Source organism: Camellia sinensis, chromosome 12, assembly GCF_055761805.1.
Source record: "Camellia sinensis isolate YWXY chromosome 12, ASM5576180v1, whole genome shotgun sequence".
Taxonomy (NCBI): domain Eukaryota; kingdom Viridiplantae; phylum Streptophyta; class Magnoliopsida; order Ericales; family Theaceae; genus Camellia; species Camellia sinensis.
Genome location: NC_138972.1, coordinates 90,547,410 through 90,619,498, shown reverse-complemented (window position 1 = coordinate 90,619,498; position 72,089 = coordinate 90,547,410). Strand labels below are relative to the sequence as shown.

The window sequence follows — 72,089 nt, the reverse complement described above, 5'->3', positions numbered from 1 at the left end:
GCCATCGCTCTAGAATTGGACCTTGCAGAAAAACGCCGAGAAAAGGCAATGATCCATGTCATAGCATGTCAACAAGAACTGTCCAAAAAATATAACAAAGAAGTTCACTCCAGACCGTTCAAGGTTGGGGATTAGGTCTTAAGGAAGGTGATGGGCAACACTCTAGTACTGGGCGAAGGGAAGCGAGGGGCAAATTGGGAAGAGCCTTACAAGATAACTGGTCTGGTGGGCAAAAAGGCATACCATCTAAAAGACTTAGATGGCAAAACTATACCTCGGCCATGGAATGTAGCCAATCTGAAGTTGTATTATTTTTAAGTTTCAATCTTTGAATGTAATTTTTTATAAGGGACAAGCATTCCCCTCCATTTACCGATGTAATTCTCTCAGTCACCATGTGGATTTATGAAAGCTATATGTAATTACAATGCCTTATTGTACATAGAAAATTTGTCGTGGTTAATGGATTGCAATGAACAAGAAACAATTATCCCCCAGCCGATGTGATTTTGCCGAGCTCAAAGAGTTGACAAATTGTTCAACTCTAAATGATTCTGCTCGGCCATTAGAGTTGATGAACTGTTTAACTCTAGGCTTTTAGCCGAGATGATTTTGCTCGGTTACTAGAGTTAATGAAATGTTCAACTTTGAGCTTTAGCTGAAATGATTTTGCTCGGCCAATGGAGTTGATGAATTGTTCAACTCTAAGATTATAGTCGAGACGATTTTGCTCAGCTATTAGTGTTGATGAATTGTTTAACTCTAAGCATTAGCCGAAATGATTTTGCCCGGCTAAAAGAGTTGATGAATTGTTCAACTCTAAGTTTTAAGCCAAGATGTTTTTGCTCGGCCCAAAGAGTTGTGGTATTTTTCAACTTTAAGCTTTTAGCTGAGGTGATTTTGCTCGGTTAGAAGAGTTGATGAATTGTTCAACTCTAAATTTTTAGTCGAGATGATTTTGCTCGGCTAGAAGAATTGATGAATTGTTCAACTCTAAACTTTTAGCCTAGATGATTTTGTCCGGCTCATTGAGTTGATGTTTGGTTGCGCGATTGAAAGAAGAAACATAAAATACATGACAAGCATACAAGAGACAAGTGAATAAATTTTTTTTCCTTGATTGAGCTTGTAAGTACAAAAGTTGGGGCCAGCAGCCCAATTACCAAAGATTTCAAAAAGAAAATAAGAAAGGGCATAAATCTAAGCCAGGGAGGAGAGGTCAGCGAATTCATCTCCGGCTCCCTCTATGGTAGCCTCCAGATCGACCACGACAGTCCTTTCTTTGTCGCCGGTCTCTTTCTGGTCGACCTCTTCCTCGGCCTCTTCCTCGGCCTCATCTTGCAAAGAGTTGAAGACTTCATTGGCATAAGGTACCATATAGACCGGCAAGAAGGCAGGGAAAGAAAAGGTGAATACCTCAGTTTTAGATCCTTGGCCAAGTTTTTCACAAGCAGCCTTCCAACCAGACTTGAAAAAGATGTCCTTGGTGGCTTCAACTTGTTTGGTGTAGTTCTCTTCGGCCTCCTTGAAGCCGAGGTTGTTGGCCTCGTCCACAGCCTCCTGCCTCGCTTTCTTTTCAGTCTATAGCTCACCCTTCAAAGCGTCCCTCTCTTGCTCGACCTTACCAATCTGGCCAAGAAGCCTGGCATTGTCAGCGTTGGCGATCTCGAGGGAGGCCTTAGCTCGGCTGAGACGTTCATGCTGGCGTTATTCAGCTTGGTCACTTTATGACGTGGATTAACAATGCGGTCTATGACGAGATGCTGTTTTTAGATGGCCTGCAAGAAGTAAAAAGAAAGTTAGCCCAAGCAAAGAAGTAAACCGAGCAGAGACTTAATGAAATACTGAATCATAACCTAGTCATGGACTTGACTGTCGATTTCACGAGCCGGGTGTCGGGAACTTGATCGTTCCCAGTCATGTAGGCAAACCATGGGGGGGCCGAGCGAAAAGTGGTGGCGACGCGCGGGGCTCAAGGAGCGATGAAGCACGTGATGATGTGAAGTGGAATAGACGGGGAAGGGAAAAAGGGTGGTGAATTGTGGTTGTACACGTGGCATGATCCATTGGTGAGGGAAGTAATACGTTAACAGGAAGCGAAGGGTTAGGACTAGGATAGGATGTGGAAAAGGCGAGGGTGGAAACTTTTGAAATTTTTAAACTGGCGAAATTTAATCTCGATCCTTGGAATATAGGCAAACCGTGGGTATTTGGAGTTATCCGTTTTACATATCTCATTGCGAGAAACCAACAAATCCCAGACTTGACCTCATTTGTTTTGTGTGACATTCCCCTCTAACAGTTTGCGAACTTTTTCGCATTGGCGTTCGAAGCAATACACAAAAACATAAAAGATATGGCTCGAGACAAAGCGCCAGCCATGAGGCTAGAGGCATTGGGTGAAGACGGTGCGGTGGAGTTGACGGAGCAATATAGGACGGAAATGAGGGAGGAAAGAGGGGCAAAGCAAGCGACGCGACCTCGTCCGTCTACTATGATCGTGGCCGCAAGGCCGATTAGCCAAGTGGGACTTGACCACTGGCACACCAAGGCTGACAAGTCGACGTTTACGGCAGCGGAGTTGGAGGAGGTGTGTAAGAAATACCAGATTCTAGCACACAAAGAGTTGAAGTTGCCCACGTCTAAGAAGAGGGCGTCGGATGCACGTCCGATGGAGTTTACGCTATATGAGAAGGCGTTGCGGGGAGGTCTGACGTTGTCGCTCCCACAAATAGTGGTGGACGTGTTGAACCGATTGGAGGTGGCACCAGGGCAACTTATGCCCAACGCATGGAAAATATTACTAGCCTGAGCGATCGTATGGCCACGGGCGACCGGGGGAGTAGGGATGACAGTGGAGGAGTTCTTTTCTTGCTACAAGGCCTCTGGTTAACAAGAAACATGGGTGACCTTGCAGGTAGTGGTGGGCAGAGGATTAGTGGCGGGTTTACTATCGTCGGTGAAGGGGTGGAGACCAATGTGGTTCTACGTATCAGCAAATGGTAGGAGGGGGGTGCGCACAATGTGGAAAATTCCTATCAAGTCGGTGGAGCCAAGGCTGGAGCCAGAGACAGAGAATAAGGTTAAACGGGTGAAAGAGTAGAGGGAGAAAGAGAGCGTGAAGTGGGATGACCTTATCCAGCCTTCGACCTTGTTCGCCTTGAGTTTGGGGCCACAGCCGACTGAGGAGGACCCTGCGTTGGAAGAGTTTGAGGTGAGGAGAAAGATGTAGGAGACAGAGGAGCAGAGGACATTTGCCAAGGCCGACAAGTATAAAGAATCGCAGTTAGGCCGTGCGCCTAAGCTGGTCATGAAGGAGCGAGTCCGACCATGGCCCAAGCCTCTGGGAGATAAGGATCTGACTGATTTTGTGCCACTGCCGCCCCCAGTGGATCTACTGAAGGAGAGGAGCAAACAGGAGGTGGATGAGGTGTTGAAGAAGAAGAAAAAAAAGAGGGCGGCTGCAGAGGAGAGTGAGAGGGAGCCGGTTTTGAAGAAGGTGAAGGAGGGGATGGCGGAGGCAGCCCCAGAAGTAGAGGTGGGGGAGACAAGGATGGAGGTAAGAGAAGCCATGGGCCCAAATGCCCAAGTGGTGATTAGCGCAGCTGAGCCAAAGCAGGTGGCAAATGGCAGGAGGCGAGAGATTAGGAGAGCAATCGCCCAAGATTGGGCATGTGCTTGAAGTGTCCCCAAGTCCTGGGGAAGAGAAAGGAAAAGTGAGCAGATCAGAGATGAGCGCCATGTTGAAAACCGCCACGTATCACGTTCACGCGGTGGCTGGTCGATCGGCAGAAGAAGGGGGCGAAGCCAAGGTCGCCGACGATCGTCTCTTGGGGATAGTAGAGGTTGCGGCCGTGCGGTCGATGGCGCGATTTACAGAGGCCGACCTCCTGAGAGGGTTTTGCTCAGCGCAGGTGGAGGCGATGACCTTGGCGGTGGCCCTGCTAAGTAAGGCGGTGCGCGTGAAGGTGGAAACAGAGCCGTTAAAGGCCTAGCTGGAAGGGGTGAAAGCACAGTTACAAAACCTAAGGGTCGAGACAGGGGGCTAGAGAAAAGCCATGCGGAGTGCCTGTGCAAAAGGCCTGGATTTTGCGCAAAGGGCTAAGAGGATGGAAATACTGGCGGTGGTACAGAACTACTAGGCAGAACATGTTGCCTCGAGCTCGCTGTGACCAAATCGGAGCTGGAAGTGGTGCGCCACAAGGTAGTATCGTTGGAGTTTGAGTTGGCGAGCGATAAGAGGAGGTAGGCGAAGTCCAAGAAGCTTGCACCACTGACAAGGAAAGGTTGAAAGAGACCCTCTCCAACAACGAAGATCTGTGCGACCAGACGCTTAAAGACAAGGAAGAAGCATATGAGCGCATTGCAGAGTTGGAGAGGGCGTTAGAAGAAGAGAGGGCCAAAATAGCCTCTAAGATGGTGGCGTACCTAGACTTATGTGTGGTGGCGGTGGAGCAATTTAAGGGGTCTGCCGAATTCCAGATGGCCATTGATGTGGTGGTCGCCAGGAGCTTGGCTAAGGAGGGTGAATGGGGTGCTGGGCCATCGAGAGTGGCCGTTGAAGGTAAGAGCGAAGAAGAAGTGATCCAAAGTTTTCAGCGGTCAGACTTCTACAAGCACGAGATGAGCCAGTACTGGGACAACAGCTGGATGAGCTTCAAGTATAAGGCGCAAGAGTTGTTCCCAGATGTGGACTTCAGTCTGGTGAAAGTAAAAGAGAACGACGTCGCCTAGACGCCCTTGGATGAGGGGGTGGAAGAGGAAGATCTTACGTCCAGCGAAGGGAATTGAGGGCTGGGTGTTCTTTCAACTTTTTTGTTTTTTGTTTTTTGTTTTTTTTTTTTGTAATGAAGTAAATGTAATTTCTGTAATGAAGTGTATAATGGTGCAAGTTGTTAATAAAAGTACCAGTTCTGTTATTGTTGTTGTTGTCTCTTTTTTTTTTTTTGAATGGTAAAGTTTATTAATAAAGTATATGAATGGTAAAATTGGACAAGTAACATAACTTGTATAAATGGTAAAAATGGATAAGTAAGCTAACTTGTATGAATGAATTGAGATTTAATTAAGTCTGGCTGAGACTAGTTTTAACTGCATGCTTTGTTTGAGTGAGACTAGTTTTGACTCAGTTTGGCTGAGACTTGGAGGGCTCAGTCGTGCTGAGGGTTGGCTTAACTCAACCTGGCCGAGCTCTTCATGCTCAGTCTGGCTGAGACTTTGAGGGCTTAGTCGGGCTGAGGCTTTGGTCAACACAGTTTGGCTGAGCTCTTCATGCTCAGTCTGGCTAAGACTTAGAAAGCTCAGTCGGGCTAAGGCTTTGGTTAACTTAGTCTGGCTGAGACTTGGAGGGCTTAGTCGGGCTGAGGCTTGGCTTAACTCAGCCTGGCTGAGCTCTTCATGTTCAGTCTGGCTGAGACTTTGAGGGCTCAGTTGGGCTGAGGCTTTGGTTAACTTAGTCTGGCTAAGCTCTTCATGCTCAGTCTGGATGAGACTTGGAGGGTTCAGTTGGGCTGAGGCTTTGGTTAACTCAGTCTGGTTGAGCTCTTCATGCTCAGTCGGGCTTAGTCGGGCTTAGGCTTTGGTTAACTCAGTCTAGCTGAGCTCTTCATGCTCAGTCTGGCCGAGGCTTGGAGGGTCAGTCGGGCTGAGGCTTAGTCTAAAACTTGTCATTGAAACGCAACACAAATAATGGAGATGTGAAATTATTGTCATTAAGGCACAAGACGCCATTTTACTAGAAATAACGCTTCAAGTGCTCGGCATTCCATGGATGGGGGAGGTCTTTGCCTTTCATATCTTGGAGACGGTAAGTACCCGGGTGGGGTCTGCCCTTGACAACATAAGGTCCTTCACATTTGGCTGCTAGCTTGCCCTCGGTCGGATTTTTAGTAGCAAGGGTTGCTTCGCGTAAGACTAGGTCTCCCACTGTGAACTCTCGAGGTCAGACTTTGCGGTTATAATGTGTTCTCATTTTCTACTGATATGATGCTCGTCTGACAGCAGTTGCCTCTCGGAGCTCTTCAATTAGGTCCAGGTCAACCCGACGCAACTCTTCGTTTAGTTCTGGATTCAGGTGTAAAACCTGAGGGGTCGGCAAGCCGATTTCCACTGGGATGACTGCCTGGGCACCGTATGTTAGGGGAAAAGAGGTCTCCCCAGTAGGGGTTCGAGCGCTCGTCCGATAAGCCCAAAGTACGTTCGGTAATTCTTCAGCCCAGAGTCCTTTAGTGGCTTCCAACTTAGTCTTGATGATCTTCAGAAGGGAGCGATTAGTGACTTCGACTTGCCCATTAGCTTGGGGATGGCCTGGGGAAGAGAAACATGGTCTAATGTTGAGCTTTTCACAGAATTTCCTGAACTTGGCATTGTCGAATTGTTTAAAAAAGACAAGCCATCTTAGATAGAAACCCCCCGTAATTGGTTTTAGAGAAAGGGACAATACTTGAAGCTTAATATATTGGAAGAAAGAGACAATCCTTCGCTACGTGTGTTCAATCGTAGGTTGAATCGCAAGTGAATGTCTTTGCCCTAATTGCAGTCATGGAAAGGGGTCGATTTTGCCCTAATCTTCGCGATTGGGGCTTATATTGAAAGGTTGTGGTGAATGATAGTGTTTTGGACTGCCTTTTGGCGGGCAAAACCCTTTTCCGTTAGCTTACACAGACAGAGATGGACGGATGAGCCACATTAAAACACTGATGGAATTTTAGGATTTAATTTGTCAAAATTAAAACTTTGAGATTTAAGTATAAAAACTCTTATCACTTTAACAATACACATATTATAATATTATTTTTTTACAATTTATTCTTTTATTTTTTATTTACTTAAATTGTACATGTATCGCGTGTGTCAATCGTTAATCATAATTAAAATCACATTGACTAAGCCCTCGTTTGGAATGTTAGATATTTTAGTTGACTTTTTAATTTTTTGGCTAGGCAATGAAATAAGTAGTATTTGGGATAATTTGTAGATTTTTTTTGTAGTTTAATAGGATGTGATATTTTATCTTATTAGCTATTTTAGCCCTCGTTTGGGATGAGCTAATTTAGCTTGACTTTTTGGCTATTTTAACCTGACTAAAAAAGTTATATTTGTGATAAATTTTGACTTTTTTTATAGTTGATTTTATGGTTATGAAAAAAAAAAAAGTGAAATGATTATGATTTAAATATGACATTTTGTCTTATTGGTTAGATTAACCTATTTTGTATTTATTGGCTAATCTAACCAAAATAACTCATGCCAAACGAAGCTTTTTTTTTGTCCTTATTTACTATTTTAACCAATAATGAGTGATTTTTGTATCTAGATAGAGCATATCCATATAATACCTTTCACTATTATAATTGATGGAAGCTAGTAAAATATGAGCCATATTATTGGCTATTTAGGGAATACAAAGGAATATATATATTTGTAATTAGTAAAAGAATAATATCACTTAATACTTTGTTGATATACAAAAAAAAAAAATTCAATTTAACTCATCCCAAACACCACCTAACATGGGTAAAACACTTTATGCACCATTATGTGAGCCCTGCTAAATACCCCAAGTGGGGGTCGCACCCCCAGTGAGGTGGCGCACCCCCACTGGCTGACAACCAAAAAAATAAAAAATAAAAAATAAATAATTTTTTTCGCCCAATCACAGTCCTCCACCGACCCCAGTGGAGGTATAAAGCATTTTTGTATTGTAAAATTCTCCTTAAAAAATTCATTACTTCATGAGCGAGGAAACACTTTAAAGTTAAAAGTTGAGAAAAGAATCCTTTTAATTTCAAAAATTTTAAAAGTTGAAATAGGACAAAGTATCATCAACATTACCCGAGCAAGAATCTCCTCCTTGACACTCCTACTTGATGGGATATTGGGTTTATTTTTGGGCTTAATTTTGATGATTCAAATCGTTCATATTTTAAAATTTATAATATACATCATACCTGTAAAAAATTAAATTGATTGAATATCGACAGAACTAAAAGCCGTTTATTAAAAAAAATTTAATAAATAATTTTATTATTTAATAAAACTTTTAGTTCACGTAATTTTTTATATCCGATCGACTTGATTTTTTATAAGTATGATATACATGACAAATTTTAAAATATGAACGATTCAAATTATTAAAATTCGATCCAAAAGTCGGCCCAATAACCTATCAAGTAGAGAATTAAGTAGCAGAGTCAAGGAGAAGATTATTGCTCACATTACACATTCATAAAGTACGGGTAAAACACTTCATACACCATTTCTGTAAAATTCTCCTTAAAAAATTCATTACTTCACTAGCGAGGAAACAATCCATTCGGAATGTGGATTAATTTTTGATTTTTTAATTATTTTAATTTAAGATTAAAAAATCTTATTCATAATAGATTTATTAATTTTTTTAATTTTTATGAGAGAAAAAATAAAATAATTATAATTTCAATATATTATTTTTTAATCTACAACTAAAAAATTTAATTTATATTTTTATTAATATTTTAGTCCCAATCCACCCCAACTTTATTTGTCACACCAGTGTTTTAAAGTTAAAAGTTAAAAAAAGATTCATTTTAATTTCAAAAATTTTAAAAGTTGAAACAGAACAAAATATCATCAACATTACACATTCATAAAGTGCGGAAAAATTCTAATAGACGCGCCTTATATTTTTAGTTATACACTTTTTTAAGTTATGATTAACTTTTGGGGAAAGCACCAATAAATTTTAAATTTGAAAATGTTAATCTACTTAGTCCCGAATGTTTTTTGTTGGATTAATAGGTCCTATTTCTCTAAAAGCTTACTATAGGCCTTTTTATGTCAAACATTATTCATCAAACATCAAACATTAGTAACGTCAGAAGTATTTATCAAACATCAAACATTACCAACGACAGAATTATTCGTATAATTTCGGTGAAAACGTTATCAACGTTAGAATTATTCATCCAACATCAAACACTATAATCAAACATCAAACACAACTATTAAACATTAAGATTATTCATCAAGCATCAAACATTATTCATCAAACATTAAAACATCAAATTTATTTTTAAAAAAATTAAAACTAAACATCACAACATTATCATCAAAACAACATCAAAAATAATGATTAAACAATTTTTTTAGTAACGATTAAACATCAAAATAACGATTAAAATAACCCTAATGTTTAACGGGGTTCATCCGATGTTTGTGGGTGTTCATCCGGTTATCATCAACATCAGACATTATAATCATCAAACAAACATCAGATTATATACCTTTTTTATGATGTTTCAAACACCCACAAACACAGATGCTAAAACATCGAACACCAAAACAAAAAATTTGATTGTTAGATTATCACCGATGATCATCAAAAACAGAACATTTGATGTTCTGCTGTTTATCAAGTGGGTTAGGACCAAACATGCTGAACAAAGAATCTGATGTTCAACTAATGTAAAGACATTAGTAAATGGGTTAACACCCACCACCATCATCAAATAATCATCAAACATTTTTGATGATGTTAGGGCCTATTGGGTGTTCTTGATTTGATGATGTTTTGATAATCTGATCATCGTGAAACACCCACAAACATCATCAAAATATCAGCATTAACATCATCAAACAAACACTAAAAATCATCCGTCAAACTAAACAATTTTTTCTGATCAAACATCATGATCATAACAATTTTTTTTTTGATCTAACATCATCGTAACAATTTTTTTGTTCAAACATCATCATAACATCTGATTCAAAAAAAAAAAAAAAAAACATCATCATAACATCAAAAACATCTCAGATCGAAACCCGGCTCTGATTCGGAACACATCTCAGATCGAAACCCAGATCTGATTCGGAACACATCTCAAAAACCCACATCTTAGATCGGCTCTGTGAGAAATAGAGAGAGGGAGATGGGTTCGGAACCCAGATCTGATTCGCGGAGTAGGGATGAGGCCTCGTACTCCACCGCCTTCATAATCGAGAAGGCTGAGGGCGGCGGAAGAGAGAGGAGTTTGTCGGAGGTGTTGAGAATGCGTTGCCGGAGGATGGATTCGAAGGGATTGGTGAGGTTTCTGTTGGCGAAGAGGAAGGAGTCGGTGGCGCTGAGGGCGGAGATCGCGGCGGCGGCGGAGGAATCGGTGGACGCAATGAGGCTGGTGCTGGATACGGTGGAGGAGTTTGTGGAGATGAAGGTGGAGGGGAAGGTTGGGATGGTGAACAGGAGGTAGGCTTGAAGCAGATTAAACATCATTGAATAATATCTATTTGTAACACCATTAAAATCGAACCTGGGTTTCTCTGGATACGGTTGATTTTTTATGATGTTTTTTAGTGACGTTGGTGATATAGTTGATGTTTGTTGATGGTGATGATGTAGTTGATGTAGTTGATGTTGTTGATGTTCGGAAGGGAGAGAAATCATAAACAGGACTAAATGGTTTAATAAAAAACATTCAGGACTAACCAGCGCAACATTTATCAAAATGGGATTTATGAGTAATTTCTCATTAACTTTTTTATTTAATTATGATATTCTTTTAATTATAACTCATAAATTCTTTAATTATATCTTATGTTATATTTAGTTATGACATTTTTTTTAGTTATGACTCATAAAGTATTAAATTATGTTATTGTATTTTTTAATTATAAAATACATGTAATACACACTTTAGTATTTCTTGTAAGTAAAAAAACATATTAAACATAAAATATTTAAACCAAATTTATTTTAGAAGCCACTAAGCCACTAGTTGTTTTATTTATCTTTTTATCTTTTTTAGGTCACATTATCTCTCTATTTTTTATATATCTTTTCGTAAAAAATTACAAAATATATTTATTTAGATTATCCAAAAACATCCTCTAAATAAATACAATCCTCTAAATAAGTGCACTTCTTTAAATCACATTACTCTTTATTTTTTATAAAAGATTAAAAAATATATTTAATTAGATTATCCTAAATAATCCCATACACATTTCTTAAGATTTTATTTTATTATTATTATTTTTCTTGCAACCCAAATTTAAGGGACACAAGAAAGAAATGGAAGTGGATGTCAAGTTGTTGAATGTGGGTCTGCTCTCTGCTCTCTCTTTACTTTCTCTCTCTCTGCTTATTGAGCTTTGGTTTAGCAAATCATTTGGATTAAAAAATCATAAAAAGACAAAAAGAAATTATAAAATCACAAAAAGATAAAAAAAAATTATAAAATCATCAAAATAATCCATATACAAACAAAAAGTTAAAAAAGTATCAATTTTAAGTGGAGGGTAATTTTGTTATTCCAATACCAAAAGTTAAAAAAGCCAAACAAAAAAACAAGACAAATAAAAAAATCTCAGATTAAAAAAATTAAAAACACAACTAAAAAAGTCATTACCAAACCACTCCTATCTTTTTTGTTTATAATATTGAAGATAATCTTCTACTCCTTCGCTTTTCTTTGTCATAATTAAATCAAATATTTTTGTATTTTCTTTAAAGGGAGACTCGTTATAAAAAGAGAATGAAATAAAAAATAATAAAAGTAAGATATTAGGGGAGATAAAAAAAAAAAAAGTTATTATAAAATAGTTATTTAAAAATATGATTTAGTAAAAAAAATTTGTGGAGTATTTTTTATTTATTTATTATTATGTAAATGTCACATAATAAAAGTTTTAAAAAATTAAAATAGAGACTCAGACCCCGTTTGGGGACTTACCTTTTTAGTCAAAAAGTCAAAAAGTTATATTTTTAGCCAAAAAGTCAATAACTCATACAAAAAGTCAAAGATTCTCTTTTCTCTCTACTTTTTGCACATCTTTTCGTAATTAGCCAAAAAATCATCCCAAACATATAAGTTTTTTTTACCTATTTTTTTACCCAAATAACCAAAAAATTACTAAATTAGTCTGTTCCCAAACGAGGCCTCAATATAATAATATAGACAATTGTGAGTTAAACGTCAACTCACATCCTTCGTTTTTTTGATAAATTATAAACACACTTTCTAAAATTTATTTAAATTATAAATTATTCTGTGTGATTTTAAAAATTACATTATGCCTCTTAAAATTTCTAATTTTATAATAAATAGGTCATTTTATTAGTAAATCATCAAGTCAATTAATCACTTTTAATAATGTTAAAATTTTATTTCAATTAATAATTTAAATAATTTTATTATTATATAGATGAATAGTTAAAATTTTATTTTTTTAATTAATTTCGTTAAATAAAAAATTTTAACCGAGAGGTATTTGTAAAAAGAAAAATAAAAAAGCGCTTTATAAGCCATCCAAAGCAACGTTACTAACCGCTCAGTGCAGTCTTCCCACTCGTACACGTTCACTTTCTAGCATTTCGCTTTTTAGCAGTCTACTCAATTTCTTCCTAGCGCTCAGTCGTCGGTGATGTCAAGCTCACAGCCGCCTCCGACGCTGTCGTCGTCTCTCAGCCATGACGTCGAGCAGAAGCTGATCCTGCAATCTCCTCCTCCAGCGGCGGCTCAGTCTTCGTCGTTCGTGCAGAAACCGGCTCAGCCGCCGTCGTCTATGAAGTCTCTCCGGCCCCCGGCGAGGCCCGGTTACGGAACAGTCGGCCGGAGATGCATTGTTCGTGCGAATCATTTTCTCGTCGATGTTGCTGATAGAGATCTCCACCACTATGACGTGAGAATCTCACCTGAATTTTATCTATATATATATATATATATATTTATGTATGTATCTGTTATCTGCTGTGTATTTGTTGATTTCATACATGTTGATCGAGTGATTAAATATTTATTTTTATTTCTATGCGTTTTTCTCTTCTTGTTTTCCTAGAGATTAATGGTTTGTTCTGTCTTGTTCTATTTGTATGCTCTGATAGTTACAGATTTTGATCTATATATTTATTTTTTAGTGTTCGTTTTTGTAACAGATTAACTATTTATTTATTTATTTTGTGTGTGGATTCGAATATTATTATTTGTCGCTCACTGTGCATTTTTTATTTGATTATTTTGTGCGGCGTTTTCATCTTCTATACATTCACTCCGAATGTAGAAAATGTGTAATGACCATGCGAATGTATGGAGATAGCACTGTTGATATGAATGTATATAACACAATTAGATAGCACTATTGATGTGAATGAATATAACACTATTGATTATGCATTCTACCAAAATTTCTTTCTGATTGTACATGATTATGAACAAGGATTGGGCTCTATTGTATAATATATTTTGGCATGTTTGATTAGTATGATTATAGCATAGGATTGGGATTGTTAGTCATGGACTCGCAATCATGCAGACATTCAATCCGACAAAATTGGTGAATATGATCATAATTTCAAATATGAAAGAAAAAAAAAATGAATACAAAATAAATAGTTATCTCACTAATTTAATTAGATAACTAATCCTATACTAATTTGTAGGAGTATTAATCATTTCAATATTAATTCTGTTAATCAAATAAGGACTTAGTGTATGTGTACCATCATGTATAACATATGCCTGTCTGTAGGCACAAGCCATATTGGAACATTTTAATCCGATTTTGTTTTGTTGCTGACATGGTTAATACTTGAATTTTGTGGCCAGTCAAATGTATCGAGTCTTTGGTTTCCAGTTTGCTTTGGGTTGCATTATAATTGGTTTCTTTCTACTTAGTTTCTTTGGTGGTTATTCTACAATTGTAATTATACAATTCCAATTGATGGTTTAGGTGACAATAGCACCTGAAGTTACCTCAAAGAAAGTCTGCAGGGAAATAGTGAATGAGCTTATTGCATCATATCAGGAGTCTCACTTGGGCAAACGATGTCCAGCTTATGATGGCAGGAAAAGTTTGTACACAGCAGGGCCATTGCCTTTTGTCTCTCAGGACTTTGTCGTAAATCTGGTTGAAAAAGATACTACCTCAAGGTGATTCCCCTACTTTCCTTCAGCATCTACTACTGTTGGTGGATACGTGCACGAGTATAGTGGATTATACAATTATTCTTGAAATGTAGACAAAAGGTTCAGGCTTACTGTGTATTTGCAAATTTATAAACGATTTTGTTTAATTTTCTATGTCAGATTGCAGAGGGGTCCTTGATTGTTTTTTGGTGACTGAAGATAATAAACATAATTCTCTCTCTCTCTCTCCCCCCCCGGCAGCCAAAGTTCTGTGAGTTGTTGGGCTCCTAAAAGTGTCTAGAAGTGTTGAGACAATGAATCTATTGTCCATTTCTCAGGCAAACTGTTTGCAGTCTGACGAAATATTTTACATCTGTTAGTCAATTTTGCAAATTATGTATTTATCTGTTTTTGAAAATTACCCTCGTGGTTCAATTAGTATTTAATGTCCTGTTTGTTCTAATTGCAGGAGAGAACTTGAGTTCAGGGTGGCAATCAAATTTGCTGCCAAAGCTGACCTCCATCACCTGCAACAGTTCCTATGCAGCAGACAACTTGATGTCCCCCAAGAAACTATACAAGTTCTTGATGTAGTTCTTAGATCAACTCCTTCAGATAAGTGAGTCTCATTTGACCTAAAAACAATTTGGCAAATTGTTGGTTTTTTGGTTTTTTAGCTTTCGAATGTTATTATTGTAATTGCAAGCGTGCCAGTAAGGATCAATCAGTCCTTATAGAAATTTAATTGCCAACTGATTATCAGACGATTGTGTTTTAGTTCTCTCAGCCTCAATGAAGAGGACTTTTACCGGTGGCTTGATTTAGGAGAATTAAACGAAATACCAATCAAATAAAGAACAACTGAAACATTTAATTAGAATGAAAAACTTACAATGATTCAAACTCAGCCTCGTAGAGGTTTATAGCGACAATCTACTTGAAAACTACTCCTATGAATGAAATGCAGTGTAGAATTTAAAGTACTGGAATGTAAAGAACATGACATGTAAAACTAAGTAAAGTAGAATAAGACTGGTTTTTTGGATCTAAGTCTGGGCCTTTTTCTAGGGCCTTCTCTGCTATTTATACTGCTTAAGGATGACCATCGAACTATATTTCCAACCGTCGAACTGCTCCTCCATGATCGCTGATCATGTTGCCTCAAGATTAGCTCCATTACGCCATCACTTGTAGTTAGGCTTCCCTCCTGAATTTGAATTCAAATGTGAGTAACCGAAGATGCCACGTCACTTTGTATTTCTCTGCTGATCCACTGCTACTCAGATCTCGTAATAACCAATATTAACTGACACGTGTAAGATCAAGATCAAAGATTTGAATAGTCTTCCCGTACTACCCTTACTTTGCCATGCGTCGAATTGTAATTGGCTTGTACAAAATATGTAGCCAATATTACCCCCCGCACTAATATACCCAATACTTGGTGATATTAGTGGATCAAGGTCTTTTTTCCACGTCTTAGAACGTGCATAGGTTTTGCATTTTCCCAGAAATGCAACTGTCATTTATCTGCATTAAACTCTCCTTCAATCTTTTGAACCCCCCGCCACCTTAGCATTCGAACAGACTGATACATTTTATGGCCGAATCAATTTTCTCTTCCAATGATCGAACACACGAAGAGTCATATGACGATGTTTTTCCCCCTCGAAAGAACCTCCATGCATTAATTAGCCACCTTTACCCACCTTTGTATATTCAGGTCATGGATGCCTTTGCAAATTATCAACCCTTGGACTTCGAACATATTGCCCTTGATCCTTCGATTCAGAAACTCACAAATATGGACATGGAAAGTTCTTCTTCTAACTCACCCTTGGACTACGAACAAACGGCTCTCAGTCCTTTGATTTAGAAAGTTACAAATATATACATGGGAAATTCTTCTTCACAATCCTCTGCATGGGACAAGGTTGCGACTTCTTCCTCTTCTGGTGCTTCCGACTGGACAAGCTGGTCAAAACCTGAGGCTTGTGATTTGAGAGAACGAATCAACCATCACTTTGTCAAATTTACTGACCCTTTAGAGTTCCCTTCTTATGCACGAAGCTCGGTGGTCTATCCCTACGTGCCCCTTGACCATCGACGCAGTTTGGAGGAGAATCTGCTTGTAGCATGGTATACATCCTCCATACCAACAAAGATAGTGCACGCCGCCCGACGCTTAGAAGAGGCACAAGGGTACAATCCATCATTCTTAGCCCAGAAGGCAAAGATTTGTTCTTCTGACTGGCTCGATTATATTAATGCCCTTGTTCCTTCTGCCCTTGTTCCATCTCCTGAAATAGAGGCATCCATACCTTCCCCTCCGTTAAATCCTTGCTGGACAGAGAGATTGAGGCTTGCCCTTTCCGCAGATAAGATCTTTCCACCCTATAAGCCTCCCCTTTCCCCTACTCCAATTGAGCGGAAGCAAGCTCAACTTCTGCTCGCGGCTTTTTCTCACTTGCCATTCAATGTTCTTGAGGACGAAGTCCCTTTTAAGAACCTTCGATGGGCTTGTGATATTCTGACTCGGGGTCATGTTCTCAATCCCCTCGCCCAAGCAGAACTTCACATGTTTTTGGACCAACTTCCATTGCTTCTCCACTAGCATCGGACCTCTATGGTCACCACACAATCTTTAGACCAACTTTCGTCCCTTCGAATTCATGCCCAGTACGAAGCAGAGAACTTCATTGAAGAATTCGATGATTTCAAGAACAAAGATTCTGCGTATTGGGATGACTTAAAGATAGACGAATTGGAACAAGGATTGAGAGAAACAACATTTGAAATAAAGGCTGAAGGAACAAGGATTAAGAGAAACAGCATTTGAAATAAAGGCTGAAGAGCTCTTTTACGAAGTGAGAGCACATCAACTCATGCAGCCAATGTTATAAGAAATAGAGGATAGAATAAAGAAAGAACATAAATTCATTGATCATTGTTGGACCAAATTTCATGATCTTGTCATTTATTCCATTCCCTATTTTTATGAGCTTGAGTTTGTACCCAAATAGGGCTATTCAATGTAATTGCTTTGGTTTTTAATACCACTAGGACCTTTTCTTTGTTTGGTATGGTTTGATCTTATCTCCGTTTGTTTTTTAAAAGCAAATTCAGAGCTTCGAACTGAACAAGCTTATCCTTCGAACTTGGACTCGATTGTTTTAAATGAAATACTAAAAGAACCAACAATGAACCTATCCAATTTATGGAATATAGTTAACAATTTTTGTTGATTTTATTTAAAATTGGTGCTTCGAATTTAACAATCTTACTCCTTAAAGCTTGTTTCGATCATAACCAACATATGGTCATGGTCAGTATGATTAATCAGTTTTAAATTGACCATTTTTCCTTAGAATAACAGTTTCAAAAAAAATATGAAAGCTCCTTTTTAGGGCTGCACTGTTTTAGTCTAGAAAGAAAATCTTTCTTAAATACAAACCAATTATTGGTTCTGATGTTTCGAACAGTAATTCTCACCCTTAAGGGATCTCAAGTCTTGCTTCGAAGGACATTACTTTCCTTGAGAAACCTAAAACAGGTCTTTAATTTCTTCGAAGTAAACTAATACCTAAGCACTCTTTCATCCATAAGTATGAAATGTACTTCGAAGCTGGCTTTTTAGCTTCGAAGTCATTTGTTATTTGACTTTTGGCGCCAAAATTTGGTTTCGAAGCCAAATACTTATTTCGAAGCTGGCTTCAACATCTGGGATGTGTTTTTCCCTCCAAAAGTATCAGTATTGGAGGAAGCTCGGTACTTAACGAATTACGCGACATGTCTTCCGGACACAAAAGTTTTTTTTCCTTTTAAAAACCCTTTTTATTTCGTGCTCTGAAATCATTCGCTCGTTCAATACACAAACCCTTTACCTCTACTGATCTTCCACTTCTCTCTGCTTCCCTTCTCAGCTTCATCCTCCGAAAAAGTGTTCTATCAATGGCTTCCTCTTCATTGAAAGTGCCAGTCATAGAGCGTGCGAGCCCATCTGTAACCCTGAAGAAGATCATCGATGTAGAATGTGAGAAGTACAAGGCTAGGGAGAAAAGTGTCATCGATGGACGCATCTTCATCCCTCGTCGTCATGAGCAACAAGACTATGTGCTTGGGCCAATATTCAAGAAGATCCTTACTAAGCTTTCAGCTCTATATCCTCGTCTAGAAGACCATTGTCTTCTTTACGAAGGTGGCCTTGACTAGAGGAACTGGAAGACGAATCGCCCCCACCGATGTTGGCCCACAGTGAGACCAGAGTGGCAAGAATAGTATGATCGAGTTGTCCCTAATAGGACTCTGGACCTTCAAGAACTCTGCTTTCTAGATGCCCTCCGATTATCCAGGTTAACTATTCCTGAAGACCCTTTCTTGATTCCTGCTGCTCTGTGCTTTTGGAACTCTGTTTTTAATTTCTTCCAATTTAGATGTGGGATGATGGCCCCTACTATCCTTGACATTTGCCATCTTTTAGGATTATCTCCCATTGGATCCCCCATTGGACCGGATTATCCTGACCTAGCAGTCCCTTTTTCCCTTCCTTCTCTTAACTCATCATATAGTGACTTTATCAAGGATGAGAATAGAAGAGATGGTTCTGTGACCGATAGGGAATTCTTTTCTTTCTTATTATATTGGCTTTGCAAATTCCTTTTTTGCACTTCCTCTCAAAGAATCATGCCCGAATTTGCCCCTCTTGCCAAAGCCCTTGTTTTACAGAAGAGGGTGGCTTTAGCTCCATACGTTCTAGGTCACGTATATAGAGCTTGTTCTCTTTTCTATGAGAAACCCTTAGATGCCAATCAAGGGGGGCCATTCTGGATTCTTCAGCTTTAGCTTTTTGCTTATTTCACTGAGTTACAATCCAAATGCCTTAAATTTTTTGAACCCAACCCTCCTACTCATGGCATGAGGCTAGCCAATGCTTCACTTTATCCTTCTACTTTTGCTTTTTACTTCTCATTCTTCCACCAACTTCCAGTTTCTCTTCCTTCCTACTGTTTTCATCCTTTCGAACCCATCACCATTGGCCCACTTTGGTTGAAGAATTTCTTAAGTGATAGAAAAGACATATAGGCTTCTATTTTAACCCCTAGAGAATTATTCATTGGGACCTTGAACCCCAGAGCTTATAAATGCATTGCTGAGCCCTACTGTCCTGCTTAATTTGCTAGATAATTTGACTTCTCACAAGGGGTCCCAATACCCCTCTACAGTAGTACCAATTTAAGCCTTACCACCAGGGATTTGAAAGTTCGACGGTCCAGACTGGAAGAGGCAACTTCTAAGTTTATACAAGACCTGATCGATTTTGAGTATATCCTTTTTCTTCCTCAAGGTAACATGTTGAAGAGGTACCACAACTGGTGGGCGACCAATATGGAAGTATACCTGGCCATTCCTCCTCAAGACCTACTGATGGTATTGGATGTGCCCAAGCCCAAAGAGGCTGGAATTGTTACTTCTTCCACTGCTCTTACCACTTCGATTCCTGTGACTGCTACTACACAGTCTGCCCCTGCTGCCTCAATTCCTCCTAGAATCACCCAAGCCGCCTCGAAGAAAGGTATACACTCTTGTTTCTTCTCCTTTTACCTTCTTTATAATGCTCTTGGCCTTATCTTTAGTTCTTCTTTTGCGAATGTGGTGTGGATGCCTCACAGGGAGAGTCTTCTCAGAAGATTCAAGCTCTAAATCTCCTAAAAAGCAAATGACAACAAAAGAAAATTAAGCTTTTACTTGAGCCTGAAAAGGAGGTACCTGAGGCTTAAGCAGAAGAAGAAGAAGAAGAAAATCAAGAGCAAGAATCACCCCTGAAAAGAAGGAAAAGAGTGACTGTCATTTCTTCTAACTTGATTCAAGATGAGACAATAATACAGAGAAAGAAGAAAAGAAAGATCACTATCTCTCATTCTGATTTTGCCGAAGATCCTGTATATGAGGCAGCTGCCAAAGTAATGGAGCAAGAACATTCTAAAGCCATAATCGTTTTCGAGAGAGCTGAGAAGAGACGGCGGCAACAATTTCTGAGAGATGAAGCTGCTGCTGCTGATGCATTACAAAAGGAAACTGCAAGAAGGCAACAAATTGCCGAACATTACTCCATTCGTAGCTCTCCTATTATTACCAACACTTCTGAAACAAGTAATTTCTTTTATGCTTCTGTTTTTTTTCCTTGTCAAATTTTGGTATTGAAACTTGACGTTACTTTACATTTCTTCTTCCTTTTGCAGCACCAATTACTGATTCTATTCTTCCAATGGGGACTCCCTCGGTTTCAGTTGAGGTTGATCATCTGCAGAACGTGAGGACTATTCAAATCATCCTTCCACTTCCTACGCCTGCATTTGATGCACCCTCCTTGAGACCAATCATTCCTAAATTTCTTTCTTTTGGGTTGGCTCCATATCTTCTCCATCTGACCTTTGACCCTTCTCAATTCGGTTCTCTTTCAAACCTCGCTCTTCTTCCTTCTCCCAAGGAAATTTCAACTGCTACTCCATCACTGATGGCAGTTGATTCTCCTATAAAGGGTGCCAGCAGCTCTCCAACTCATGGTTTATTACCTCTGCCTACTTCCAGCCTTTCTTCTCTTGACCTATTGGTGGCTAGGACCATAAAGACTGCTGAAGATGCTCCACCTATTTCTCCTATCCCCATGCAATCCTCTGTGCCTTCAGCCACTACCCTCTCTACACCCCTTATGTCCATGGTTGAGGTAGATATCTTTGAGGCGAGACTAGCCAGTTTCTTTGACACGCCCTCTACCTCTCCAATAACCAATGATGAAGCTGAGCCATTAGTGTTGGCTGACTCTTTACTAGAAATTTTTCAGAGTTCTTCTTCCAGTTGTAAGCTTTCTACACCTCTGATAGATTTGGACAATTGCCTGGAACTATTGATATCTTTCTCAAGGATCCCTTTCGAGGCCTTAGAGAGACCTATAATGAGGAATGGCTTCCTTCAGTGCTGCAAAATTGTTGAGCAATCCGACATGTCTGTCTCAAGCCATCTATCTCAAGCAGCAGCTACTATTGACTTTTATATCAACATTTGTTGTGCTGCCAAGGCTGCAGAGGAGAAATTGGTTAGAGATCATGACTTTGTTTCAACAGTACATGCTGAGATATCAGAGCTGAAGGGACAACATTCCTCTGTCTCCCAATTTCGCACTCAACTACTGGAGAGGAAGGCTCAACTTGAGGAGGAGTTATCTATAATCAACCAGGCTTTAGCCCGAACTAATACCAAGTTGCTGATCACCAACCAAGGACTGGCCGATCGAAAGCAAGAAATGACTATAGCCATTCAGTTGTTTTCATCTTTTAAAACTAAAACATCTATTGTAAAAGAACAATTGAGGCATTATAATGATTTTTGGGCCAATTTATGGCAGAATTTATTCAACTCTTTATGAAAAATAAATTCTTATTTATCATTTGAGTATTTTTGTGTTCTTGTTCTTGGCATTAATTTATCTCCTTGTGTTTCCAATATAGTTGGAAAATAAAGCTTCAAATACCTGTCATTAATCTTTTTGCGATGTACATATCCATTTAAATTTCTCAAATGGTATGCTCCAAAAGGAAGGACTCTATGGATTTGGTATGGCCCCTCCTAGTTAGGTGACCATTTGCCAAACTTATGGCTTTTAATCCCTATTGGGAGTATGGTTTTCCACACCAAATCACATTCATCGAAGCCAATGTGCTTGACTTTCTTATTGTAAATTTTGGCTGCTTTCTTCTTTTGAAAGAGAATGCTATTTAATGCCAGAATTCTGGCTTCATCTATTCCTTCTAATTCCAAGCACATACTCTGATGGTATTACTCAGGATCTAGCTGGTCTTGACATCTTGCCCTCAAAGACTTAACATTAATTTCCACAAGCAATACAGCATCATGCCCATATACCAAGGCATAAGGAGTAACTCTTGTGCTTGACCTTAGGGAAGTTCTATAAGCCCACAATACATCCAACAATAAGTTATGTCAATCCCTAGGATTGTCTTCCACAACCTTTTGTACTCCTTTCTTCAAGGACTAATTGGATGATTCAGCCTGGCCGTTGGCTTGTGCATAATAGGGAGTGGAATTAACAAGGCTAATTCCAAATTCAGCCACAAAAGACCTCACCATTTTTTCATCAAACACAGTCCCATTATCAACAGTTATAATTTGTAGGATGCCAAACCTATGGATTAAATCCTTGATGAACCCAATGACCTCAGTCTGGTCTACAGCCTTGTATGGCTTAGCTTCGACCCACTTGGTGAAGTAATCAGTAGCCACTAAAATGAAACAATGATGCTTCGAAGAGGGTGGGTGTATTTTCCCCATCATATCCATGGCCCATCCTCTGAATGGCTAAGGCTTTACTAGTATATGCAGGTCAGTTATGGGCACATGCCTTATTGTGCCATGCTTTTGACATGCTTGGCAACCCTTTGCATATTCTATGCAGTCTTTAAGGATAGTTGGCCAATAGTAGGAATGCCTTCGAAGCAGCCATCTCATTTTTACACCAGGCTGATGAGCACCACAGATGCCTTCATGAACCTCAGCCATAGCTGTTAATGCTTCTTTTGGGTCTAAGCATTCCAACAATAGACTATCTCCCCCCCTTTTGTAGAGATCATTGTTATCTATGATGTATTGCATAGATTGCAATTTAATTTTTCTGCTGACCTTTGAGGATGGGCCAGCCAAGTACTGTATTATTGGATGCCTCCAATCTTGTTCCTGCAAGTCATTATGATTGACTTCCAGGACCACATTCCTTTTATTTAATGGTGGTATAGATTTCTGGTATGTTGTTTGGCTTATGTCCCTTTGAGTATTATCCCTTATACGGGAAAGAAATATACCTTCTCGTATAATCCTGTTGACCAAGTCTGCTCCTCCGTACGTCATCGCTCTACCACCTGAAAACACAAACGTGAGCTAGCCGGCGGGTGTGTGCCGGAAACCCCTCCGATGCCTAAGTCAGCAAACTTGACAAATAGACAAAGCTCTGTGTATTCAGAAAGCAAAGTTGTGTGTTACCTCTCCCAATGTGATATTTGTGAGCTTTTATAGGTTTCGTGTGGCACAATCCTAGTAGGACTTCTACTCCTCCATGTAGAGTCCTTCTAGGATTCATACTCCTGAAGGATAATGCTTATCCCTCAACACCCTCCTCACTGCTTAAACCAAGTGAGATGGTTTTTCCATGGCCGTAATACCACACGACCGAAGTAAACACGACTCGGCTTAGCCGCAGAACGGGCCGAACTATTCTCAGTTCGGCTTCTCGTACATGGCACGGTTTAGACCGAACTAACGATTCGTGACCGGTATAACTCCAAGACCGGTCTAACTTCAAGTTGCTTCCGGACCAAAGTAAATTTACACGTATCTTGGGCCGGAGAAACTTTTACGGCCTTTTTTACTCAGCCCTTTGTATTGTGGGCAACTATGATCATCTTATAGCTCGGCCCAATTTTCACCAAAATTACCCTCTCAATTGCCCCTTAATTCCATCTGCACAGCATGATTGGGATTACCTGTCTATCAGCCGAGCGGAAGTTTTTTAACCTTTCCAGCCGAGCCAAAAAACCCTTTAGCCTCTCCAGCCGAGCTAAAAACTCTTTAGCTTGTAGAGCCGAGCTAGCACTAAGCCGAACTATCCTTATCCGGTCAGAACGTCGCTTCAATCACAGAAATTGAATCGCTTCCTTTTCCAGTGACACGTGGCAGGCTCTGATTGACTGAGGACGACTGTCACGCCGTTTTCGTACTTCGTGTTTTTTGAACAATCCCGACCAATTTTTGGGCTTTCAAACAAAAACAAGCCTTGAGGCCATAGTCCCTCTACTTTTGCCCTCCGTCTTCTGCCTTTCCTTCGAGTTCTTCATTGTTCTTTGTTTTCTGAAAGAGCTCGTCGATTGCTGTCCATTACTTTCAACTCCAGTCCTTGCCCATTCATCTGGTTAGTATTGCTCATCTATTTTGTTTTCGTATTTCGCTTTCTATGTTGTTGCGAAACATATTTGTACATTTCTGTTTTTGCTTCTGTACTTTTATGAAAAAAAAAACTTTAACAGTAGAAAGTATGAGTATATGATACATCCTGTAGAAAACTACCTTTCGATCTAGAATCTTGTCCCAACTGAACTAGGAGACTGTTTGTGCTATATATGTAGATCAATTCAGACAATAACCGAACTAGAACTCGTAGAAATAACAGTAGTTTCAGCAAGTTACCAACTCTTGATTCACTTTAGCCGAGATAAGCTCACCGAACGAAGTTTGAACTCATTAAACTAAGAACCTCGGCCTTCAACCGAGCTAAGCCTTTGGGGCTAAGCCAGCTTTCTTAGTTTCTAACCAAACTCAGAAAGCTGCCCCTAGAGGCTCAACCGAAGTAACAAAACTCATAGTTCAACCGATTTAGGCCTTTGGGGCTAAACCAGCTTTCTTAGTTTTTTAGACCGAACTCAGAAAGTTGCCCCTAGACGATGAACCGGTCTAACAAAATTGTTTCCAAAGCCAGTATGCCGAGACGCTTGCCAAGGTCTGGCTAATAAAAACCCTGTTCGAACCGAGCTACCAAGCATTTTGCTGAACCGAGATAGAACCTGTCCACAAAGCCGAAGTAGGGCTCTTTTACCTTGCTTTTAATTTGTAGCACGGTCCAATGATCTATGCTTAACCCCTTTGTTTTCTACTTTGCAGACTTAGGTTGCCCAGGCACTCCTCCGTGCGCTCAACCGAGCTACTGAGCACAACTTTTGCACCGATCTAAATTATTCATAATTTATACAATAAATAGGGAAGTATAGGTATCTAGTAGACACTCTAGGTGGCCTAGCCGAATTCAGAAAAGACTACAATATACCCGATGACGTCCACCTGATTTTAGCCGAAAAAGATGTCATTCCTTGGGACAATAAAGGCTTTGTCCCCATCACCCTCTTATCCATTATTGAAACCGGACTACGATTTCCAGTCCAACCCTTGATGTGTAAGTTTCTTAGGCAAACCAGACTATGCCCAACCCAACTGTCCACCAATTCCTACCGCATCATTATGGGAATAGCCAAACTGAACCGCCAAGCCAGACTAAACCTTGGCCTGGCCGAAATCTTCCACCAATACTCCATTGGTTCAAAAGAAGATGGATGGGTCTATTATTTAAGAATACGTCGTCGCCGAGAGAAGATAATAAAACATACACTGGATAAGGACTTGAACGACGACGACTTTTTCTGGGTATCTGGGAATTTTGAGGATCATCAAGATTCCTGGCCGACGTATAAATTGGAAAAAAGGAGAGCCCGGTAAATTTACTTCGATTTTCTTGCGTGCTATTTTATATTTCGGTTTTTTAATCTATCAACCGAACTAACAGTTGTCTTCTTTCGCAGATTCTGCCCACCTCTATTCCTTATACAGCTACCCAAACCTAGCAACTTTGCGCGCCGCACTACGGTATCCAGAACGTAGTTGGGCCAAGCTGCTCAAATTCGAGCCGACCTACAGATACAGTGGTCGCCGAAAAGCCAGAGTGACCGATTTTCTTCTTAAAGACGCACCAGAGCCGGACCCAACCTTACCACAAATCAGACTAATTCCACTAACTGCCGAAGAAGAAACGGCTAAAAGAAACAGAGTCAGGGCCCTTTTGACCGAGACCAACAGGACCGAAGTACCACCATCAAGTCAAACCCAAGAAGCGGTGGTGGCGCTTCCTATGCAACAACCGTCCTCATCCCACCGAACCAAGCGTGCCCGGACTACCGAAACTAAACAACGCTTGGTTGATGAAGACGAAACTGTTCTTCCACCGAGCCCGCCACCGAGCCCCCGACCGGAGCCTTCTGACCGGACTACCAGTAGCTGGGCGCCAAAACTTACCTTCAACAACCGAGATATCCAAGACTCTAACTCGGTTGTTGCTGATAAGGACCACCAGTTGGCCTTCAACCTGGCCAAGAGTGTGTGTCTCCCCAAAGATATGGAGCACCACCAAAAGCAACTAAACACCGAACTGAAGGCCATCCGGTCTTCAACAAAATCGATGATCCTGGTAAATAGCTCCGTCCGTTTTTCAGTCTAGTTTTTTCAACTTTTACTTCGGCTCAAGGGAAGTCTGTTTTGTCAGGCCATTCAGAAAAACAACATCACTCACAGGAAAGTGTTAGAGCTCAGGAAAACAACAAGACAAGCCGTGGCAGAAGCCGAAGCGAAGACGACCGAGCTAGAGGAGGCCAAAAAGGAAATGGCCGAGCTACGAGCTAAGAACGGCCGACTGGCCGGACTGGTTAGTTCGGCCGAAGTAGAGAAGCAGAAGGCTGCCATTGCTCTAAAGGATAAGTATCTGCGCGAGCTGGTGAAGCTTGAAAAGAAGAAAGATACCGAGATAACCCAGCTGAAGGAGAGGGCAAAAGGGGCCGAAAAGCAAGGCTTCAAGAAGGCAGAGGATGCTTATACCCAGCAGTGCGAAGCTGCCAAGGAACTCTTCTTTAAGTGCGACTGGAGGGCAGCTGTTGAGAAGCTCGGTCACGATCCACAGACCGAGGTTTTCAACCCTCCAGCCTACTTCATACCGAACTCCCTAGTGGAGTATGCTGATGTCATTCAGCAGCAATTACTTGAAGGCTCAGACTCTGACGAAGACTCTACCTCTGAGGATACTCCGGTTGTTAATGCGGACCAGTCAGTTCGGCTGGAGCCCATGGTGGAAGACCTGACCATTGAACTACCAGGTGAAACCGTGGTTCCGACCGAAACCACCCTTGTGACCGAGAGCGAGCTCCCGCCTGAAACTGGTCTTCGTGTTGATGCCGATGCTGCGTTTGATGTCAAAATTGATGATCTTTTCAACTGATTGTCTTTTTGCTTTTCTTTTGTTTGCTTTGATTTGTAACCGGGCTACGGCCCCTCCTTTGTATTTGCTTTCTGATAAATAAAAATTTTCTTGAACTCTTACTTCGGTTGATGTGTATGTTTGTACTTGTAATGATTTTTTCATAATCTTTTCACTTCCACCTTTTATCTCGGTTTTTACTAGTCAAACTAACTATGCTTACCAGCCAACCACTCCTTAGCCGACATAATTATTTCGGCTGAGGAGTACACAGAGTTTAATCCAGCCAACCACTCTTCAGCCATACCCTTACTTCGGCTGAAGAGTACAAAGAGTTGGTTTAATCCAGCCAATCCACTCTTCAGCCATACCCTTACTTCGGATGAAGAGTACAAAGAATTGGTTTAATCCAGCCAATCTACTCTTCAGCCATACCCTTACTTCGGCTGAAGAGTACAAAGAGTTGGTTTAATCCAGCCAACCACTCTTCAGCCATGCCCTTACTTCGGCTGAAGAGTACAAAAAGTTGGTTATTCCGACCAAATGTCCTACAGCCTGGATCTTTATCCTAGGCTTAGGAGGGGTGTTGGTTTATTCTAGCCAACCTCTAAGTTAGTTTTTCCAGCTAACTTAGAATAAAATGTTTGGTTATTCCGACCAAACGTCCTACAACCTGGATCCTTATCCTGGGCTTTGGAGGGGTGTTGGTTTATTCCAGCCAACCTCTAAGTTAGTTTTTCCAGCTAACTTAAAATGTTTGGTTATTCCGACCAAACGTATTGCAGCCTGGATCCTTATCATGGGCTTAGGAGGGGCGTTGGTTTATTCCAGCCAACCTCTAAGTTAGTTTTTTCAGCTAGCTTAGAATAAAAATGTTTGGTTGTTCCGACCAAACGTCCTGCAGCCTGGATCCTTATCCTGGGCTTAGGAGGGGTGTTGGTTTATTCCAGCCAACCTCTAAGTTAGTTTTTCTAGCTAACTTAAAAAAATGTTCGTAATGTGCCTAAAACTTCACTAAAGCTAACTTTTACAGAGAACAACTCATGCTGAAAAGAATAGCTTGTTTTATTGAGGAAAGAAAAAATTACATATGTTTGAAAGAGAAATGCTAAAAGTAAAATAACTTGAGATTGGCCGTGTTCCATGGCCTAGGGATTGCTTTGCCGTCCTTGTCTTCTAGGTGGTATGCCCCTTTGCCTGCTAACCCAACCACTTTGTAAGGACCTTCCCAGTTTGGCCCTAACTTGCCATCTCCTGGTATCAAGGTGTTTCCCATCACTTTGCGCAGTACCCAATCGCCGATCTTGAATTGTCTTAGATGCACTGTCTTGTTGTATTTTCTGGATAACTCTTGTTGGTATGAGGCAATGTGAACCAGTGCTTTTTCTCTTCTTTCTTCCGCAAGGTCGAGTTCCAATGCTATGGCTTCTCCATTCAAGTCTGGATCAAAATTTTCGCTTCAGATTGTGGGGAGGCCAACTTCCAGTGGGATTACTGCTTCCATTCCGTAGGCTAAGGAGAATGGTGTCTCTCCTGTTGATCGTCGAGGTGTGGTGCGGTAAGCCCATAAAACATGAGGAAGTTCGTCCGCCCACTTGCCTTTTGCCTTTTCTAACCTTTTCTTCAGTCCATCCAAGATGACTTTATTTGATGCCTCTGCTTGGCCATTTGCTTGAGGATATGCCGGTGTAGAATTGTAAAACTCTATCTTGTATTCTTCATAAAAGCCTCTGAAGATTCTGCCGTCGAATTGAGTGCCATTGTCTGAGATTAGGGCCTTTGGTATGCCAAACCGAGTGATGATGTTTTGCCAGACGAACTTCTTCACATCTTTTTCCTTGATTGATGCCAATGCTTCTGCTTCCACCCACTTTATGAAGTAGTCTGTTGCTACGAGAAAGAACTTCCTGTTGCCTGGTGCTATTTACTATGTCCAAGTCCCACATTGCGAAAGGCCATGGGCTAGTCAATGGTAGGAGTTCTCTAGCTGGTTGATGTATTTGGTGTGCGAATTTCTGGCATTTCTCGCACTTCTTCACATATTTCTCTGAGTCTGCCTGCATGTATGGCCACCAATATCCTTGCGAAATGGCCCTGTAAGCTAGCGATCTTCCACCTTGATGGCTTCCGCACACTCCTTCGTGTATTTCGAACAAAAATACTTCCACTTTGCTGGGATGGACACACTTTAGGTAAGGTCCTGAGAATGACTTCTTGTATAATGCCAAAGATGGGGAGAGCCAAAATCGCTGCGACTTCGCTCTTATTCTGTTGGCTTCTTTTTTCTCTTCTGGTAAGATGCCGTCTTTTAAGAACAAGATGATGGGATCCATCCAAGAGGGGCCTAGTTCTGTGCAGCATACTTCTTTTACTTCTGGGTCTTCAATACTTGGTCTAGGTAGGTAGTCGATCAGTAGTGGATGAGGGATGGTGGTGTCTGCCATTGAGGCGAAACCTGCTAGTTCATCTACTCTGCTGTTTTCCTCCCTGCCAATTTGTTCTATCCTCACTACTTCAAATTTCTTGATCTCTGTTCTGACCAATTCTTGGTACTTGGCCATCCTATCATCATTTGCTTCGTAGTCGCCAGAAATTTGGTTTACCACCAGCTGTGAGTCGCTGTATACCATTAATTCGGTGGCCTTCATGTAGTATGCTGATTTGAGTCCTGCAAGAAGCGCTTCATACTCCGCTTCGTTGTTTGATGCTGGGAAGCCAAGGTTGATTGCTTGCTCTACAACCAGGCCGTCTGGTGAGATGAGGACTATGCCGAGTCCTGCACCATGCCGGTTGGATGCTCCATCCACAAAGAGCTTCCACATCTCACCAACGAACAACTTCCAGCAAGTGGAGGGGTCAGATGATGTCGTGGGGTCAAGAATGTTGCTTGTGTTTTCTTCAAGGTCCATGCTTGCTGTTTGCCCCTCGCTATCTGATTGTACCAAGTCTTTATTTGTTGGAGAGCCTTGGTTTGGTGTAGCTTCTACCTTGCTGTCTTTAGTCTAGTCTGTCTTGGAGTCTGACTGAGTTCCTTCTGCTAGGGGTTGCGCTATTCCGGCGTCAGCTTCCATCCCTAGTTCGGTTGTGTCAGTTAGGTCAACTGGGCAGATATGATGACTTCCTGGAGTAAACTCTGCGACGAAGTCTGCCAAAGATTGTGCTTTTACTGCGGTTCTAGGTTGGAATTTGATGTCGAATTGTCCCAACTCTACTGCCCACTTCAAGATTCGCCCAGAAAAGTTCGCCCTCTCAAACAAAGCTTTTAGTGGAAAAGCTGTGAGAACAACTATGGTGTGGGCATAAAAGTAGTGTGCCAATTTCCTAGAGGCCATCATTAAGGCTAATGCCAGTTTTTCCAGTGGCAAATACCTTGTTTCGGCTCCCAGCAATGTCTTGCTGACATAAAAGATGGGCAGGTGTTGGATTCCTTCTGCACGAACCAACACTGCGCTAACAGCGTGCTGAGAGACTGCCAGGTACAAGAAGAGTTCTTCACCAGGTGTTGGGTTAACAAGCAGTGGTGGGGAAGACATATATTCCTTCAAGCTTTCCAGAGCTTGGTCGCATTCTTCATCCCACTCAAACTTGGCCTTTAAGGCATGAAAAAATGGTCGTAGTCTATCTGACGACCTGCTTATAAACCGGTTGAGCGCAGCTGCCATGCCGGTGAGATGCTACACTTCTTTCACTGAGTTTGGTCTCTCCAAGTCTTGGATTGCCTTGATTTGAGAGTGGTCTGCTTCTATACCTCGGTTGGTCACAAGGAAGCCTAGGAATTTGCCAGATCCTACTCCAAATGCACACTTGGACGCATTGAGGCGCAACTTGTGCTTCTTCAGGATCTCAAACATCTCGCCCAGGTCCTTAAGATGGTCATTCTCATCCTTGCTCTTGACTACCATGTCGTCGATGTAAGCCTCCATTGTCCTGCCTAACAATGGTTCAAACATCTTGGTGACCATCCGTTGGAATGTTGCCCCTGCGTTTTTCAGGCCAAAGGGCATGACCTTGTAACAGTATAGTCCTCTTGGAGTTGTAAAAGATGTGACCTCCTGGTCTGGTTCATGCATGGCAATTTGGTGGTAGCCTCTGTATGCATCCAGAAAGCTAAGTCGGTTGTGCCCGCTGTTAGGTCTACCAGTTGATCTATCCGTGGTAGAGGAAAGCTATCTTTTAGGCATGCCTTGTTGATTGTCTTGTAGTCGACGCAGACACACCATTTGCCATTCTTCTTTGGCACTACGACCGTGTTGGAGATCCATTTCGGGTAGTGCACCTCTCGAATTGCTCCTGCCTCCAGCAGGTTACCTACTTCTTCTGCTACTATTTCGGCATGGTGAAGTGCCGATCTGCGAGTGCGCTGAATGACTGGTCTGGCAGATGGGTGGACATTGAGTTGGTGACAGAAGAAGTTTGGATCAATGCCTGGCATGTCATAGGGTGTCCAGGTGAACACTTCGATGTTAGAGGTTAAGAATTCTAAGACCTCTAATCTCTCAGTGCTGGACAACGACGAATCGAGCAAAAAGAACTTATCCGGGTTCTTTTCATCTATTCTTACCTCTACCAACTCCTCCACTGCTTTCTGATCCGCCGCTTTGCCGACATCTACGAATAGCTCATTAATTTCGGGTTCTTCCACCGAATGAACGTATCCTTTGGCAGCGCGGCTACCATTCACCGTGACAAAGCATTGTTTTGACATGATCTGATCTCCATAGACTTCTTCAATTATGCCGGTGTCGTTGGGGAACCGCATTACCTGGTGGTAAGATGACGCTACTGATCGCATGGCATGCAGCCATGTTCTGCCCAAGATGATGTTGTAAGTGGAGGGGACCTTTAATACCCAGAACTCCACTTGTTTTGTCACGCTTCCTACTCTAACTGGAAGAATTATTTTGCCGACGGGCCATTCTGGCATGGAGTTGAATCCAATTAGGGGAGATACAGCAGGCGCCAAGTCTTTGTCTTGTAGCTTCAGTTGTTTAAATGTTTCATAGTACATGATTTCACATGAACTTCCCTGGTCAATCAGAATCCGCTTGACGTCAAAATCCTTAACTCGGAGAGTGACGACCAGGGCATCATTGTGAGGGCAATATATCCGTTCTAAGTCTTTATCAGAAAAAGACAAGACGTTTGTTGCCTCTGTCTTTCCCTTCTTGATGGCCGGTTGGGCACTTAGCACCTCTCTTAAATGTTCAGCCTTTTTGATTGATCCTCTGAGCTCGCATATACGCTCAGGTTCAAAAACTCCATGTATTACATTGATAATGCCTTAAGGCGGGGCGTCGATTGGTATCCCATTGGGGTTATTATGGTCCTGGAGGGCTGGCTACGTCCCTCCTTCAATGTATTTATCCAAGTGACCTGCTGCCACTAACTCCTCCAGGTACTGTCTTAATGGTGTGCAATTCTCAGTGCGGTGCCCCTTTTCTTTGTGGAAGGTGCACCGTGATCTTTCGTCATAGTCCTTCTAAGCTTCTCCTAGCTTGGCTGGCCACTTGACGAAAGGCCCATCTCTTATTTCGCTCAGAATCCGATATATCGGTTTCTTGAACACCGTGGTTATGGCAGTGCGGATTCTCAACCATCTTTTATCCGGGTCTTCTCCGTTATCTCGTCTGCCACGTCCGTTTTTGTTCTGACGATCTACTGCATTGACTTTTGCTGAGGTTTTCTTTTCTGGTACTGTGGTCGCACCAGATTTTGCTTTGGCACACGCGCCATCCTCTTCTACCCTGATGTGCTGATGCACTCTTTCCATTAGAGCTTCCATGGTGAGGGGTGGCGTCATGGTGATCGAGTCCCTTAGTCTGTTCCCGACTGGAAGGCCTCTTTTATATTGTGCAATGGCGAGATTGGTGGGGCAGTCCCCAATCTGATTAAATGTCTCCCAGTAGCGACTGTTGTAGGATCTTAGGGTCTCTTTATCTCCCATGTCGATGGAGAGTAGCTGGTCGATCTCCACCGGGGTTTTAGTGTTTGTTCGGAACCTTATTACGAATGCTTCTGCCAATTGTGCCCAGGAGGCTATGCTGCCCTCTGGAAGTTTCTCGAACCAAGTCAAGCCTAGGTCGCCAAGGCTTGATGGGAAGAGTATACACATCAAGGCCTCGTTTCGCCTGTACACAGCCATGACCTGGCGAAAGTGGCTTAAGTGTGAGTAGGGATCTGTCTTCCCTTCATATGTAGTGAATTTCGGTTGTAGGAAGCCTGATGGTAGGGGCGTGTTTTCAATCGCCGGAACAAACGGAGAAGTCTGCAGCCTTGCTAATGCTTTGTCCGTTGGTTCGTAGGCTGGGCGCGGTATTGGCATTCCAACCTCGACGTTTCCATGCGTCCGAGGAGCCAACCGCTGTAAGGCAGAAACTCTGTGTGGATCCCTTGCCCTGGCATCCTCCTTGCATCGTGTCTTTTCTTCGAGCACGGTCCGTAAGTCGGATGTTCTGGGTAACTCCGTTTGTCTGGATCTGGTTTGATGCGAATGTGAGGGCCAATATGTGCTTCCTTCAGTGTATGACCGTTCAGATCTCGTCCTTTCAGACCTGGAGTGACAAGTTCTGGAAGACCAGGATTGAGTATCGCCTGTCCTGAGGCTTCTGCTCTCTCCTTGCGAGGGTGTGGTATTTCTGCTACGATTTTCTGAGTGGCGAGGGGGCGTCTTGTTTTTGCGCCCCTCTCCTGTCGCCACTTCTTTTTTCTTCATCTGGCGTTTCAAGGTCTCCATGTCGGCCGCCATCTTCCTTATCAATTCATCTTGCTCCTTCACGCAGTCTTCCAGAGCTTGAGGATCAATCCTCCTCCTTTGCCTGTCAGGACTTTGCGAACGAGAGTGATGGGGGCTGTTAGTTCGCCTCCCCTTAGTATCCCTCCTGGTGTTATGTCGTTGGGGCTCCAAGTCCGCCATGGGAGGGACAGAGGGTAATCCTTCACGCCTTGCGCCCCCATCTGGAGTTAGTCCGTCGACGGCGGACTGCGGCAGTTCCTCAATGTGTGCCATTATTCGAAAAAATGAGAAGCTTAGTCAAGAGGTTTTGTTCTGTCTGTTTTTCCCACAGACGGCGCCAATTGTATGGGAAAGAAATATACCTTCTCATATAATCCTGTTGACCAAGTCTGCTCCTCCGTACGTCGTCGCTCTACCACCTAAAAACACAAACATGAGCTAGCCGGCGGGTGTGTGCCGGAAACCCCTCCGATGCCTAAGTCAGCAAACTTGACAAATAGACAAAACTCTATGTATTCAGAAAGCAAAGTTGTGTGTTACCTCTCCCAAGGTGATATTTGTGAGCTTTTATAGGTTTCGTGTGGCACAATCCTAGTAGGACTTCTACTCCTCCATGTAGAGTCCTTCTAGGATTCATACTCCTGAAGGATAATGTTCATCCCTCAACACCCCCCTCACTACTTAAACCAAGTGAGATGGTTTTTCCATGGCCGTACTACCACACGACCGAAGTAAACACGACTCGGCTTAGCCGCAGAACGGGCCAAACTATTCTCAGTTCGGCTTCTCGTACATGGTACGGTTTAGACCGAACTAACGATTCGTGACCGGTATAACTCCAAGACCGGTCTAACTTCAAGTTGCTTTCGGACCGAAGTAAATTTACACATATCTTGGGCCGGAGTAATTCTGTACCTCTCTTGGGCCAGAGTAACTTTTACGGCCTTTTTTACTCAGCCCTTTGTATTGTGGGCCACTATGATCATCTTATAGCTCGGCTCAATTTTCACCAAAATTACCCTCTCATCCCTCCTCTTGAAATTCGAAATTTTCTGAGCCACATCATTAGCTCTATTATTCAAGAATCTTGGGACATGAGTTACATTTGCTATTTGAAATTGAGAGAGAAAATGTAATGCAACAACATAGTATGGCAACATGCTTATACTTTGACATTTAAAAATCACTTTCACTTGGTTAACCACAAATTGAGAATCTCCAAATATGTCAACTGCATGTATTTGTAATCCAATAAGAATTTCCAATCTCACTATCAAGGCTTCATATTCAGCTTGATTATTAGAACAAGTAGTTTCATCCACTCTAAAACCATGTGTGGTTTCTATTTCTTGTGGTGACTTAATCACTATACCAATTCCAGTTAGGCCATTGGCTTTCGATCCATCGAATCACATTTGCCACGGCTCAACGCTAGCCATACCAAGTTCCATTATCTCTTGGCTCTCTGTTTGAGATGGATGGTCTGCCAAAAAATTGGCTAAAACTTGCCATTTCACTGCCTTTTGGGGAACATATTCTAAATGAAATTCTGACAAGGCTAATACCCATTTGTCAATTCTTCCCCTCAACATAGGTCTAGATAACATATACTTAACTAAATCAGTGGTTGCAATTACCAAAATAGTTGTAGGCAAAAGATAATATCTTAATTTCATTGCAGCAAAATACAATGTAAGGCAAAGCTTTTCTACAGCTGAATATTTACATTCATAAGAATTTAAAAACTTACTAAGGTAATAAACAGCTTGCTCCTTGCCTTCTTCATTGTCTTGGGCTAAGAAAGCTCCCAATGAATCTTCTGCTGCAGCTATATACAACTTCAAAGGCTTATCGCCCTTTGGTGGCATCAACACTGTAGGGTTGGCCAAGTAGGCTTTGATTCCTTCGAAAGCAATTTGATGCTCTGTTGTCCATGCAAATTCCTTTTCATCTCTTAACCTTAACAATGAAGAAAATACTTTAGTTTTTCCTGCAGTGTTAAAAATGAATCTTCGAAGAAAATTAACCTGTTCAAGGAACTTTTGTAATTCCTTCTTACTTGATAGGGGTCTGGCTTCAATGATGGCTTTGGCTTTATTCTAGTCAATCTGTATTCCTTTCTTGTGTACTACATAGCCCAAGAAATTTCCAGATGATACGCCAAAAGCACACTTAAGAGGATTAAGTTTCAACTTGAATTTTCTCATTCTTTCGAGAGCTGTTTCTAAGTGAAACAGATGCTCTTCCATGGATTGGGACTTAACTACAATATCCTTAACTACAATATCATCAATATAACACTCTAAATATCCTCCAATGAGGTCATGAAAGATAGTGTTCATGGCCCTCTGATATGTAGCCCAAGCATTCTTCAGACCGAATGGCATTTTAACCCATTCGAAGGTACCAATATTTCCAAGACATCTAAATGCTGTTTTGTGAACATCCTCCTCTGCAATGCAGATTTGGTTATAACCAGAGTGCCCATCCATCATTGATAAAATTTGATGCCCTACTGAACTGTCTACCAGCAAATCTACTATAGGCATAGGATACTCATCTTTTGGAGTTGACAGATTTAAGTTTCTAAAATCAATGCATACCCTCATTTTGTCATTCTTCTTAACTACATGCACAATATTAGATAGCCATTCAACATACCTAGCTGTCCTAACAAAGCCTGCCTTGAGTAGTCTAAGAATTTTTTCCTTAACTTTCTGAATCACTTCTAGACCCATTCTTCTTGGTTTTTGCTTGTATGGCTTAAAGTTAGGCTTCATAAGAAGCCTATGTTCCACTAATGACCTATCTAATCCTGATAGTTCATTATAAGACCATACGAAACAATCTTTATATCTCCTCAGAATAACCAACAACTAATTCATGTCAAGAGTATTCAACCAAACACTTATATAAATGAGTTGTTGTACAGAACCTTCCCCTAAATTTATTTCTTCTAAGGGGTCTTGTATCTGAGAACTTACTGGAACTCCTTTTTTGATTCCTTCTGGCTTCGAAGCAATCTCCTTGCTGTGTTCTGTTCCCAGGTTCTTTGATTCAACCTCTTTACCCTCCTCTTCATAGACGAGTCTGTCCACAAGGCTTCTTCTTCCTGTATTTCTTGGACTTTTGTTTCTATGTCCAATGCACAGTATTTATCAAGGGCCAAAACTCTGGCTTGTTGCTGCTCCTGCGTGTAGCCAATTATCATGGCTTCCTTCTCTTGCTCCTGCACTTTCTGGACTATTGACTTTACATCCAATATTAAAAACTTAATTAAAGCCAAAGACTTGGCTTCTGGTGTCTCATCTTGCTGCCTACAACCAGGCATCATTGTCATCTTTAACGACCACCTCTTCATCAGCACTCTCCTGGACTAAGTGCTTCAGGTGTGTCACTTCCTCATCAGCCGTTATTTCGGCTGAGCCATTAGATTTCCTCAGTATACTGAGTGGTGTCACTCCCTCAATATACAACTTGGCTTCTACGAAGTCTGCGCAGGCTATGAAAGGTTGAGGATCTGCATCAATTTCCTCTGTCTCTCCATTGCCTAGGGCCATCATTATTTTCTGATGCAAAGAGGAAGGCACACATTTGTTAGTGTAGATCCAATCTCTACCAAGTAAAGCATTGTACTTAGCATTACTGTCGATGACGAAGAACGCCGTCATGCAGTCCCTGGTTCCCACACTCAGGTTGATGGGTAAAATTCCCTGGGCCATCTGTTTGTCCCTAGCAAAACCAGCAATGGTTGTACTGGTTGGGATTAACCTGGGATTTCTTTTCTCTAATTTCTTCAAGAAAGATTTCGATAGTAAGTTCACCACTGCCCCATTATCCACTAAGACTCAGTTCAACTGTATCCCATTGAAGAATGCCTTAATATACAAAAGGCTAACATGTTGTGTCATAGAATTCGAGGGATATTCAAAAAGATACGAGAGGTTAATACTTACTACTTCTTCACTCTCATATTCAGTTTTCATTGGGGTAACCATTCCAGAATTATCTTGTACCATACTCACTTGTGAGTCTTCACTAGAGATTGGAATTGGGTGAATTTCTTGCCCCTCTTGATTCTCATCTCCAGCTTGGAATTCATGCGGTAGTATGTGTACCATGTTCACTGACACTGAGCCAAATTGGATGGCTGGCTGTGTCTGCTTCTCCTTTTGGCCACCTTGTTCGGTCACTCCAGAAGCATCCTCCATGCTGCTCTCTGGTATTTCATCCTTTGAATGGTCTGTCACGTCTGGTTTTTCAACCAGAAATGTTTGTTCAGCCATGAAGGCTTCGAACATTTCTTCCTCAACCATTTCTTCCTTTTGGCCTAAGCCAACTTCCGTCTCTGCCTCGCTATCACTCTCCATCAATGCCTTCTCCAATCCCGCTAAACTGGACTTCTCTCTAACTTTTAGTTCAGAGTGAACTTTGGCCAACTGTTCTCTACTGCAACCCATTTTGCCTTGTAGAGTTGGTTTTAGAGTATGGTCTGACTTTGGATTCTTCTTTTCTTCTGTCTGTACCAATGAAGAACTCTCTCCATTTTCTTTCAGGTCTCACTGGTACTGAGTGTACCTACGCTGAATTTTCCTCCTTTGTGATCTAGAAATCACGGGGATCATATCTGGTTCCTTTGTTTTTGGGTGCTTAAGCAAGACCCAATTGTTTAGAGCTACCAAAGAAGGTTTGACCATCCTACTTTGGTTTCCAGCAACCTCTCTCTAGGTAGACATCTCCCTAGGTTTGTTCTGCATTACAAACCAGTCTGGGACCCCAGGTACCCACGAACCTACTGACCCTGCCATTGAACTACTTCCTTCTTCCTTCGAAGCCTTTCTCGAAGCTGGTTGCGAAGGCCACTGCTTGGTCCTGACTTCATGCTCTAGGCCTAACTCCGGCCTTCGATGAAGGTGTCCACTTTCTGCCTTGCGTGAGGCTGGTCTAGGGGACCAATCTCTGGCTTTGATCCCATAAACTGAACTTCTCTCCAATCTCCTCCCAGAATGACTGATCTCCATTCTATAATAATTAGCTGGCCTGGATTCATGTAAAGGCTTCTTGCCTTTGAAATGCATCCTGTCAACTGTTGGTTCAACTCTCAATGGCTGGTGCCTGACACCAAATGGATATGGTCTTTTATTGTGAGCATTGGTTGGTTTAGGACGTCTCTGCACATCCTTGTAGTATTGATTCCCATCAATCGGGAGTCCTTTCAACCATTTGTAGCTTAGTCTGCACCTAGGACACATCCTCTGCATTACAGCTACTTCTAAGGAATCGTCATCTAGTGCTTCTTCCTCAGAGTCTTCCCTCTGGTGTGAGAAACCCTGTCCAATAGCTGGTAGATTTTCAATGTCTTTCTTGATAGCTGTCTGGTTGGCCACATGCATCTGCACATTGACTTCTTCCAATTCTTTCAAAGACAGGTTCTAAAAATCCGGCATAATGACATTGGCTGCCACCTCTCCAATTTCTGGAAATGGATTACTGTCGATCCCCATGGCCTTTTCAGCTTTGGTTGGGAATTTCAAACTTCCTTTCCGAATTTGTTCTTCGATCCTGTCTCGAAAAACAACACAGTTTTTAGTCGAGTGAAACCAAGAATTGTGCCATTTACAATATACTTTCCCTTTAAGTTCATCAAGAGATGGAATTTTAACCCATTTTGGTAACTTAAGGAAGTTGGCCGCAAGCAAATGATCAAAGATGTCATCTGCCTTAGTTAAATCGAAAGAGTATTTCCTGTGAAGGTCTTTCTTTTTAAACTGCTGGTCAATTGTTGTATCCTTATGAATTAATGCTTCACAGATCACAGGTTCTTTCCCCACAATCTTTGCTGCATCAATCTCATAGTTAGGATCTTTGTAGTATGTCTTGTATGATGCATTATTTCGATCTTGCTCCTCTTCTAGTAATGCTTCATACCTAGATACTTTGTAAGTTAGTTCCACTAAGTCCCTGAACTCTGTTGAGTCAAACTTCTTTCGAAGCCTAAACTCTAAGCCATTTTGAGCCAATCTTACGAATTCTGGCTCTAGCAAAATGACTCTACATTTATTTCGAGCCCTTTTAAATCTGGCAATAAACTGAGTAGCCTTCTCTTCAGGCCTTTGACTCAACCTTGCCAGGTCTGCCATGGAAACCTCTGGCTCCGATTGGAAGAATTGGGCATGAAATACCTCTTTTATTTATTGCCAAGTTTGGATTGAACCAGGTATAAGGTTAATGTACCATACAAATGCTCCCCCAGTTAGAGAGTTTGGGAATAGTCTTAGCTTCATATAGTCATTATTAGTGAATTCACCGCATTGAGCTGCAAACCTAGCGATGTGCTCTACTGTTGACTGGTTTCCATTCCCATAAAAAATGGCGAAATCTGGTATCCTGAAACCTCTTGGGTATTCATGTACCCTATCTACCCATTCTAGGTATGGTTTTCTGTATACAGGAGTCTGGACCCCCCGAGCCATTGGTCCACACATCTCCCTAACGATGTCAGCAATTTGGTCCCTAGGGACCATATTTTGTGCCTGCTGAACCATTGTTGGAAGAACAAACACAAGATTTGGTGGACAAACTGTGCTTGTGGTACTCTTGGTCCATAAGGTGGCATGTTTGGGACTGGTTGTCCATATGGTGCAGGTTGCTATTGGGGGTGTAGGTAACCCCTTTGAATTTGTCCTACGAAAGGACCTGCGAAAGGTGCTGGAACTGGTGTTGTGTCTCTTCCATTTGTAGGAAAACCTTCCAACCCCCTGGGTATAAATTCGAATAAGGGATTAGTGAACCCCCTTGTGCCAGGTATGGCTTCGAACATGGGATTTGGAACCATTCTTACACCATTTTCTTGTACTGGGCCAGTTCCACCAAACTGCATGGCTTCACTGTTAAGTGCTGAGACATTTTGACCTACTACAGGCCTTGGAACAAGTCCGTACCAAGACTGAAGTGATGGTCTTTCATAGTTCTGATTACTAGTTTGACCATTAGAATGTCCGTTAACTTGCATAGGCTGTTTATCTCTAGCCAATCTTTGCTGAGGGACATTCGAAATTTCCTCCATGTGTCTTACGTTTGTTAGTTGGTGATTATTCATTCGATCCAAAAAAGACGTTACCCACCTTTCCATTGTGTTCATTAATTGATGTCCCATTGTATCTATTAAGCCACCCCATGGATTCATTGGCTGAATAGATGGGACAGTGGATGGTCCAATTCCTTGGTCTCGTCCAATATTACGAACATATGGTATTTGTTCTGAAGTACTGGTCTGTTCGACCATAGGTTCTGATAAAATGGGAGTTTTTACAGGATGTGTAATCACATTATCCTCTGGATTAGGTATCTCTACCTCTCCTTCCACACCTTCTTCTAAGCGTTCATTTTCTCCTTGTCTCCTACGTCTAGTCATTTCAACTTGGTCCCACTGGGCGTGCCAAAAATATATATTGGCTTTTTGACTTTCGAAGGTTATTATTGTAATTGCAAGCGTGCTAGCAAGGATCAATCAGTCCTTACAGAAATTTAATTGACAACCGATTATCAGACGATTGTGTTTTAGTTCTCTCAGCCTCAATGAAGAGGACTTTTACCGGTAGCTTGATTTAGGAGAATTAAACGAAATATCAATCAAATAAAGAACAACTGAAGCATTTCATTAGAATGAAAAACTTACAATGATTCAAACTCAGCCTCGTAGAGGTTTACAGCGACAATCTACTTGAAAACTACTCCTATGAATGAAGTGCAGTGCAGAATTTAAAGTACTGGAATGTAAAGAACAAGACATGTAAAACTAAGTAAAGTATAATAAGACTGATTTTTTGGATCTGAGTCTAGGCCTTTTTCTGGGACCTTCTCTACTATTTATACTGCTTAAGGATGACCATCGAACTGTATTTTCAACCGTCGAACTGCTCCTCCATGATCACTGATCATATTGCCTCAAGCAAGGTTGTTAAAATCGGGATCCTACGTTGGATCGTTGGAGGTGTTTATCGGATCGGATCATAGAATCGGATCGAGGATCGTAAGATCCTATCAAAAAAGACAAATTACATAATAATTTAATTTAAATAAATATTTCTTATAAAGTATACACAAAATAAGTCTATATTTTATTAAAAAGAAATGAAGATATTGTGAAAAATATAATACTCCATATAAAATGTACATATAATATTATATAATAGAAAATTCGATGGTAAAAGTTTTGTATTTCATCAAAAATGAAGGTGAAGAAGAAGAAGAAGAAGAAGAATTCTATAACAAAATACTTCACAATCTACAATAATGCATAAAAAGTGAAGAAAAAATATTTAATAAAGTTGGATATGAAAATAGATTAAGAACTCAAAAGAATAGCTTAACCGAATGATAAGATTTGTCGTTAGCATCCCTAGTGGAGCAGATTCAAGTCACAAAAATAATCTCTCCAAAAATTGAGATAAAGTTGCAATCATCTTACCCTCCTTAGACTCCGCTAAAGCTAAGTTTGTTTTTCCGACTATTTAATTTTCTTAAATTACCGCAATATTTGAATGTTTGTTTCTTAGTTTGTTTTTCTTAATCTATTTGATTCAATACGACTTAATTTTTATTATTTATTTTGACCACATAAATTGGTATTTAGACAGCAAACATAACATTTACAATAAAATATGTCATACAATACAAAATAAGGCTTGTAAATTGGATCGGATAGGATCGGATTCGGATCGGGATTCCACGATCCTATAAGATCCCACTACCAGGATCGAAAGATCCTACCTATAAGGAGTTTTTTACACGATCCGGATCGATTGTGCTCAAATAGATCGTAAGATCGTAGGATCGTAAGATCCGGATCGGGATTCTGATAACCATGGCCTCAAGATTAGCTCCATTACGCCATCACTTGCAGTTAGGCTTCCCTCCTGAATTTGAATTCAAATGTGAGTAACCGATGATGCCACTTCACTTTATATTTCTCTGCTGATCCACTGCTACTCAGATCTCGTAACAACCAATATTAACTGACACGTGTACGATCAAGATCGAAGATTTGAATAGTCTTCCCGTACTACCTTTACTTTGCCACGCGTCGAATTGTAATTGACTTGTACAAAATATGTAGCCAACACAAATGCTCTACCAAGCTGCACATCTTCATGCTTAGGTCTACCCTTACCTATTTTGTTACCTATGCCTTCACATCTCATTCAAAAGCGGCAGGCAGCCTGCATATGAGCAAAAATAGGAAGCAAGGGTTACCTGGGGAGATGTGAAATATATTTAGTAATTTTTTTTTATCTATTTTCCTCTACATATCGATTTATGTAGGTTAAGGAGTAGGGTGGCTCCGCTAAACTGTGTAAACTCTTGATTGCAGTTATGCTGTTGTGGGAAGGTTATTCTTCCCTCCCAAATTGGGTGATACAGGTGATCTTGAGGATGGTTTAGAATATTGGAAAGGTTGCTATCAAAGCCTTCGCCCAACACAAATGGGTCTTTCCCTTAATATTGGCATGAATTTCTTTAATCGTTGGCCTTCATTTCTTTTCAATTTTTTTCCTGTTCTAGATTTAGAGCAGTAGTTTTGCTATTGACATGCACCATTGAGATTATGTTGCTTCCTTGCCTTGTAGATATCTCAGCAAGAGCATTTTATGAACCCATTCTAGTTTCTGACTTTGTTGCAAGAAATTGCAATGTTAGAGATTTAAGAAGGCCTCTTTCTGATCAAGATCGCATTAAGGTATTATCTCTAACTTTCTAGTGCAGCATACAATTAATTGCTCATTTATATTTTCTGTGAAGGAAAATGCCAATAGTAAATTTTGCCAAGAATGAGGTTTTTGCATGTTATGTTGTCACGATAAAATATAAAGGTCTAGTGAAATTTTTATGGAGTTTGTTTTCCACTACCCAACTCGTCCATAATTTTCTCCTATATAACTTTGGTCAATAAGTATTTATATCTGCTTTTGTCGTTGCATATTATATTCCTTGGCCACATTACCCAACAGTTGACCCATTATGACCCGTTTTTTTTTTGGTGATTCCAGGTTAAGAAAGCTCTAAAAATGGTTAAGGTAGAACTCATTCATAGCAAGGATGTTAAACAGCACAAAATATCAGGTGTATCGGTGCAACCAACAAGTCAATTAACGGGAGCTACTTATCTTTGTGTCTTTCTTTACGTAAGTGAGTTTGTTGTGTGGTTTATAGCAGCAGGGGGAAAAGCTTCACTAAATGCACATAAAGTTAGAAAATGGTAGAAGGATAACATAAATGAGATGAAGCACAAAATTGGTGGATGTTCGTGCGTTGTGATACATCTGAAAGCCATAACTTAGTAGTTGGGAGCTGGGAAGTATTCTTGCCTTGCTCATTAATGGGAATCCTGAATTCTAAATCATAACAACCTTTATGCTGTGTTTGGTTGGGAGATTTGGGAAGGGATTTGGAAAGGGAAAGGGAAAAGGTGTGTGAAACTAGGTGAAATATAGGTATGTTTTATTCACATTTCACCTACATTTTCCATTTCTCTTTCCAAATCCTTAGAAGGATCAAAAAAAATATTAAATGATGCAATTTTTAAACTGCAAGCTTAGATCATTGTACCAGTTATACCCTGTATCTTGCCAAAATTTCTGAGCTATGAATATTTGCCAAAACTTTTGTTGAAAAAAAGTTGAATTTTGTTAAAATTTAATATTAGGTGGTTTTTTTAAGTACCTGAGGAGAGTTTAAGGTGGAAGGAATGGATAACGAATTGTTTTTGAGATTCTCATAAAATTTCAATTACCTAATGTTTCTCTTTAACTTATAGGGTTAAAAGCAATCGAACTATTTATTAAATTGATTTTTTTTTTTTCTTTTGGTTTTTATTTTGGGGGGGGGGGGGGGGGTGGGTTATGTCTTCTTTTGTTATGCTTTTTTTCTAATGCCTATTATTTTAGGCAGTATGTTTGCCTAGGTCTAGGACTTCGTTTGATAGTTAAGTGAATTGTTTGAGTTTTTGTTTTCTTGCTAATTTATGTATTGGATGGATAACAAACCAGATGGGGAAATGATATTGTAATTCCATCAGTTCACTTTAGATTGGCTATCTTTTTTAAACTGGTGGCATTTTTATCATTTATTTGATGTTTGTCTTTTTTCTGATTTTATCACTTATTTTTTGGGGCAAAATTTATTTTACCCCATCATGATTTTTGAGGCCATGACATTTTAAGTCTCATGTAGTTTTGAACTAAAGTTTCACTATTAGTTTTTCCATCCAAACTAGAGTTCTCCCAATCACACACCATTTTTGAGAGTGGATTTGGTTTTCTAAAAAAATTAAGTGAAATTAACACAACAAAAAGGCAATTTTACCCCATCTTCTCCAAACCTAAAATTTAATTAAGATGTTAATTAAAATAAAATAAATTTAAAAATATAATAAAGGATTGATCTAAAATATAATTAAATTAAAATATAAAATAAATAATAACCAAGGATTGATTTAAAATATAATTAAATTAAATTAAAATTAGATTAAGATGTTAGGAATTGTAATAAATCATTAAGGATTTAGGATTAATTGTGATCTAAACATAAATAAATTAAAATTATATTAAAAAGTTAGGAATTATAATAAATAATTAAGGATTTATGATTAATTGTGATTTAATTGAATTAATGTTAAGAATTATAAATTATGTGGATGAGAGAGGAGAGAGAAATAAAATAACAAAAAAAACTTAAGGCTTAAGGGTATTATAGTTAGGAGTGTGTATAATACCGCCGAAACCGCACCGTCAAGGCAAATTCGTTATTATTTGCCAATCGAACCGTCGATTTTTGGTAAGAAAAATGACAAATTCTAGTGACAAATTCTAGTGACACTTTTATCAATCCGCCGGTTTCTATTTTTCTTTCAAACCGTACCGCCCGCACCGCTATTAAATCATGTTTTATAAAATTCTAAAAATTCTTTTTTACTTAAGTTTACTTGTTGTTTTATACCTTAGAGTATAGTATTACATTACTGCTCGAGGGAAATTCAAGATGTCAGTAATTCAAAATAAAGTTGAATTCCAATTCACTTTTCAATCTTTTTTTTTTTCTAGCCATGTTGCAAACTTGCATCAGCTCACTTTTCAATCTAAATACTTTTCAACAGTAAACATTTTCAATATATTGTAAACCCTGAATGATATTAATTTTATGTATTGTATTTGATCATTGTAACTTCCACAGATGCTTGTAATGAACTGATGGCATAGTCGTTGATATTATCATGTTGTTGCTACACTTGCTGCATCAGAAGAAAGCTTCGCAAGATGCTTAACATCACGGTATCTCTCGTCTTTTTTTTACTCTTTGATTTAAGTTTTGTAATTTGAATTATATTTTTTATAAACCGCCAATCCGCCCGAACCGCCAAGGCAAATCCACCATTATTTGCCAACCGAACCGCCGATTTTTGATAAGAAAAATGACATTTTGGTGACACTTTTATCAATCCACCACCCGCCATACGGTTTCTATTTTTCTCTCAAACCGCACCGATCCGCATCGCGCACACCCATAATTATAGTCATTTCACATCTGTAGTTAACGAAGTTAATAGTTACACTTTGGTCCAAAATCACATGAAAGCTCTGGCCATATCTGAACCATAGAGGGGCTAAAGTGCTCGGCCTCAAACCAAATGAATTTTACACTATTTTTTGTTGTTGATGTTTATATTTTTTTTTTTGGTTGATGTGCACTTCCTTTTCAAATAGGTTTACTTCTGGTGATACGGGTACACAAACGCCAGTTGTGCAATACTTTCGCGAGAAATATGACATCACCCTTAACTTAACGTCCCTGCCTGCGCTTCAAGCTGGCAATGACTCTAGGCCTATCTACCTACCGATGGAGGTTTTCTCGTTTATGGCAATCTAAGTTTTGTTTCATTTCAGTCATTGTTGCTTCTTCTAGTAGTATCATCAATTTGCATTGGCTTTCTCTTTCTACAGCTTTGTAAGATTGTACCAGGGCAAAGATATTCAAATAGGTTGAATGATAGGCAGGTGAATGCTTTGGTAAAGGCAAATTGTCAACGTCCTAATGATAGAGAACGGAGCATTGACCAGGTATATGTATGTTCGCATCATCTTTAGTTTTGTTGTCAGAATTCTAAATGTTTTTTGAACTTCATGGTATATATTTTTTAGTTTAAGTTGGTTCAAAAAAATGGGGAAATTGTTTCCTCCTGTTTCTGTTGATGTCACCTTCTCTAGATGAGGTTATCCTTCGCAGATGGTTAGGCATAACAACTACAACACTGTCAATGAATTTGGGCTTCAAGTGAGGACTGAACTTACATCCATTGATGCTCGTGTACTTCCAGCTCCAATGGTACTTTATAATCTTTTAATTTGCGTTATGCATGGATGAATCATTGCACCTTTTCTTCCAGCTCCAAGGGTAATGTAACATTAATCCTGTATGAATGTAAATCTACAACACTAAAAACAGATAGCTGATAAACGAAAAATTCTAAAAACAACTCTCAACCCACAAATCTAATGCCAAAAAAATAAAAATAAAATAACAGCTAAAACCTGGAGTCCAATAAATAATACAGCCTTGCCGATTACTATGAATGATCAGCCAAGGCGCTATACAAATGTAAAAAACAAAAACAAAAACAAAAAAATGGCGAGAACTCAAACCTCTTGCACTTTGTGTCACAAAAATGAGAAACTGGTGGCAATAGTTGAAATATGCAAGAGGAAAGCTATGACGATGCTTGGAATCAGCTTGAAACTAGGCGTGTTTCGTGATGAGCTGCTATGGCCAATCTGTCCTGCATTGACGAATTCACTTTGACCATTGCTTGTGGTTGCGGAGACATTTACAGACGACGAACCTAATGGGGTTAAGTTGAAAAAAAAGTAGTTAAGATACAGTATCAACCTTTTGATATAATTGTATTTGACAGGAGTTCAATTGCAGACTCAAAATGATATCTATTTGTTTTTTGAAAAAATACTAAAACCAGTTTGGTAAATAAGACAAGAAAGAAAACAATACAAAAATTATGGGTGTTTTTGAATTTTGAATTTTTCATTGATTTTTCACCAAATTAGTTTTTGGTGGTTTTTAATCAGAAATTTTTTTATTCAAGGATTTCAACAAAACTTTAATCTTAATCTTGTAAAATTAGTTTAATTTTGCTATGTACCTATTTAACATGATAAAGAGAGATGATTGAAGCTGGAGATAAAAATCTAAACAAAACTTACAGTCATAATTAGCCCATCCGATCCGTTGGCCAGCCACATCATAAACAACGAGCTTGTCTTTTAGTACAAGGTCTGCAAAAATTAAGAAGAAAAAAAAATTAAATACATAATGATTTCAATGTTTTAAAGCCTCAAGACAACATGAAAAAAAAAAAAAAAAAAAAAAAAAAAAAAAAAAAAACACACAAAAATTTATTTGAATTGTTGTTGGGGCTCTTACAACTTACAATATATATATATATATATATTTTACGGGGTCTCTTACAATTTAGACAACAAGATAATAAGATTATTATGGCAAAGGAATCTAGGATGGTAGATTCAAAACATGTCTTGTAATGCTTAAACATGTTCTCTACTATTTCCTACACTAATCAAAACAAAGATTCTCAGGATTTGTAATGCCTACATTACAGAATCAAACAATTAAGATCGGAAAATGTTAAGCAATTAGATACAACAACCAGAAGAATAGCATGCTGAATAAAAAAAGTACTCAAATATTGTTTGGAAATTGAGAAACAAGATATTCAGGTAGAAGAAATGCAAGAGGAAAACTGGTAGGCAGAAGCCCCTATCACATGCTAAAGATAGATATACGGGAGCACTGGCAGTATAGAATGGGCAAAAATGTTGAAAAAGAAAAGTAGGCATATCCACCCAATCCAAATGAGTTGCAATTTTTCTCTAAGTTCAAACTGGACCTGGGTAGATAAATATTTATAATTAATTATTATGAGATGGGAAAAAAAAAATGTTACAGGAAGGATATTATGCATGGAATTTCTGTTCTTTATTTTTTTGTGAGGTGCATCTTCAGCTGAAATCTACCAAGTATATAAAACTGAATCGCCTTTCTTCCTTTTCCGTACTTTTTTTTTCCTTTTCTTTTATTCTCTAAGAAAAGAAAGCTCTTTAGGTGTTCATACCTCCTAAAATTGTGATCTGTTGACCTTGCCTTTTCTGGAATCCGATGCACCATGTACCACCACCCTGTAGAAACAAATTTGGCCATTCCAGTGAGTGATTCTTTAAATAATAAACTTTCTTCATCAATTCCGAAACATTAGGAAGTAGAAAAAGAATCAACAGGGGTAGGATCCTAGCTACAATCTTGGTCGTGCTAGCTAGCGCTTCAGAGATCAAATCTAATGTAAAAAGTAAAAAATGAAAATATAGGGAACAAAAAAAAAAAAAAAAACTCATTAGGCGCCCCAAAAGGACCAATATTACTGCATTCTGTAATTAAACATTTATGCCTTCCTCTCATTGGTGAGACACTTCTACATATAAATGCAGCTCAGGTTCCCGAGCATCATATTCAAGATAGAACAAAACACAAGAAAAAGATTTTCAAATCAATGTTACAAGGCTTATGCATCTTTCAAGAGGATTCCTCCAAATTATGTGGAAAAGAGACTCATGATCCAAACTGCACTACTGGAAAAATTTTAAAACAGAAACAGAAAACTAATACTGAAAACTCACAACGGAATTTTGCTGTAGAAGGTAGTCCTCAGGTTTTAGAATCATGGATGCTCCGCCAGCAAAGTTTAAACTTACTGTTGGAAATATATCAGACACACTGAAAGAAAAAAATTTACTTCCAATGTCAACACGAGATAAAAAAGCGAGCCCTATAGAAGCAATATGCTCGTGGCTAAGATGAAAATTCAGATGTTAAACTTTTTAAAAAGACCTGGATGTGATTAGATAGCACTGATTTCCCTTGGAAAGAACAGGACTCACGGACTGCGAAACAGCCGCTGTAATCTGAACAGATGAGAAAATTATATAAATTTCAAATTGAGTTCATATAATAAAAAACACTGCACTTGGTCATTGCTTGACAATCATCTAACAAGTTCTTGTTATTAATTAAAAAAAAAATCTAATTAATTGATCCACAGTGACTTACAGCATTGACAAAAGGATCATACACTGCTTCGGCAAGGTATGCTAAAGTTGTTCCGGAATCAACTATTGTTCCTTGGTTACTTGATGTTGTAAACACCGAGGGATCCACATTTAATGGCTGCCCATTGACAGCAATGCTTTGCAAATTCAAATTATAATGCGGCCTGAAAGTTTTGACGTCGACTTGAATCAACTTAACTGCAAAGTCAATATATACACTTGCCCCAATTTTCAAGCTTCTATAAATAATCAAACATGGATATGTAAAACCCTAATATCGTACATATCATTAGAGAAGTCGTGCCAAAATTCACAAACATTAAAGATTATATGTTTCAGAAACCTGTGGTTTCGTATTTCCTTGGAAATTCAATAGAAATCTTGAGTTTGAGTCCATGGAAAAGCAAGTAACTACGTTGAACTTTCAGTCCTTTAGGCCCCAAAAAATTGCAACAACAAATTGTTGGGCCCGGATTAGGCAACTTTTCACAACTTACAAAAGTCAAGCAGCACATTAAAGCAAAATATGCCCTATCAAACTTTTTTTAGGTTGCAGTCTGTTTTAAACAAAGCCCAGTATTGACCAAGATTGCCTTTCTAAGCAAACAAATTTGAAAATTCAAGTCTACTTGAAATTTGAATCCAACGTTTGTCAGTTAATGCTGATTAATGTAAGTACAAACCAATTAACAAGTTGAGCCTATTATGCCAAGCTTTGGGAGGTTTAAGCTCTTCTCAATAAGAAATAGAACCCAAAGTCCAGGGCTCAATCTTAGATCATTTAATTGGTCAATATGCCTAACAAAGCCTCTTTGAGCCAAGTTGAATCGGCTCAGAAGCAATTTCAGTTCTTAAACAGCCCATCACTTTCTTCCATTAATTTTTAATTTCCAAGCCTTCCAGATATCTGTCTCTATACAGAGTCCTACAAAATTTATTCAACACCAGACTTGGTCAATGACCTAAAATTTCAAAACTACTGAATGAAGCCATAATCATATAAGAAATTCATATTCCACCAAACAAAAATCCTTGTATAAGAATATAATTAAAGAACTACAAGAATCAAACACGACATATATAAAAAGTTTGTGGAGTGTATAACAGTATATTTGCAAGGTGAACCTATATGGAAGAGGTATTTTTAATGTAAGAAACCTATTAACTGTGAGAAGTTTATCCAGTCAAAATCTGGTAACATGATGCTCATGAAATTCCCTAAATTTTGATAATTTCAGCAACTCTAATGAGCTACAAGTGGATAGAAAAACGTACTGTGATGGTACAAGTGGACTATAAACTATATTTGGCTCCATGATCGCACCAATAACCAAGATACCACCACCGCCACTATTCCCCTTCAAGCAATGTGAGAAGGCATTAGGGGTTATACCCTGTGAAGAAAGTTGAGAGATTATCGACAAGCCCTGTTGACCAAATCCAAAGATCCCATCGACGGCTATATCTGACTTTGTCAAGTTCCCAGTCTGTGATGTGCTACAACTGTTTTATAATCCACCAAAGCAACAAGGTTTAACAAATGAATGGAAAAGAACACAAATACCATCTTCAATTTGTCAAGTTTGTGCTAGCTCACCCAAAGACAACAGAAGCTGAAGTGTTAGAAGTCAATGAATTCCCAACGACTGTGTTGAGATGCATCATATCTGATACATAATACCCAGATGTCCCACTTCCGTCTCTATATTGGAATGCGTAACTGCACTGATTGTTCTGAGTCGAACAAACAGAATCTGAGGATTGAACTCCTAGAGAACATCTTTGGTCCGAACAAGAGATCAGTGAAGCCGTCGATGAGCTTGAAGCATTGAAGAAGTTGAGAGGGATCTGCAAGAAAACAAGCAATGAAATTGAGAAATTTAGCAGTAAATTGGTCCAACATTCGGCCCAAATCCTTAATATAGTTTCTTGCATAGTTGAGAAGGCCCAACCTATTGTTTTAAAATCATGACAACCAATGAACATTACAAAAAAGTTGAAATTACTTTGAGTCCACTTGATGTGGGACAACCGTTGCAGGCATTGCAACTGACCAACAAGACATCACTTCCAGTATCAATTTGCACATAGAATTCTTTTGGAGGAGAGCCCAATTGAACTCTTGTAAAATAAAGCCTAAAATACAAAAACATGAGTCCCAATAAGAAACAAACATAATCAAAGCAAAGTTTCTAGATATACCCATTAATCCAAACAAAAAGAGATTGTACAATAGAACAAAACCCAATGCGAAAAATCAACAGAAATTGGAAAACAAACAGGACCACTAGTCCACCAACATTGCCAAAATGTAAAACAGACACAGTTAGAAGTAGAAATAAAAAATACCCATATAGCCGACACCAAATTAGAACAACAAAGAACAAAGAACAAAGAACATGAAAAGGGTACAAAACAATAAACACAAAACCTAAAATTGGCAATGACACCACACACACAAAAAAGAAAAAAGAAAAAAAGAACACATACATAAAATTGAAAGTACTCAAATCAACATTGAAAACCCAGATTTCGAAAATCAAACCCAAACTCATGAACTGATATATTAGATTAAAAAAAAAAACACAAATCACAACTATATATAAAGAAAAAGACCCATAACTTGAAGTATACACGAATATGAGGTCAAAGAAGAGAGTGAATTGATAGAATTACCCAACAAGGAACGGATCATAGGTGCCTTCGACTGGAAAATCAGCAACACCGGAAGAAGACTGCAAGATTCGATCGTGTCTTAACCTGTCACGAGCTATGAGTCGACTCAATTCAACACCGTGACTCGTCGGAAAAGCTCTTTCGAGAGTCAGAGTCGCCGGGAACCCACAGAGCACCACCGCCGCGGGGAAAACCACGGCGGAAAACGCCAAGAAGGGCAAAAACGCAGCGGCGAAACAGCCTGGCATTTTCTTTGTAAAATAAGTTGAGAGAGGGATAGTGAGAGAGAATAAACTCTATTATTCAATATATTGGCTCCTTTTGTAGAGTCGTGGAATGTGATTATAATTTATAGGTTAACAATTTATAACTTATAATTGTAAATATAAATTAATTTTTTATTTATAAATTAAGTTTTTTCTATTTATTTAAAGAATAAATTAATTTTTGATTTACAAAAAATTATAAACTGTATTATTAAACTGAAATAAACGCATCAAAATAGTTTAAATTAAGTTAAAAGATGAAAAAAATAAGTTCTATCAAACAGGGCCATTGAGGTAAGGAGAGGGGCTTTTCCCATATTAAATTAGTAACTTAATTCTCAAATTAAGTCTTGTTTGGACGGAATTTTTAAATTAGGCTAAAGTGCTATAATAAATCATGCTTTCACTGTTTCTAGGACCTTTTCGTGAAAAATTTGTGAAATAGTAAAGGCGTGGTTACAAACCACGCTTTTAAATAATTTTTTTTTTTCTTCAAAAAATGTGATTGCAAATCACGTTTCTACTGTTGAAATGCAAAAACGTGTTTTCAATACACGTTTTCCATACAAGCCAAACCAACCCACAGACACACACACACACACCCACAACACAACACTCACGCACATCACACAATATAATTGAAACAATATAATTTTTATATATAATAATAATTAAATATATATAATAATAATTTATAATAACAAATAATAATCAACTATATAATTTTTATAATTTTTGTAAATATAAATTATTTTTATAAGATTTTTATCTTTCGAGTGATTAGAAATAATTTTTTACAAATTAAATTGAAATAACTATACGTATGTATATAACTTGTCCAAAAATTAAAATGATAATTATTTTTTACCTTTAAATGATAATTATTTTTTATTTTTTATTTCTTAACCAAATTAATTTTTAATTTTTTTAAAAAAAAATTTAAAAATCAAACCATACATAACCTAAAAATCTTTTAATAAATAACTTACATACGTATGGTTTAAAGGTAAAGATTTTGATAAATGACTTAATGATAAATCAAACCATCCATAACTTAAAAATTTTTACCCTTACATACGTATGGTTTTAATAATTTATAAAAATTATTACCATACGTATGTAAAAATTGATTATAAAAATTGATTATAATCTTTATAAATAATTTATAAAGATTTAAATAATTTATAAAAATCTTTTGATAAATAATTTTTATAATCAAGTCATATCAACCATATGTATATAATTTTTATAATCAAAAATAATTTATAATTTATAATAGTAAATTTTTACCCTTACATACGTATGGTTTAAGGGTAAAAATTTTTAAGTTATGGATGGTTTGATTTGTCATTTAAGTCATTTATCAAAATCTTTACCCTTAAACCATACGTATGGAAGTCATTTATCATTTAAGTCATTTATCAAAATCTTTACCTTTAAACCATACGTATGTAAGTCATTTATCAAAAGATTTTTAGGTTATGTATGGTTTGATTTTTAGAAATTTTTTTTAAAAAATTAAAAATTAATTTGGTTAAGAAATAAAAAATAAAAAATAATTATCATTTAAGGGTCAAAAAAATAATTATCATTTTAATTTTTGGACAGGTTATATACATACGTATAGTTATTTCAATTTAATTTGTAAAAAATTATTTCTAACCACTCGAAAGATAAAAATTATATAAAAATGATTTATATTTACAAAAATTATAAAAATTATATAGTTGATTATTATTTATTATTATAAATTATTATTATATATATTTAATTATTATTATATATAAAAATTATATTGTTTCAATTATATTGTGTGATGTGCATGAGTGTTGTGTTGTGGGTGTGTGTGGGTGTGTGTGTGTGTGTGTCAGAGTGTGGTTTGGTTTGGTTTGTATGGAAAACGTGTTTTGAAAACACGTTTTTGCATTTCAACAGTAGAAGCGTGATTTGCAATCACGTTTTCTGAAAAAATAAATAAATAAATAAATAAATAAATAAATAAATTTACTTAAAAGCATGGTTTGTAACCACGCTTTCTTAATTAAAAGTATGGTTTGTAACCACGCTTTTATTATTTCACAAATTTTTCGCGGGAGGGTCCTAGAAACAGTGAAAGCGTGGTTTGTAATAGCGCTTTAGCCTAGTTTGGGAATACTGTTCAAATTAGGCCTAGTTTGGGAATTAAGTTGCTAATTTGGCTTAATTTGGGGAAAAGCCTCGTAAGGAGAGTCTCCATTATATAGGAGCTGCTGTACAACATCATCATGAGAGAAAAACATATAAAAGAAAAATGGGCCAAAAGAGGAATCCTATTTTAATCCTATAGCTAGTTGTATGTTTGTAGTGATTGCATTAATATATTATACATTAATATATACATTATATATTAACAGCCCCCTCAAACTTAAGGAGGACAAAGATCAACCAACTGGAGTTTGGAGACAAGTTCAACGAAGTGGCCATGAGAATGAGCTTTGGTGAAGATATCAGCAGGTTGATCAACAAAAGAGATCAGATGGAGATGGACAGTACCACAAGTGACGTGTTAACGAATAAAATGGCAGTCAATCTCAATGTGCTTGGTGCGATCATGAAAAACATCATTGTGAGCAATTTGAAGAGCACTGTGATTGTCACAAAAGAGGGCAGTAGCGCCAGAGGGGGTAACACCCATGTCAGCAAGAAGCCAACGAAGCCAGAGAAGCTCATGAGTAGTATCAGCAAGAGCACGGTATTCGGCCTCGGTACTGGAACGAGCAGTAAGAGATTGTTTCTTGCTGCGCCAAGAAATAAGAGAATCACCCAAGCAAAAGCAGAACCCAGTAGTAGAGCGGCGGTCAGTAGGATCTCCAGCCCAATCAGCATCGGAGAAAGTAAGAAGTTGGAGAGAGGAGCGGGCGGAATAATGAAGACCGTGAAACAGGGTGCCTTTGAGATAGCGAAGGATACGAACTAATGCAGCATAATGAGGGGTACGAGGAGCCGACATAAACTGGCTGACAATATGAACGGCATAGACAATATCAGGATGAGTAACAGTGAGATAGACAAGACTGCCAACTAACTGACGATATAGGGTAGCATCAGAGAGAAGAGTGTCATCAAGAGGTGTAAGATGACTCTGACGCTCCAGGGGAGTAGAGGCAGTCTTGCAATCCGTAAGACCAGCACGTGTGAGAAGATCAAAGGTATACTTAGCCTGAGAGAGAAAAGAACCCGTGGAATCATGGAAGATTTCAAGACCCAAGAAATAGCTGAGAGGACCAAGGTCTTTCATCTCGAAATGATGGCTAAGAAACTGTTTAAGGCGAAGAATACCATCGATATCATCACCGGTGATAATCATGTCATCCACATAAAACAGAAGCAGGGTGGTCCCTTGAGCTGTTTTTCGGATAAAAAGAGCAGTATCATAAGAGCTGGAGGTGAAACCACATTCATGAATAGTAGAGCTGATCTTGGCAAACCAAGCGTGTGGAGCTTGTTTTAGACCATATAAAGCACGCTGAAGTTTGCAAACTTTATGTGGTGGATAAGTAGACCCAGGGAGAGGTTACATGTAGACCTCCTCGAGAAGAACACCATTAAGGAAATCATTTTTCATGTCCAGTTGATAAAGATCCCATTGTCGGGTGGTAGCAACAGCAATCAAGCTGCGAACAAAGGTGAGACGAGCAACAGGAGTAAAGGTCTCCTCATAGTCAATACCATATTCTTGGTTGAAGCCTTTGGCAACAAGGCGGGCTTTGTAATGCTCAATAGATCCATGAGAACAAGTCTTGATTTTGTATATCCATTTGCAGCCAATCGCAGTCTTGCCAGGAGGAAGATCAACAATGTCCCAAGTATGAGTTTTGTCTAAAGTCTGCAATTCATCAGTCATAGCATGCTGCCAAAGAGGATTAGAGCGAGCCTCACGATAGGAGGTTGGTTCATAAGTAGAAAAAGCAGTAGAACCAACAATAAAGTCACGAAGACGAGTAGAATGTTGGGTTACCCGGTGTGGTCGAGCAGAGGGAGAAGGAGCTAGAGGAAGAGACTCAACAGAAGGGGAGGATCCCGAGGGAGCAAGAGCAGAACCATCAAATTGAACAGGTGCATAGGAAAGACCAGTAGGCAAGGCGGTCTCAAGAGAGGCTGGCAGGGGCGGTAGAGTAAGCTCATTAGAAAATAGATCTGTGGAAGGGTTAGTAAAAAACAGAGAGGGTGAAGGAACGGACAAACGGAAGAGAGAGAGAGAGGAAAACATTTTGTGTTCCCAAAAGACCACATGACAAGAGATACGGAGGCGCTGGGAGAGAGGATCTCAACAACGATACCCCTTATGTTCAATACCATACCCCAAGAAGCAACAAAGGCGGGAATGGGGTTCAAGTTTGGTACGTTCATGATGTTGGAGAAGAACAAAACAGGCAGATCTAATGACCCTAAGGTTGGTGTAAGGGGGACGGGTGCCATGCAGACGCTCATAAGGAGTGTGATTATGAATGATAGGTGTAGGGATACAATTGATAATATAAGCAGCAGTGAGAGCTGTTTCTCCCCAAAAATTTTCCGGACAAGAGGAAGACAGAAAGAGAGCGCGAGTAGTGTCGAGAATATGCCGATGTTTCCATTCAACACGTCCATTTTGTTGAGACGTACCGGGACAAGAATGATGAGGTTGAGTACCATGACTCTGAAGGAATGAAAGAAAGTCAAAATCTTTATATTCCATGGCATCGTTGGAGCGAAAAAGCTTAATAGTTTAAAAAATTGTGTTTTAACCATTACAGCAAAATTGCAATAAATTTGTTTGAGCTCAGAACGATTTTTCATAAGAAACAACCATGTAAAACGGAAAAAATCATCTATAAAAACAACAAAATAGCGTGCGCCTCCCATAGTAGGAATAGGAGAGGGTCCCCAAATATCAGAATGGATGAGATCAAATGGTGCAAGAGAAACAGAGTCACTTTTATTAAACGATAAAGCAAGTTGTTTGGCAAGTTGACAAGACATACAATCTAAAGCATCAGAACTTACAGGACCTAAATGACCACTAGAAATTAAAGATTTTAAACGACCAACAGAAAGATGGCCTAAACGATAGTGCCAAAGCTGAAAATGAGATAAAAAATGAGCAGTGGTAGCAGTGGTAGGAGCTGTGATCTGAGAGGAATCTGGAACATGAAGATGGATGAGTTCGTAGAGACGTCCATGCTTACGGCCTATCCCAAGAGTTCGCCCCGTCCGAAGGTCCTGCACCAAACAACCAGTATGGGAAAAGGTAACAGTTAGACCATGCTCACATAATTGACTAATGGAGATAAGATTTAAAGTAAGAGCATGCATAAAATATACATGGAATAAAGATAAGTGAGAGGTGGAAACAGAACCAACATGACTTACAGAAAGAAGAGACCCATCAGCAGTATAGATAGAAGGAACATGAGGAGTAGAAGAGAGAGGAGTAAAAATAGTAGGGTCAAAGGTCATGTGATTACAACAAGCGGAGTCAAAGTACCAGAAAGTGTTATCTGCGGTGAAAGACAAAGCAGTAGATGGAGGAGTACCAGAAGTGTTCCAAAAATGTTAAAACATGGCTTCGACATCTGTTTAAGAGAAGACTGGAGTGGAAGGGTCGGTAGGGACAGAGGAAGGTAAATCCTCTGAGGCAGCAGCAGCAGTGCGTTGAACAGGCATTGGTTTAAACGGAGTCCCAGAACGGTGAAAGTTGCCGCGTGAAAGATTCCCGACAGAAGGACCATTGCGAGAGGCACGGGCGGGATTGCGAAAGCAATCTTGCTGGAGATGATCAGGGCCAGTCTTGTTGCAAAACCGACAAAGGTGAACTGGACAATTAACCAGAAGATGAGTCGACGAAAGACAACGATTTTGACAGTAGTTGCAGGCAAATGACCTCTGAGGTGAAGGTGGTGAAGGAGAATTTCGAATCCGGAGAGTAGCAAGAACAGAGTCCACAAGGTGCGGATGGAGAGTATCAAACCTGGTTTTCTCTGAAAGTAGTTCAGAAATTGCTTGCTCAAGAGTGGGTAAACGAGTGCGATAAAGGAAAGATGCGCGTACTGCCTCAAAACGAGGAGTGAGAGCCATGAGAAACTGAACCAAGCGCTGTTGGTCACGGTAAGTAGTAAACAAGGCAGTATCCTCAGTATGAGGCCATGGAGGTTCAGAAAGAGCAAGCTGATCCCAAACAGAATACATTTGGGAAAAGAAATCATTAATGGTCTGAGTTGTATCTTGGCGCATACGGTGAAGATGACTCAGAAGCTGGTATTGGTGAGCAAGGTCAGTAGTCTGATAGCGTTCTTGTAAAAAATCCCAGATGGCCTTGGCTAGAGAGGAAACAGAGTCAAGTTAAAACCGACCAAACTGCAGGCTGATAGATGTAATAGAAGTATTGCGAAGCCAAGTGATGATCTGATAGTTTTTACTATCCCAATCCTCCAGACGGTCGACATATTTGGTAGTGGATTCCGTGGTGGTAGCAGATTCTGTGGTTTCTTGGATGGGTTTGCACAAATCCCCAGTGATGATGTGCCAGAGTTTCTTTCCTTTGAGGAAGCCAAACATGGCTTGTGCCCATAAGACATAATTAGTCCCGTCAAGAACAACGGAAATAGGGTGGTTAGAGGAGTCCGGGCTATCCATGAGGGAAAAACAGCACGATCGAAGTAGAATCTGAAAAAACCGAGGGCACCAGTGAATGCAGAAGGTCAAAATTAGTGAGAAACCGGTCTAAACCGGCCAAAAAAGTCCAAAAATAAGGTTGAACCAGCCTGGGAAAGGTGCTGAGCCGGTTTGAGCTGAACCGGCTGGAGCCTAAGGCAAAGGCGTGTGCAAAGGGCGCGAGCCGAAGGCGAAAGTGACGCGAGGCGTGTGCGGCGCGAGCGAGTGACGAGTGCGGGAGAGACGGCTCAAGCGGACAGCTTAAGCGGTTTGCGGATGCGTGTAGCGCGTGAGACGCGGAGAAAGACGGCTCAAGCGACTTGTGGACGCGTGGAGCGCGTGGGACGTTGAAGGCGGAAGCGGGTGACGCGCCGGTGACAAAGATGGCGCATGAGGGCGCATTAGAGAGGATCTGAGGATGCCGTTGGTAGCGTTGGAAGCGTGAGAAGATTCCGAGCACGTGAGTAAGCAGTGCGAAATTTTTTTGAGAACAAAAAAGATCTGATCAGTGATGAAACATAGATAACTACCAGAAAATGTGAATTTTTCTAGTTAATGAGCTATATATTTGAGGCTCTGATACCATGTAAAATAAGTTGAGAGAGGGATATTGAGAGAAAATAAACTCTGTGATTCAATATATTGAGAAACCGTAAGGAGATTCTCCATTATATAGGAGCTGCTGTACAACATCATCATGAGAGAAAAACATATAAAAGAAAAGGGGCCGAAAGCAACCGAAAGAGGAATCTTATTTTAATCCTATAGCTAGTTGTATGTCTGTAGTGATTGCATTAATATATTATACAATTATTAATATATTATACATTAATATATACATTATACATTAACATTCTTTGTGTGTTTGTTTGGTTTCTTTTACCTTTCTTTGCTTCTCTCTCTCTCCTCTCTCTTTCTTTTACTTTCACCAACAACCGAAACAACAACGGCTAAATAGACTATATATATGTATATATAATATATATTAGATTAAAAAGACAAGTATGAAGAGGATGAGGAGGCAAAGATCGAATCGAACAAGATCAAAGAGCATGTATTCCTGAATCTTTTTAGAGAGAGAGAGAGAGAGATTTAAGAGAGAGAATGTCCGGGAGACAAGAGACGATAACAGAAGATTCAAAAATGGACTTACGTTGAGAGTATTTATATATTTTTATTGATTTTTTCAATCACTATCTTCAAATAAGAAAACTAATCTTGACCAACTCATAAAATGTTTTTGTGAGTTACAAAATATTTTTAAATTTGTTGTTAGTATTTTTAAAATATTCTAGTCGTTTTCTTATTTATTTTATAGATGTATTTAATTTAAATATATTTAAAAAATAAAATATTTGTAAAAAAAATTAAAAATAATTCAATAAATGCAAAAAATTATGAAAATGTATTGAATTTCTACATTTTTTTTTAATATTTCAGATTAGAAAACTACTTCATACTAGATCATTCGTGCTAGTTATTTATTTGTAAGATTATAAACAGAGAGCCTTCAATTTGCAAATTTTGTTAACACTCACCCTGTCTTGTCTAGATTAATGTTGTAGTAGCTTATAAAATCTCAAATTTGTAACTATTAAACTATTATTATTATTATTTTTTTTATTAAACAATTATGTGTATGTAACCAAATAGGGTAGAAATGGAATGGGAGATAGAAAGCTGTAAGATGAAATAAACAGTTAAACTTGTGATTTCTCGCTTAGAATTCAAACCTTTTATGAACATAGGTATTATTTTCTTTTATCTTGTTTAAAATTAATTAATATTTTAAATTTTTATGAGATTTTCAAAACATTTGAGTAAGATGAGAAATCATATTAAAAATCCAAAAAATATGAGTTTTAATTTTCGAAAAAGTTGTTAAAAAGTAGGTGACATTCTAGCAACTTTTTGACATTATAAAATAAAATAAAGGTTCATTTTGAAGGAATTGCAAACTTGCATAATAAATTCTAATATACTTGGCAAATTATAGAGTACTTAAACAGTATATTTTATCCAAATTATTAATATTCCTCGGTACTTTATTTTTTGGGGGCATTTACTTATTAAATTCTATATCTATGACTTATGGATAATTTAATCCCACAAATATTATTATGAACCCTTAAGTATTATATTTGGAAACTGTTACCTTTTTTGACTTTCGAATGTTAGTATTGTAATTTTAAGCGTGCCAGCAAAGATCAATCAGTCATTACAGAAAATTAATTGCCAACCAATTATCAGAAAATTGTGTTTCAGTTCTTTCAGCCTCAACGAAGAAAACTTTTACTGGTGACTTTGTTTAGGAGAATTTAGCAAATAACAATTAAATGAAGAACAACTATAGCATTTCATTAAGTAAAAATAAAAGACTTATAATGATCTAATTCAGTCTCGTAGAGGTTTACAACAATAAGCTACTTGAAACTACTCATATGAATGAAGTGCAGTGCAGAAATTTGAAGTACAGAAATGTAAAGAACAAGAAATGTAAAAACTGGAGGGAAAATAAAATAGATAAAGCTGGTTTCTGGATCGAGTCCGGGGGCTTCTTTTTGGGGCCTTCTCTGCTATTTATACTTCTCAATGATAATCGTTGAAATGAACTTCTAACCGTCGAATCATCCCTTCATGATCGCTGATCATGTTTCCTCACAGTTAGCTCCATTATGCCATGTCTGCAATTAGGTTTCCCTCCTGATTTTAAATTTAAATATATGAGTAACCGTTAAAGCCACGTCATCTTGCATCTCTTTGCTGATCCAATACTATGTAGATCCACAATAACCAATACTAACTGTCACGTGTGTGATTACAATTGAAGATTTGAATTGTTTTCCCGTATTGCCCTCATCCTGCCACGTGTTGAACTGTGATTGGCCTGTACAAAATATGTAGCCAACATTACTCCCCGCATTAATATACTCAATAGTTGGTAATATCAGTGGATTAAAGCATTTTATCCACGTCTTAGAACGTGCATGGGCTTTGTATTTTTTCAGAAATGCAACCGTCATTCATCAATGAAACATTTGCATTAAATTCTTTTCTATCCTTTGAACATTCCCACTATCTCAGTATTCGAAAAGACTGGTACAACTTTCATGGCCAAGCAAACATTTTCTTACCTTGATCAAGCATATGAAGAGTTGTTTGATAATGTTGTTCGTCCTCAAAAGAACCTTCATGCATTGATTAGCCACCTTTATCCACCTTCCTATATTCAAGTTATGGAAGCTTTTGCAAACTATCAACCTTTGGATTACGAACCTATTGTCAACAATTCTTTAAACCAAAATTTTGCAAACATGGATATTGGAAGCTCTTCTTTTGACCCACAGTCTTCTACGTGGGATGAGGCTGCAGCTTCTTCTTCTTCTGAGGCTTCTGGCTGGAGAAGTTGGCTAGAACCTGAGGAGTCCAAGTTAAGAGAACAAATCAATCATAACTTTGTCGAATTTGTTGATCCTCTAACTTTCCCTCCCTTTGCTCGGAGCTCGGTGGTTTACCTATATGTACCCATCGACCGCTAACGCCGTTTGGAAGACAATTTACTTGTAGCGTTGTACACATCCTTTATGCCTACGAAGATAGTACAAGCCACTTGTCGTCCAGAAGAGGCACAAGGGTACAGCCCGTCGTTCTTAGCCCAAAAGGCAAAACTTTGCTCTTCTGATTGGCTTAACTACGTCAGCAACCCCCAGTTCCCTCATTCTTTCAAGATAGAAGCTCACGTACCTCCCCTTTCGCAAAACCCTCACTGGATGGAAGAACTGAGACTTACTCTTTTTGAGGACCAGTTTCTCCCCTCCTATAGCCCTCCATCTCTCCCTACTATATTTGAATGATATCAAGCCCAACTTCTGCTTGCGGCCTTTTCTTACTTGCCTTTTAATGTTTTCGAGGGTGATGTTCCTCTTTAGAACTTTCAATGGGCTTGTAATGTTATGACCCGGGGTCATGTCCTCAACCCCATCACCCAAGCAGAGCTCCAGATATTTTTAGACTAACTGTCACTGCTTCTTCATTGGCATCAAATTTCTATGGCCACTACTTGATCTTTAGACCAAATCTCAGCCCGTCGCGTTCATACCCGGTATGAAGCAGAGAACCTTATCGATGAATATAATGATTTCAAGAATAAAGACTTTGCATATTGGGATGACTTGGACATGGATGAGATAGAACAAGGGTTGAAAGAAATAGAGTTTGAAATAAAGGCCAAAATTTTTTTTTATCAAATAAGAGCATATCAACTTCAACAGCCTAGCCTGGAGAAGATAAAAGATATAATTAAAAAGGAATAGAAGTTCATTGACCACAGTTGGAACAAATTCCACGACCTTGTCATTTACTCTATTCCCTATTTTTATGAACTTGAATATGTAGCCAAGAAAGGCTTCTGATGTAATTACTTTTGTCTTAATAAAGCTAAGATGTCTTCTCTTTATTTGGCATGGTCTGATTTTATTCTATTTGTCAAAAAACAAACAAAATCAGGGCTTCGAATTCTCCAATTTTGTCCTTCAAAGCTTGATTCGATCATATCCAATGAAACACTGGAAACCCAATTTGAACTTTTCCAACATATGGAGTGTAATTGACAACCTTTGCCTTAGGTCTCTTTTCAGAATCAGAGCTTCGAATTCAACAATTTTGCCCATCGAAACTTGATTTGATCATATCCAATTCCCCAACATATGGTTAATACAATCAAGCAGTGTCAAATTAACTATTTTTGCTTCTAACAAACAGTCTACACTTTCCAAAATATAGAAACCTCCTTTAAGGATTGTACTGTTTTATTCTTAAAAAGTGATTCCTTTTGTATACTACTAAACCAACAATTGGTTTGAAACCTAGAACAAACAAATTCTAACCGTAAGGTATTTCAAACTTTGCTTCGAAGAATTTTACTCTTATCAAGAAACCTAAAAATAGGTTTTTAATCCTTTTGAAGTAAACAAATACCTGGGCATTCCTGCACTCTTAGGTGTGAAATGTGCTTCGAAGTCAGCTTCCTGCTTTCGAAACTGTTTGTCACTTGATTTTGGCGCCAAAGCTTGGCTTCAAAGCCAAACGTTTTATTTCGAAGCCAATACTAGTATTTGAGACTCATTTCTCTCCATAATTATCAACATTGAGAGGAACTTTTTGCACTTGTACCTTTAGTACTTTTTATTTATTTATTTATGAATTCTGCCCACTTAAAACGACTGGGTGTTTTTTAGACAAAAATGTTTAAAAACCCTTTTATTTTGTGCTTTTATTTCACTTGGTCGCCTAACGCACAAACCCTTTATCTCCATTCGCTTTCTCTTTCCCTTTACTCTCTTTCTCAATTTTATTTTCTGAAAAAACTCCTGTCAATGGCTTTTTCTTCCTTGAAAATATCGGTTGTGGAGTGTCCGAGTCCATCTGTAGCCTTAAAAAGGATCATTGATGAAAAGTGTGAGAAATATAAGGCTGGTGAAAAAAGTGCCATCGACGGACGCATTTTCATTCCCCACTGCCATGAGCAACAAGAATATGTGCTTGGGCTCATTTTTAAGGAGATTCCCACTGAGCTTCCAGCTCTATATCCACGCCTGGAAGATAATTGTCTCCTTTATGAAGGTGGTCTTGATTGGGGAAGCTGGAGGATGAACCGACCCTATCGTTGCTGGCCCACAGTGAGACCAGAGTGGAAGGAATGGTATGATCGAGTCGTCCCTGATAGGACATTGGATCTTCAGGAGCTCTGCCTCTTTGACGCCCTTCAATTATCCAGGTTCACCATTTCAGAGGACCCTTTTTTAATACCTGCTGCCCTTTGTTTTTCGAATTCTGCTTTCAATTTCTTCTAATTTAGATGTAGGATGATGGCTTCTACTGTCCTTGACATCTGCCATCTGTTAGGATTATCCCCTACTGGTACCCCCATTGGTCCAGACTATTCTGACCTCAAAAACCATTTTCCCCTCCCCTCTCTGAACTCATCCTATAGTGACTTTGTCAAGGTTGAGAACAAAAGAGAGGGCCTTGTGACTAATAGGGAATTTTTCTCTTTTATATTGTATTGGCTTTACAAATTCCTCTTCTGCACCTATTCTCAGAGGATCATGCCTGAGTTTGTCCCTTTTGCCAAAGCCCTTGTTTTACAAAGAAAGGTGGCCTTAGCTCCATACGTTCTAGGTCATGTTTATAGAGCTTGTTCCCATTTTTTGTGAAAAACCCTTGGATGCCAATCAGAGAGGCCCATTTTGAATACTTCAACTTTGGCTTTTTGCATACTTCACCGATTTACAGTCTAAATGCCTAAGGTTTTTGGAGCCAAACCCTACCACACATGGTATGAAGTTAGCCAATGTTTTACTTTATCCTTCCAACTTTGCTTTTTTACTTTTCTTTCTTCCACTAACTCCCAGCTTCCCCTTCTTCTCACAGCTTTCGTTATTTTGAAACTACCAATATTGTCCCATCTTGGTTGAGGACCTTTTTAAGTGATAGGTCCTGTTCTACACTACAGCACAAAACACATGTGGGCCTTTATTTTGATTCCCAGGGAACTATTCATTGGGACTATGAACCCCAGAGCTTACAAGTGCATCTTTGAGCCCTATTGTCTTGCCCAATTTGTTAGGCAATTTGGACTCTCACAAGGGATCCTTATTCCTCTCTACAGTCAGTCCAATTTAAGCCTTACCAACAGGGATTTGAAGATTCGAAGATCTAAATTGGAAGAAGCAACTTCCAAATTCATCCAAGATTTAATTGACTTTGAATACTTACCCTTCATACATCAAAGCAACATACTGAAAAGGTGCCAGAATTGGTGGATGGCCAATATGGAGGTGCACTTGGCCTTTCCTTCCCAAGATCTATTAATGGTACTGGATGTACCTCAAGCCAAGTCCAAAGGGACTGGAGCTGTTATCTCATCTACTGCTTATGTTACTTCAGCTCTTGCGCCTACCACTACAAAGTCTGTTCCTGCTGCCTCACCACTTCCTAGAGTTACTTGAGTTGCCTCAAAGAAACGTATGTACTCCTGTTTCTTTTCTCTTCTCATCTTTTATGATGCTCTTGCCCTCACTTATAGTTCTTTCTTTGGTGTAGGTGGTGCGGGTGCCTCACAGGGTGATTTTCCTCAAAAGGTTCAAGCTTTAAATCTTCTCAAGAGCAAACAACAACAATAAAGGAAAAGAAAGCTCTTGCTTAACCCTGAAAAAGAGGTACCTGAGGTTCATGTAAAAGAAAAAGAGGCAGAAAAAGAAGAGACAAAAAAAGAGCAAGAGACAACCTTAAAAAGAAGGAGAAAAATGACTGTCTCTCGTTCTGATTTCACTGGAGACCCCATTCACGAAGCATCTGCTAAAGCAGTAGAAGCAAAACATTCCAAAGAACTTATTGTACTTCAGAAGGCTGAGAAGAGGAGGCAACAATAAATGCTTAGGGATGAAGATGCTGCTGCTAATGAACTCCAAAGAGAAACTGCAAGAAAACAACAAACTGCTGAACATTATACCCTTCGCAGCTCTCCAACCATTGCCACCACTTTTGAAACCAGTAATTTTCTTTCGTGTCTCTATTTTCCTTTTTCAAATTCTTGATACTGAGACTTAACATTACTTTGTATTTCTTCTTTTGCAGCAACAACTACTCTGCATTCTCCTTCAATAAGGACTCCTTTAATTTCATCTGAAGTTGAAAGACCTCGAAATGTAGAGCCAATTCAAGCAATACTCTTACTCCCTGGTCCTACATTTTTCATACATTTCTTGAGGCAAAGCATTCTTGCATCCCTATCTTTTGGTTTAACTCCATACTTTCCTCTTCTATCCTTCAACTCTACTCAATTTATTCTCCCTTCAAGCCTTGTTGCTCCTTTCCCTTCTGAGGAAATTCCAGCTATTACTTCATCTCCAGTGATAGCTGATTCCTGTAGAGAAGACACAGGTAGCTCACTAGTTCCTTATCCACTATCCCTATCTAGCTCCAGTTTCTTTTCTCTTAACTTACTGGAAGCTAAGACTATAGAAACTGCTAGGGATACTTTATCTTCTTCTCCTATCCCTATGTAGCCATCTCTTCCTCCTATCAGAGCCCTTTTCTGCACCAACCATGTCAACAGAAGAGGTGGACATTTTTGAAGCTAGACTAGCTAGCCTTTTAACATGCCTTCCACCATTTCAACAGTTAGCAATGAAACTGAGCCATTAGTCCTAGCTGATTCTCTTTTAGAAATTTTTTAGAGCTCTTCCTCTACCAGTAGGACTTCCTTGTCTTCATTAGATTTGGACAGTTGTTTGGAGTTGTTGACATTCTTCTCGAGGATCCCCTTCGAAGCCTTGTGAAGGCCTATTATCAAGAATGGCTTCCTTCAGTGCTACAAGGTTGTTGAGCAATCCAGCATGACTATTTTAAGTCATTTATCTCAGGCGGCAGCTACCATTGACTTTTACATCAACATCTGCCATGTTGCCAAAGCTGCAGAAGAGAAATTACTGAGAGACCAGAGATTTGTTTCTTAAATACATGCTGAAGTGTCAGAATTGAAAGAACAACATTCCTCTATCTCCCAATTTCGAGCTCGACTATTGGAGAAGAAAGCTCAGCTTGAAGAAGAGTTATCAGCAATCAACCTGGCTTTAGATCGAACTGCCACCAAGCTGCAGATTACTAACCAAAGACTAGCTGATTGAAAGTAGGAGATGGCTACAACCATTCAGTTGTTCCGATCTCTTAAGAGTAGAGAGTCAATTGTAAAGGAACAGCTGAAACATTGTACTGACTTTTGGATCAATCTATGGCTGCATGTATTCAACTCATTATGAAATAAGATCTTTATTTATTATTTGAGTGTTTTCATGCTCCTTTCGTTTAGCATTTATTATATTCCTTGTGTTTCCCACACAGTTGGATAATAATGCTTCAAATATCTATCATTAATTTTCTTGGGGTGTACATATCCATTTAAATTTTTCAAATGATATGTTCCCCAAGACAAGACTCTATGAACTTGATATGGTCCTTCCTAGTTAGGTAACCATTTGCCAAACTTGTGGCTTTTAATCCCTATTGGGAGTATTGTCTTCCATACCAAATCACATTCATTAAAGCTAATGTTCTTGACCTTCTTATTATAGTTTTTGGCTGCTCTCTTCTTTTGGAAAAGAATGCTATTTAATATCAGAATTCTAGCTTCATCCACATTCTCTAATTTCAAGTACATACTCTGACGGTACTGCTCAAGAACTAACTGATCTTGGCATCTTTCCCTCAAGGACTTGATGTTAATTTCTACAGGTAATACTGCATCATGCCCATATACTAAGGCATAAGGAGTGACTCCTGTACTTGATCTTGGAGAAGTCTTATAAGCCCATAATACATCCAACAGTAAGTTATGTCAATCCTTGGGATTGTCTTCCACAACTTTTTGTATTCCTTTCTTCAAAGACTTATTGGATGATTCTGCCTGACCATTGGCTTGTGCATAATAGGGGGTAGAATTAACAAGGCTAATTCCAAACTTTGTCACAAAAGACTTTACCATCTTCCTATCAAATACAGTCCCATTATCATTAGTTATAGTCTGTGGGATTCCAAATCTGTGGATCAGATCTTTAATGAATCCAATAATTTCGGTCTGGTCTACAGCCTTATACGGTTTAGCTGCGACCCACTTAGTGAAGTAATCTGTGGCCACTAAGATGAAACAATGATGCTTCGAAGAGCGTGGACGTATTTCCCCTATCATATCCATAGCCTATCGTAGAGGTTTATAACAACAATCTACTTGAAACTACTCCTATGAATGAAGTGCAGTGCATGAATTTGAAGTACAGAAATGTAAAGAACAAGAAATGTAAAAATTGGAAGGAAAATAAAGTAGATAAAACTGGTTTCTGAATATGAGTCCGAGAGCTTCTTTATGGGGCCTTATCTGCTATTTATACTTCTCAATGATAACCGTTGAAATGAACTTCTAACTGTTGAATCATCCCTCCATGATCGTTGATCATGTTTCCTCATAGTTAGCTCCACTACGCCCTGTCTGCAGTTAGGCTTCCCTTCTGATTTTGAATTTAAATATATGAGTAACCATTAAAGTCACGTCATCTTGCATCTTTTTGCTGACCCAGTGCTATGCAGATCCACAATAACCAATACTAACAGTCACGTGTGTGATTACGACTGAAGATTTGAATTGTCTTCCCGTATTGCCCTTATCCTGCCACATGTTGAACTGTGATTGGCTTGTACAAAATATGTAGCCAATAGAAACGTAATAAGATAATAATATATACATTAAAATGATATTTTATTATTACATTTTAAGAATAACACATTTGACAAAAGTTTAATAAGACAATAGTACATAAATGTCTTATTGTCACATTTTAAGACGAATGACACATTTGATAAAAATTTATAATATAGTACACACATTAAACTAATGTCCTATTGTCACATTTTAAAAATGATATATTTGATAAAAGTTTAATAGGACAATAATACACAAATGTCCTATTGTCACATTTTAAGAACGACAAAAAATTAATAAGAAATAGTATACAAATTAGAATGATATCCTATTGTCACATTTTAAGAAGAATGACACATTTAACAAAAATTTAATAAAACAATAATGTACATATTAGGATGATGTCACAAATATTGTCACATTTTAATAATGACATATTTGACAAAAATTTAATAAGACAATAGTATAGAAATGAAGCATACTCACATGAATCTCCAAGAAATATAGTAAAAAGATCTCATGATATACCTTTTCAAATTTAATGGGATTTAGTCTACAAAAAGATTCATGGGACTCTTCTCTACATATTTTTTTGAGAGGGAGCTTTTGGACAAATTTTATTTATTTATTTATTGTAAGTTAGTTGTGACATTTATTTTAGGAGAAATAATAGTACAATGTGGCGGTTGAAAAATTACAAATTAATGAGAAAGTTTATACTTTGTTTTTTAATAAATAAATTGTTATATATATATATATATTTTTTTTTTTTAATTTTACAACTTATTTTTACTATTATCCACGCCAAGTTATTTATCCTTTATTTTATGTGAGCTTTTAACCATCAAGGGTTGTGTCGAAATGATTGATAGTATCTAATTTTTGACAATTGACAATGATTTGAGACATTTAAAGAATAGGAAAAGGCTTAGAATTTGCCAAATCATATCGTTGAATTGGAGTAAAATAATTTTTTTAGAGTAATATTAGGACTTTAGAAAAGACAAAATAAAAAAACAGTGAGAAATTGAATTAATGATTAGGATTTATTCAAGATTTGTTATACAATAAAATTTTTAAATAAACACCACAGATTTACATTTTCATGGTACCATTTTCTAGTATCTTAGAATTTTTCAAAATTTTTAATTTTCTTTTATGGTTTTTCATTAATATAATAGAGGAAAATGCATGAGACCCCAGTGGAGGTACTGGGAGTCTCTACTGATTGGTTCAAAAATATATATATATATATATATATTTTTTTTTGATTTTCATCCATTGCCAGCCCCCACGTGGAGGTGGGGGGTGCTGGGGGTCCTTCCCTGCTGGGGGTCTCCAGCAGGGCCGTATAATGGACATAAGATAATGCAAGCCTTGTCCAATTCATACCCTGCTGGGGGTCTCCAGCAGGGCCGTATAATGGACATAAGATAATGCAAGCCTTGTCCAATTCATATGATGGATGGAGAATTGGAACAGGTTAACATTTGACACATCACGTTTTATTAACAAATGCATTTATTAACTGTCACATCAATGATCATTGTGGCTTCTCTTTTTATTCCTTTCTCATAACTCATATTTAGATCACTAAAAAATATATCATTAATAGCACTAATGTATTGAAAATAGTAAAAAAAATAAAAAATAAATAAAAACAAGGCATAGAAAGTAGACGGGGCCCACTGTCATATCATTAGTGCTCCCTTTAGTGATTCATTTTTAGTGCTCTCAAGCATTTTTCTAACTCATATATTGTTTAATGGGGGTGCTAGATACACTAATTAATATATTAATTAATATATCAATATTAGTTATGATATTATTATTAACCCCACTCATTATACAAATTATAAATATTAAAAACCTCTCAAATTATATTACATTATCAATTGACATATTAGTTAATATACTAATTGATGCATATAATATTATTTATTGTTTAATGGATGATGTTACAAATGTTATAATTAATTATAGTTGAGATAAAATTATAATTAAATATTATATAAATTATTAAATTTTTTTGAATCATAACTAAAATAATGATCATAATTAATATCATAAAGGTTATAACTAACACTAATAAAGTATAATTGATATCACAATAAATCATAATTAAAATTTGACATTTGTTAGACGCATCATTAAGATGATTTTTAAATATGATAAATTAAGTATCTCAAACATATTTCATATTCTAATTAAGATATACGGCAGTACAACAAAAACACATTTTAGTGATATTATACTAATGACATCCTTTTAGAAAATGCTACAAAAATAATAATTGGTGACACGTTTTAGAAAAATGCCACAGAACCACAAACATATAAGGCTCTAGTGGCATTTCAATAAAAAAATGTCACATTAATTTTATGGCATTTTATAAAATAATGACACAAGAAATTATTTTAGTGACATTTATCAACAAATGTCACTAAGCTTTAGTAGCAATGACATTTTTCAAAAAATGTCACTAAACTAAGTAGGTGCAAGTTACTTTTTAGGGCATTTTGAGAAATGCCACTAAGTCAAAAACTTTCCAAGCTATCTAATGG

The 72,089-nt window shown here is 38.7% G+C and overlaps 3 protein-coding genes across 4 annotated transcripts; 1 reads left to right on the top strand and 2 right to left on the bottom strand.

Annotated features, from left to right (window-relative positions):
• Positions 1–12,278: 12,278 nt before the first annotated feature.
• On the top strand, positions 12,279–44,291 carry LOC114280894 (protein argonaute 5-like). The gene is made up of 7 exons (XM_028223301.2): positions 12,279–12,657; positions 13,705–13,904; positions 14,350–14,499; positions 42,843–42,925; positions 43,099–43,208; positions 43,519–43,653; positions 44,286–44,291. The coding sequence occupies exons 1-7, from the start codon at positions 12,400–12,402 to the stop codon at positions 44,289–44,291; spliced, it is 942 nt and encodes a 313-aa protein (XP_028079102.2). The 5' UTR covers positions 12,279–12,399.
• A 2,608-nt stretch (positions 44,292–46,899) lies between these two features.
• On the bottom strand, positions 46,900–52,670 carry LOC114280891 (aspartic proteinase 36). 2 transcript variants are annotated; one of them, XM_028223300.2, is made up of 11 exons: positions 52,333–52,665; positions 51,663–51,792; positions 51,254–51,504; positions 50,932–51,159; positions 49,658–49,820; positions 49,439–49,512; positions 49,228–49,324; positions 48,669–48,732; positions 47,740–47,811; positions 47,167–47,363; positions 46,900–46,935 (listed from the first exon to the last, which is right to left on the bottom strand). In XM_028223300.2, the coding sequence occupies exons 1-10, from the start codon at positions 52,578–52,580 to the stop codon at positions 47,182–47,184; spliced, it is 1,509 nt and encodes a 502-aa protein (XP_028079101.2). In that variant the 5' UTR covers positions 52,581–52,665; the 3' UTR covers positions 46,900–46,935; positions 47,167–47,181. The 2 variants fall into 2 exon arrangements, with proteins under 2 accessions (XP_028079101.2, XP_028079100.2); XM_028223299.2 differs by having other exon boundaries at positions 46,900–47,363; positions 52,333–52,670.
• A 5,526-nt stretch (positions 52,671–58,196) lies between these two features.
• Positions 58,197–59,252, bottom strand: LOC145803723 (uncharacterized). Its single transcript, XM_082897057.1, has 2 exons — positions 59,036–59,252; positions 58,197–58,936 (listed from the first exon to the last, which is right to left on the bottom strand). The coding sequence occupies exons 1-2, from the start codon at positions 59,250–59,252 to the stop codon at positions 58,197–58,199; spliced, it is 957 nt and encodes a 318-aa protein (XP_082753183.1).
• Between the last annotated feature and the right edge of the window lie 12,837 nt (positions 59,253–72,089).

What these genes read in the sequence shown, in the direction of transcription:
- LOC114280894 (XM_028223301.2), top strand. Translation starts at nt 12,400, where the DNA reads ATGTCAAGCTCACAGCCGCCTCCGACGCTGTCGTCGTCTCTCAGCCAT. An exon ending in GAGATCTCCACCACTATGAC is followed by an intron (nt 12,658 to 13,704) that starts GTGAGAATCTCA and finishes TTGATGGTTTAG; the next exon opens with GTGACAATAGCACCTGAAGT. An exon ending in TGGTTTAGAATATTGGAAAG is followed by an intron (nt 42,926 to 43,098) that starts GTTGCTATCAAA and finishes CTTGCCTTGTAG; the next exon opens with ATATCTCAGCAAGAGCATTT.
- LOC114280891 (XM_028223299.2), bottom strand. Translation starts at nt 52,580, where the DNA reads ATGCCAGGCTGTTTCGCCGCTGCGTTTTTGCCCTTCTTGGCGTTTTCC. An exon ending in ATGATCCTTTTGTCAATGCT is followed by an intron (nt 49,513 to 49,657) that starts GTAAGTCACTGT and finishes TCATCTGTTCAG; the next exon opens with ATTACAGCGGCTGTTTCGCA. An exon ending in TTCTACAGCAAAATTCCGTT is followed by an intron (nt 48,733 to 49,227) that starts GTGAGTTTTCAG and finishes TTGTTTCTACAG; the next exon opens with GGTGGTGGTACATGGTGCAT.
- LOC145803723 (XM_082897057.1), bottom strand. Translation starts at nt 59,252, where the DNA reads ATGGATAGCCCGGACTCCTCTAACCACCCTATTTCCGTTGTTCTTGAC. An exon ending in CCGTCTGGAGGATTGGGATA is followed by an intron (nt 58,937 to 59,035) that starts GTAAAAACTATC and finishes TTTCCTCTCTAG; the next exon opens with CCAAGGCCATCTGGGATTTT.